The 70,652-nt window shown below is 45.8% G+C and overlaps 3 protein-coding genes across 3 annotated transcripts; 1 reads left to right on the top strand and 2 right to left on the bottom strand.

Moving 5' to 3' along the window:
* The first annotated feature begins 10,479 nt into the window (after nt 1-10,479).
* On the top strand, nt 10,480-40,826 carry etv4 (ETS variant transcription factor 4). The gene is made up of 12 exons (XM_068582604.1): nt 10,480-10,606; nt 11,181-11,271; nt 11,433-11,480; nt 17,204-17,257; nt 30,210-30,342; nt 30,814-30,996; nt 31,966-32,363; nt 35,296-35,364; nt 35,961-36,008; nt 37,658-37,830; nt 39,500-39,601; nt 40,325-40,826. The coding sequence occupies exons 1-12, from the start codon at nt 10,550-10,552 to the stop codon at nt 40,550-40,552; spliced, it is 1,584 nt and encodes a 527-aa protein (XP_068438705.1). The 5' UTR covers nt 10,480-10,549; the 3' UTR covers nt 40,553-40,826.
* A 912-nt stretch (nt 40,827-41,738) lies between these two features.
* LOC137789244 (ATP-dependent RNA helicase DHX8-like) lies at nt 41,739-50,475 on the bottom strand. The gene is made up of 23 exons (XM_068582603.1): nt 50,349-50,475; nt 50,173-50,258; nt 50,025-50,091; nt 49,678-49,757; nt 49,485-49,591; nt 49,002-49,388; nt 48,648-48,792; nt 48,232-48,423; nt 48,050-48,137; nt 47,865-47,962; nt 46,983-47,130; nt 46,413-46,594; nt 45,739-45,933; nt 45,462-45,647; nt 45,158-45,368; nt 44,895-45,076; nt 44,575-44,715; nt 44,320-44,475; nt 44,052-44,189; nt 43,828-43,956; nt 43,536-43,732; nt 43,272-43,451; nt 41,739-42,557 (listed from the first exon to the last, which is right to left on the bottom strand). Exons 1-23 carry the CDS (start codon nt 50,449-50,451, stop codon nt 42,338-42,340), a joined length of 3,618 nt encoding a protein of 1,205 aa, XP_068438704.1. The 5' UTR covers nt 50,452-50,475; the 3' UTR covers nt 41,739-42,337.
* Nucleotides 50,476-51,615: 1,140 nt separating this feature from the next.
* On the bottom strand, nt 51,616-61,055 carry LOC137789279 (ATP-dependent RNA helicase DHX8). Its single transcript, XM_068582696.1, has 23 exons — nt 60,878-61,055; nt 60,490-60,575; nt 60,302-60,374; nt 60,008-60,099; nt 59,647-59,753; nt 59,024-59,485; nt 58,661-58,805; nt 58,122-58,328; nt 57,957-58,044; nt 57,707-57,804; nt 57,286-57,433; nt 56,642-56,823; nt 55,867-56,061; nt 55,590-55,775; nt 55,294-55,504; nt 55,022-55,203; nt 54,479-54,619; nt 54,236-54,391; nt 53,290-53,427; nt 53,001-53,129; nt 52,463-52,659; nt 52,054-52,233; nt 51,616-51,958 (listed from the first exon to the last, which is right to left on the bottom strand). Exons 1-23 carry the CDS (start codon nt 60,984-60,986, stop codon nt 51,739-51,741), a joined length of 3,732 nt encoding a protein of 1,243 aa, XP_068438797.1. The 5' UTR covers nt 60,987-61,055; the 3' UTR covers nt 51,616-51,738.
* Between the last annotated feature and the right edge of the window lie 9,597 nt (nt 61,056-70,652).

Here is a 70,652-nt window from a genome sequence, read left to right as displayed (position 1 = left end):
AGGATAAAGTGTCTTTATGTGTTGAGAAAATACTTTTACTTCTTATTTATTAAATAAACTCTTCAAACGGCCTTTTGCATCAGCTGAAATTAGATTTTTAGAGATATGATGCATTCACGTAGATTAAACTAGCCAAGTAAAAGTAGTTATATCAACCCGGAAACATCCTATATTATAGTAAAACACTTTTAGGGAACATTTTACTGCCCAGTTAGTACTTTTTACATCATTTTAGCCCACATTTTGGTGATACAGTTCGACTTAAAGCTACTATGAGGAACTTTTATGTTGTGTTGTTTTTGGCGGTCCCTGTGGACAAAGGCGGTAGTGTTTCTGAGCTCCAGAATCGCTTTAAAATATATATATTTTACTGTAGCAGTGGTCTGTTGGGTGAGATGGGTGCTGGTTCTCCCTCCCCTTCAGCGGGCCCAGCAATACTTCCTTTATTACTACATTTATTAAATCAAAGGATCCGAATACTTCCTCAATCACGGGGTATAGATGTTTTTTGTGGGAGCTTGTTGCTTGACGTTCGTCCAAGCTGCCTGTGATGAGACTTTTCAAACATCGCACGGTGCTCATATCGAGGTGCCAGCCTCCGCTGAAAAAAGGAACCCGCAATTACCATAAATGTAGTGCTAATATCCCCTGAGAGGCATCCAGTGTCCGTCAAAGGATGCCATTCATTCGGGCCGCTCGCTGGCATTTGCGCCCCAACCAGAGGACGCGGCTCACGCTAAATAACCCCTTCAAACCCGCGTCCTCGTCGCCATCATCCGTCGCTGAATGCGCCTCCATCCAGGGCGGTCGTGCACATTCTTGGCCCGGTGAAGGCCCAGATGTCACAGGATGGCATGCAGGAGGTGGAGGGGGGGTGTCGGTCTCGCATACCTCGCTCTCTTCAAAAGGCAGCCGGGCATTTTCCGGGCATTAGCCGGCTGCTCACAGGTGGTGGGAAGGTCGCCTTTTATCCGTTGATTCGCTTGTTTGGATTGCGTGTGTTGGGGCGGTTGACGAGAAGCCCGACGACACCGGAGCTTTATTCAGATGACGTGTCGGTACGGGCAGTGTAATGACACCCGCCATCTTTTAATCCATTGATTATACGGCGTAATCTTCCGTTGGGTTCGCTGGAATAACCCAGCGTCTCCCTCTACAGCTTGACCCAGATATTCATGGTTCCCAGAGGATGAACAAGGTCATGAATGGTCCAAAACTCCTCAACCTACCGTCTACAAAACTGGCGTGACTCCCATTGGCCTCGGTTGCACGTTGTATTTCCTGCTCTGCAGCTATTTTTCTCTGTTGCTATTGGAGGAAAAAACAAGCTAAATCAAAAAAACATTTCGTCTGAAACCCCAAAAAAACAGCTCATGCTCCGAGAGATAATCGCACAAAGCTGTTAAGGTGAATTTATCTATAACCTTCACACCCAATTAAAGTCACCGTCGCCCATGGTGGGACATCTGCAGTCGGGCTGAGCTGACGCTCGGTGTTATCGGGGTCTCCTAGTACCGGATAAACCCAAACCAAACACAACCCGCCCACTGGTTTTTTTTCGCGGCCCTGCAAACAGTTTTGCTGTTTTGCTGGAAATATCTGCAGGCATTGTTTACACCGCAGAGTTTACAAGGATGGAGAGTCATTACAAGCAGGAATCCACCAAAATTAGACAAGCTGTGCCTTGTGAAAACACTAACAATATGGGATCGCTAAACCATGAAGCCCCCCCCAAAAGGAAGAAAATGTAAAACAGAGCTCAGAAAAGCTAAAATAACTTGCTATTAATCCGGCTTTTGTTTGATTTCTCCAACTCAACAGTGTGTTAAATTCATAAAAGACGTCTTTATCAGCCTTTGATTGGACAGAGGCAGTTTTGATGAACTGGTTCGAGCCTCCAGGCCCGATGGTTTGCATGGACAGATAAACCAGCTGCATCACTATAAATGACATAACATGGGACTCCTCATTCCCCAAATTAGCATGGAAATGAAGTGGAACATGGGATATAAATGGAAATGTGGGCGGAGAGGGGGGCCGCTGGCGACAATAGGCGGGTTTACACAGAACCAGCGTTATGTGGCCAGCGGACATCAACAAGGCTCCTCTGTGTCTCCTTCGAGTCGTCGCTTTTAGGACAAAACAAAGTCTCCCGCCGCGCTCTTTGGTCCTCGCCGTGCGCGTCCAGCTGGTGACGGAGTCGCTTGTTTTACAGCCCGAACGCGTGAATGCGAACACGTGAATGTTTGCGTGTGTCATTCATGACGTTAACTCACATTTTGGGGGGAAAAAAACAAACAAATGTGAATGTAGTAAACTTCAAAAGTGTATTTTAAAATAGATTTGGATGAATAGAGTTTATTTAGGGTGAGACACACCCCCAAGGCGAAAACAATATTTTGGGATAATTTGCCCCAAAACATTTTTTCTTCCTTGTGGATTGAAAACATCCAAAAAATACAAATTTAGCTGTTTTATTTTATCTAAATTGTTTATTTGCGTCTGTGGAGTTCTTCAAAATGCATCGTTAGCATTAAATAATGCCTCATTTTTATATTTAAACATAACATTTTGTAGTCATATAGTTGTTTTTTTAACCCTATTAATCTGTAGTGTCGTCAAAATGAATGTAATTTTACAAAACATATATTTAAAGGCTGAATATCAATAATATATATATATATATATATATATATATATATATATATATATATATATATATATATATATATATATATATATATATATACCTTTTTCACTTATGGGTGGGGGGGGGGTCTCTCCTTGTGTTTAATATTCATATTATTCTCATGAAAAGACCAAATTAAACCATAGAGCTCGATTAAAAACAAGAAATAGCAACACTGTCCAACTGGATAAAATGTTCCTTTATTGCATTAACACACACACACACACACACACACACACACACACACACACACACACAAGTATATTGTGAGTCCTGCTGCCACAAATACTCACAAACACATAAATTGTGTCTTCATTCACAGCTGAAATGTAGCGGGAAACAAACACATTGTTGCTTTTTTGGTCTTTTTTTAAACGTCATTTTCATATTCATCCTCTCACTCGTAGATGTTTGAGTTGCGATACATTGTCTCCTGTTTGTTTTTTTGCCGCGTCGGCGTTTTTTTCGGTGCCGGGGAGCAGCGTCTAGAGTCCGCTTTGTGCTTTGCGTGTCTGGCAGCATCGGCCGGACCGGTGCAGCTGCATGGCAGCCACTTCTCTTTCGGGGCTGCCAGCCCCCCCCCCCATCTAAAAAAAAAAAAAAACACCCCTATAAATGCTATTGTGCTCACCTGATTGATCTTTCACAGGCCCAGAGCGCAGCCAGACAGGGCCGACTTTTCGGAGGGGCGACGGGCGAAGGAATGGCCGGTCGAAAACAAACAAGCGAGCCAGTGTCCGCGGGCGGAGGGGGTTGGGCCGCAGGTGGCGAGGAGGCACGCTTGGGTTGGCGCGCCGGCCCTCGTCAGATGCCAACAGTGACATTTCCTGACTATGGCGCTACACAAGCAGGCATCCCAGCAACGGCGCGGTGCGCCGGGGGAATGGAGGACAGGGGTGGGTTTTACGGCACACACCAGCAAAAAAAAAAAAAAAAGGAGGGGCCAGGGGGGATGCATGGGAGCATATGCATTAAACATGACGCACTTTCTCATAAACACACTAATAAAGATCTCTTTCTGACTGTTTCTTCTCACACACACACACACACACACACACACACACACACACATATACACACACACATACACACACCTCCACTGTTGCGGTCTCAACTGTCTGCTGACTGAACACTCACACTGCCAGGAATTCACCAGGGGTGGGAAATCATTCGGCGTGGCTCTCTAGGGTCCATCGCCTCTGCACCAGCTTCATGAGCACAACAACAACAGGAGGGCGACTCCTCTGGTTGTATAGAAGTCTATGCTTCATGTGTTAAAGCTGCATTCTCTCTCCTGACCACCAGGGGGCGACTCCTCTGGTTGTATAGAAGTCTATGCTTCAAGTGTTAAAGCTGCATTCTCTCTCCTGACCACCAGGGGGCGACTCCTCTGGTTGTATAGAAGTCTATGCTTCATGTGTTAAAGCTGCATTCTCTCTCCTGACCACCAGGGGGCGACTCCTCTGGTTGTATAGAAGTCTATGCTTCATGTGTTAAAGCTGCATTCTCTCTCCTGGCCACCAGAGGGCGACTCCTCTGGTTGTATAGAAGTCTATGCTTCATGTGTTAAAGCTGCATTCTCTCTCCTGACCACCAGGGGGCGACTCCTCTGGTTGTATAGAAGTCTATGCTTCATGTGTTAAAGCTGCATTCTCTCTCCTGACCACCAGGGGGTGACTCCTCTGGTTGTATAGAAGTCTATGCTTCATGTGTTAAAGCTGCATTCTCTCTCCTGACCACCAGGGGGCGACTCCTCTGGTTGTATAGAAGTCTATGCTTCATGTGTTAAAGCTGCATTCTCTCTCCTGACTACCAGGGGGCGACTCCTCTGGTTGTATAGAAGTATATGCTTCATGTGTTAAAGCTGCATTCTCTCTCCTGACCACCAGGGGGCGACTCCTCTGGTTGAATAGAAGTCTATGCTTCATGTGTTAAAGCTGCATTCTCTCTCCTGACCACCAGGGGGCGACTCCTCTGGTTGAATAGAAGTCTATGCTTCATGTGTTAAAGCTGCATTCTCTCTCCTGACCACCAGGGGGCGACTCCTCTGGTTGTATAGAAGTCTATGCTTCATGTGTTAAAGCTGCATTCTCTCTCCTGACCACCAGAGGGGGACTCCTCTGGTTGTATAGAAGTCTATGCTTCATGTGTTAAAGCTGCATTCTCTCTCCTGACCACCAGGGGGCGACTCCTCTGGTTGTATAGAAGTCTATGCTTCATGTGTTAAAGTTGCATTCTCTCTCCTGGCCACCAGGGGGGCGACTCCTCTGGTTGTATAGAAGTCTATATAAGTGACTCTACTTCTCTCTTGATGTATTCCCTCAGTAAACATTGTAAACATGAGTTTATGTCTCAATCTCTAGTTTCAAGTCTTCTTCTATACAGCGTGACGTTCATTTAGTACATTATGCTCATTTAAAAACCACAAAACCAACAGGTGACGTCATGAACAGCCTGTAGCACGGCTGCTTTCAAAGAGCAACGTGATGTAAATTACTTTAATGCCACAAACAAGGAGATCTTTCCAGGAAGGTTGCAAGTTCAAAGACTCCAGTTTGACCTTTTTTTTTTAAAGGAAGTGCTCTTTAGAAAGAAAAAGCAACAAACATCGCTGGCTCTGTTTTGTCTGGAGTTATGTTCCGTCAGGTATTGTTTGCCGAGGAAATAATTCTCCTGGATGGAAATCAGGCGCTTTCGCACAAGGACACGAAGCGGCCCGAAGGCGTGTGTGTGTGTGTGTGTGTGTGTGTGTGTGTGTGTGTGTGTGTGAGGTCCAAATTTGGCAACGTAGCGTAGTAAGGATGTGAGATGAATCAGGAAACTTACGTAGAATTGAATTTATTTTTGGTCACCGTGGAAGAAGAAACCAGAGACATGCGAGCAAGTAACAAGGCCATGAGAAACACACACACACACACACACAAACACACACATACACACACTCACAAAGGCTGCCCTGTGTTTCACACGATGAGTGTTTGCATTAGCAATCATTTTTCAGTTGGCGTGGCACGTGAGAGAGGCTCGCTCGTCCTCGGAAGTGCGATCCACACTCCAAACAAACCGGGGCGTCCTGACGGCCTCCAGCCGGAGAGTAAGTCCTGTTTGTTTTAACGCCCGGCGTTCACAATGAGCGCCAACGCACACGCCCACGTACAGAGAGGATTCCTGTTTCTATCTCCCCTATTCCAACGCGCAGCGCGCACAGGACTCGGGAGCGTTTCCGTCGCCTCCCGACGGCTCTCAACATGGCGGCGGCTCGGCGGGCTAACAGGCGCTAATTGGGAGAACTACGCCACGTGGCGAGCACACATATGACGTAGACGAGAATAAAAGCTCGGGGGATGTACATTAAGTTGTCGGTCATCTGGTGTGTAACCACCCAACAGAAACATTACTTTAGGGGCTTACGGCTAACAGGCGCTCGCGGCTAACAAGCGCTCCAAGCTAACAGGCTCTCCAGGCTAACGGGTGTGACGTTCACAGTGAGAACTATGCTACCTAGCAAGCATATATGCATGACAGAAGCAAGTAAGCAGATAATGTACATCAAGTTGTCGGTCATCTGGTGTGTAACCACCCAACAGAAATATTACTTGAGGGGCTCGCGGCTAACAGGCGCTACCGCCACTAACGAACGCAAAAGTGAAGACGGAGCAAACAGTGATTACCTGTAGAGGGGAGTTGCTAAACTGTAGCCTGAAGGCGTATGAGAGCTAACCAGCGAGGCACGCTAACGTGCACTTAGCTAGCTAGCTATGTCAATAAAAGCACAGAGAAGCTCTTAAAACAACAAACAGAGAGAGAGCTCAGCTGGAAATGTCTTTACATAAAAAGACAATAGTTTGCTGCTATGTTTATGCTCTGAATGTTGCACCTTTACGTATGAATTAAAGCAGCTGCTGAACATTTTTATACTCATATCGTTGCTAACTATGTGAAAGCGGTCTCACATGCTGAATAACCCGCAAACAATCATGATATCATCACCCAGACGTCACAGTTGGAGACAAGCTGGAGGGCATAGTGGAGCATTTAGCAGCTAGAGAGACAGAGACAGAGACAGAACTGACATTCACCAGAAACCATCGTAATCTGTTACAAAAAATGCAATTTTTGCAAAAATCTCTTTTTTTTCAACGCTTAGAAACGCTTAAATTAAGCACCAAATAATAATAACCAAAATCAGTGAACATGGGAATGGTTGTGATCTACTCCCATCAGAATTTCATCTCGGTTATTATTCATTTTTATGTATTTATTTGCCAATTTGTACTTCAGATTTACAATCTCCCTCCTAAAACCATAAAAAAAAACGGAAATTTGAACTTGTCCAGGACAACCGGACACCCGATAAAGATCATGTGATGTGATCAAAAGCTCCACAGCAACTATTTAATGCATCGATAATTTGGTTTCGCGGGCGCGCTACGGCTACGTCGACATAAATAAACCCCGAATGGACGCTGGGAAAAGAATAACTTTAGTGTCAAATGGAGACGCCTGGACATTTCGATGCTTCCTGTAAGTCCCCTCTGTGTGCGATGTCCTTGTTTCACCTGAGGATCTGCTCTCGTTATCAGTCACCATCGGCCTTGTCGGGGCCGAGGGAGGAGCAGGAGGGCCGAGGGAGGAAGGAGGAAGGAGAAGGGAAGGAGAGGTGTTGTTGACGAGCCCCAGCAGACGCCTGCTCCTGCTGTCTTTCTCCACATCCCCTTTTTCCTTCACTTTTCCTTCCTCATTCTTTCCCTCCATTCTTTCTTTAATCTCCCTTTAATATCCCCCCTCCCTCCCCATCAGAAAACGTATTCGGCTCGTCTCCCTCCACCCTCGACACGTCTCACTCTGCCTCTCGATGGCAGCTGAGGCTGTAATAACATTTCAGCCATCCATCAAGCGCAGCCAGCTTTGATCAATAAGCACTTTGAGTCCACTCCACATGCACTGAACTTAAAATGTCTCCCTCTCTGTCTCTGTCAGTACTTATCTCCCTGCTGACAAAGCGGTATTAGACTCAGGGGTGGATGACTATTACAGTAGATTTCACAATGCATTTCAGCACAGCGTTGTGTGTGTGTGTGTGTGTGATACATGGCAGCTGCTAATGTCCTTTACAGTTTCAATTCATCCTTAAGGATCTAAAGCAGTTGTAAATCCTGTGATGTGACGTGAACCACTGCGTCGGTGTTTAGCGTTTCGGATCCCTTTTCCTTTTTTTTCTGAATTAAAAACACTTTTTAACTTTTTGTTTTTGTCGTCAGTCTGAAATCACACGACAGGTTGTCGTCGTTTTTACTTGCAAATGTGAATTAAATGTGTGTGGAAACTGACGCCACAACTTTTATTGCATTCACTTTGTAAAATAATCACATTGTTCATCACAAGCGACAAAAAACAAGAGAAGGGATTTTCAGAAAAAAGGGGAATTTTGTGTCCCAAAAGCTCACACGCTTTGATGTCACATGTGGCGACATTATTTTTGTTTTTTGCAACGGCAGGAATTTGCCAATGATGTCGTGGTAACGACCAACACAACAATACTGAGTCATGCGCTAATATCTGGGAAAAGAAAAAGAAACCGATGCGAGAAAACAAGTGTCTGTTTTTTACGCAGCGTGGCACTTTGACCTGAATGCTAACATCAGCGTGCTAACAGGCTGATGCTAACAGGCCTGCTATCACCCTGAAACTAAAACAATTATTATTTGTACTGCAAGTTTCCTTAAATGTTACTTTTAAATAAGCATATGAGGCTTCGTTGGTGAATTTAGCAGAAATCTAAAGACTTTAATAGAAAAATAAGTTAAATAAACATGTTTTTTTCCTCTATTTTGATGCAAAATAGCTCCAAATCTCCAAAACGGACCTGTGTCTTTGTCTCAGGTGTCTGGTCTTGATTCTTTAGATGCACTGTGAGGCTGTGGTTTAGGAGCCGCCGCTCCGGCCCCCATGGGCGCTCGAGGAGTTTATAGAGTGGCTTGAATTGAATAAAACAACTCCTAAACAACCATAATGTTTACTTGTGCGATATCCTCGAGGCCGTCCTGTAACTTTTATAGCCCGTTGTGCTCGTCTGAACGTGCATCTAAATATCATCAAAGCAGGAAATGACACGTATCACCTGCTCTGGAGGTCGAGTTAGATATCAACAAAGGGAAAGAAGGGGAGGAGGAGGAATGCTCTCAAACGGCTCGTCGTGTGCTCCAAACTCAAACTCTAAATACCATCAGAACTTTGTTTCCTGTCTCCAAGTCTGCCAAGTATACACTTTTTAGTTATTTTGTTCAAAAAACAGCTTTTTGTGGCTTCAAAACTTTCAATAAGCAGGAAGCGTTTCTTCGTTCTGTGTACAAAGCTTTTCCAGGGGAGAGCTTTAAATCCTTGCGGTCTTCTTGTGGTGTAGACTTTGAGAAAAAAACCCACAAGAATGCAAGAATGCATCACCCTGAGCAGGTTTTTTTTGTTTTTTTAAATGCTCGATTTAATGCACGGGCTCCTGCAGAGGTGCTGCCACGTCTTCTTCCTGCCTGGGCCGGGTTCACTTATTGTCATATATATATATATATATATATATATATATATATATATATATATATATATATATATATATATATATATATATATATAGGTGAAGGGTTGAGAAATGTTAAAATGAAGTAAACAAAGTCAGCTTCTTTGAGTTTGTGCGTGCAGAAAAAGAAGGAAAGAAATGGCAGGGCTTTCGTGCCGGGGCAGGTTTTTATGAATGGAAGTTTTTTTTCTTCTTCTTCTTCTTCTTCTTCCTAACTTTCCCTCTCTCTCTTTTTTGTGAATGAAAAAAACAACAACTGGAAAATCCAGTATATAAAAAAAAAAAAAAAAAAAAAAAAAGCTCGCAGGCCGCAGAGACGACGTGATTGGCTGCCGGGGTGGCGCAAGCTCCGCCCACGGTTGCTAGGACCCCCGCCAGCCGGGGCTTCTGATTGGCTGACGCGGGGGAACCGAGACTTCATTCATAAGTCGGTGTATTCAACCGGACAAAGGCGAGAAATCCGAGCCCTTGAAAGAGGAAATGCTCCAATCACGAGCCTCTTCTGGCCGCGAGCGAGAAAAGCAAGTCTCCCTCTTCTAAAAAATCATGTCTGCGACAGAAATGACAGCACAGCTGGCGCTCAAAAGTCTCTTTTTCCACGTAGAGTGCGTTTAAACTCCCGCTTTCTGCGCGTAACACGTCGAAGTAGTTGTGTTGTGTTTGACGCCACTTTAAAAACACACACATCTGTTTCCCGTCACAGCTTCAGACTCGTTTCCTAAAGAAAGTGGAGAGACGTGGCAAGAAGCCCTCAAGGAGCAGTCTCCTAAATATAAAACAACAACCCGTAATTCATGCACGACGTGTCGCATTTAAATCCCTCCGTGCACACACAAACAACAACCAAAAAAACTTTATTGTGCAAAAAAAAAAAAAAAACATTTTTTTTTTAAACGTGGAGAAAGAGCTGCTCAGGTCGCGGAATTACCTTTACCTTAACTTAAAGGTAACGTCACGTGCTGCCTCTCTCTCTCTCACACACACACACACACACACACACACACAAAAAGGAGATTTGTAAAGAGGGCTGCAGCCCGCTGGGTAATCACTCGCCATCACTTCCCCTCGGCATTTTTTTTTTTTTTTTGTGAATGGAGCTCATTATGCATGCAGCCTCCACGCAGCTCCATTCACAAGCAGCTCTCTCCCTCCTCTCTCTCCCTCCTCTCTCTCTCTCTCTCTCTCTCTCTCTCTCTCTCTCTCTCTCTCTCTCTCTCTCTCTCTCTCTCTCTGCAGGCTGTGCGTGGATCCCACTCCACTCAGCCCAAATGACCTCAAACGGTTAACGGATGGATTATAAGATGGATGGATATTTGGACCAGCAAGTGCCTTACACTTTAGCAAATGTACGTATGGATGAAATCTTTACGTTACTGCGAATGCTCGCGTGTTTGTGTGACTCTGCAACCGGACTCTATGTCTCTCTCTCTCTCTCTCTCTCTCTCTCTCCGTCTCGAGTCTGCACGAGTTTTGTCTGTGTGCGCGCGATACAAAAAACTACTTCTCACCCCTTAAAACTGACACAACAAAACAAAAATCTCACCCACAAAACTTTAATCATATTGTGTGTTTTTTTCGTGATGTTTGCCCCGCGGATCTTCCGGCTGGAGCGCGCGTCAACGTGCCAAATGGTCACTTTTCTTCAGACGCAAACAGCGCGTTTGTTGCCTCCACTGACTAAGAAATGTGTCGTTTTATGAGCAGCTCATGCTCACATCTGTACTACACACATATATACAGCTGCAGCAAAGGCTCTCAATCCTACAGCTTCTTAGAAATGACTTCTTTCTTCTTCTTCTCTTTGTCAAACGTCTTCCCTTTTGCGTGCCACTTTCATCAAACATGGCATTTTGACACCGTGTCCCTGTGCAGAGTCTTCACTTCTATGTTCACATGTTTTTTTGTTGTTGTTTGTTGCAGAAGTCGCATGGAAATGGGCCCTTAAATAGACTGTTGATGGCAGCGAAAAGGAAGTACATGGACACAGAATTACCCCCTCAGGAATCCGAAGGTAAAGTAGTTGGAAGTCTCTCTTTACGTGACGCATGTTGACATCACATCAAACCCACAGACAGGCGACGTCAGTGTGAGGCTTTGTTACTGCATTTAAAACATCAGAAGGAGAGGAATATGGCTGATTATTCTCTCTTTTCCTCTTGTCTCTCTGTCCAGACCTCTTCCAGGATTTAAGCCAGCTCCAAGAGACATGGCTCACAGAAGGTGAGATGTGCCTGCAGGCCGCTTTTCTTTCTCTAAATTGTACTTTTTCTCTGGCGAATCCGTCATGAGTGTCGATGACGTGTCTGTCGGCAAACACAGAGACCCTAAAATGCCCCAAAACCCACACTTTTCCACTCTTTGGTGATTTATCTGTCAGCATTTCGTCGCAGGTTGCTTCCCGGCTACAACAAACACTTATTCATGCACTTTGGTTAAAAAAAAAAAAAAAAAAGGACAACCTCCCTTTATAGCTGCTGTCCCAAAGTGTCTGATGCAACACACATGCTCATAAAGCATCCGCCGCTGCCAGAGAGAACACAGATGGGACATTATTAGCTTTGAGCATGTCCTATTTCGGCCATGTGGCGTGCGTGCCAGCCAGCGGGCCAAAGCAAACAAACAGGCTGTTTTGGCTTGTGTCACTCTCGGGCGCATAGCGATGAAATGAGGCCGGCGGCCCGCGGCGAGCGTCAGCGAGCAGACTTAATAAGTGCAATGATGATGTGAGTGCTAATACAGTAATTATAATGTGTGTCGAGAGAGAGAGAGAGAGAGAGAGAGGGGGAAAGGAACAACAACACCAGTGTGAGTCACCGGGCCTGTTCCTCAGGATGCAGGACTGTGTGTGTGTGTCTGTGTGTGTGAGAGACGCGCACCACGAGGTGTGTGTTTAGTTTGTGTCCGTCGCTTCATTCTGGAGGATTTTAAGTGGCGTCCACCTGAGGAAAAACCTGCTGTTAGCTGCTCGTTGTCACTTTGTTTGAGCGTCACTGAGCAGGAGGACGGAGGTGTTGAACTCTCATGTTGGTACGCACCCCGGCCACAGAAAGTAACACGCATAACTCATTTCACCTGTAGCGCCGCGGATATTTGCACAATCGACGTAATTCCGGCGGATTCTGAACTCGAAGAAGCGTCGCTTTACCAATGCCATGACAATTCAAGAATGGTTCTTTACTTTTTTTTAGTTTTTACACACTGTTTTAAGCCTTTATTTTGGAAAATAAATTTGCCAAAAGAGTATTTTTTGACATTTTTATTGATAAATCAGATAAAAAGGACCAGGTGGACTGTCATCATCACAGTAAAAGCAACTTTTTTTACTAGTGGACGGACATATCGGACTCATAAAGTACTTTTTTCTATGTCTTGAAGTTATGGCTGATTGCATATTCTGTGTAATGCATCTAGGAATTACACAAGCACACCAAAAGTGAGGCAACACAACAACAGGAAGTCCATAAGTTGAGTCCAACTGAGGTGGAATTTAACCTCTTAAAACAGTAAAATCAGTGAAACAATCAAAGCCGACAGATCCAATAAGAACTACTCGTGAAATCCAATAAAAAGTGGCGGTATGTTGCTTTGTTTCTATGGATGAAAAGAAGCGATTTCTCCTCCATAATTCGGATCGAAATATGACGTCATGTCCAAACAGCGGCGTTGACTTTGAGCCGCTCGCTGCGCAGTCTGCAGCGAGCGGCTCAGCGGGGGGGCAGCAGACATTTAAATAGAGCCCCTGCTCCTGTTAATGGGGACACGAAGCGGTATCCTATGTTAGCTTTCCTCACCTTTTCTCATGCAGCAGACAAAAGGGCCCCGAGGCCCCGAGAGCCCCGTAAAACCGCGACAATGGGTGTCGCTTCAAAGTTGGAGCCTTGTTTGTATTCACAGGTTTTCACTGTAAAAAGCCCCCCCCCTCCTTCCTTCTCTTAAAGGTTCAGGTTTTCTCACTTTCCTCACACTGGCGTTCAGCCTCTTGTGACTTTTGGGTTTTTTATTTGCGTCGCTGAGATATCGGCCTCTGAGATTCGTGCAACTTGTGAGCAACGCGTCCTGTGAGGGGTCAGAAAGAGTGAAGAAGATGTTTGCGTCGGTATCAGCAGCACTTTGTACTCGCCAGCAGTATCCACACGAGCAGCAGCTGTAAAGTTTGTTCCCTTTTTAATATTTTTGGGCGGTATCTTGTCTTGGAGTCACCGGGTGAATGAAAAAGATGGAAGTGTAACTCCATCAAAGTCTTATTTAAGCCTAAGCACCGGCTTGTTTTCAGCTTCCTAAGACCTCTCCTTTCCTGTTGCATTAATTAAAGACCTTATCATGACTGATTGCAGTTGTGAGGGATTCACCAAGACTGTAAAAAAACACAGAAAAGCTGCTCGTATCGCTGGAGGGAGTTTTTTTTTTTTTCTCTCCACCAAAAGCAGAGCGGAAGCGAGACGAGAGGGCGAAGCGCCGAATGGCAAGAGTTCAGGAGCTTGTCACATCTTGTCTCATTTTGGCCTTTAAGGTTTATGTGACTGAGGGCTGCTCAGCTCCTCCTCCAGGATCTCCCACCGAGAGAGAGGAAGAGGGGAAGAGAGGAAGAGGAGAAGAAAAAAGTCACTCAAGGTGCCTGGAAGCGTCGGGGAGAACGCGCGTCTGCGCTCGTATAAACATGCGTTCCTTCTTGTGCCGACTTGCAGCTCAAAGCCCCCGACGAGGTGTTCCTGGAAACCAATCGGACACTCACACACACACACTCTCTCTCTCTCTCACACACACACACACACGCCGGGGTTACCACGATGGCCTGGCGCTCGTCCCTCCCCGTCTCTCTTTACGAGGTCCAGCATGTTCCTCTGCGGACGCGTTGAAGCCGGCGCTTGTGATTGATCGTCGGCTCTGCAGAGCTGGAGACCGGCCTCTGCTCTGTCTCACTTTATACACACACACACACACACACACACACACACACACACACACACACACACACACACACACACACACCCCGAGGGCGACAGACTGAAGAACACAAGAAGTTAAAAGGAGGCTAATATTATTACGGTACAGCGAGATACACAGGATGCCTGTGTGTGTGTGTGAGTGTGAGTGTGTGTGTGTGTGTGTGTGTGTGTGTGTGTGAGGAATCGATTTGATTTCATCTGAACATGCTCCAAGACGCCGTCGTCCGGTTTCCTCCGAGCAGGAAGGAAGCAGCGTGACGAGGACGAGAAAAGTGGATTTGAATTTCTTACTTCCTCTTTTTTTTTCGTCTCTCTTTCGCTTTTCTGGTTCCTCTGCCGAGTGTGTGTGTGTGTGTGTGTGTGTGTGTGTGTGTGTGTGTTTGTGTGTGTGTGTGTGTGTGTGTCATTGTATGGGAGGCCGTGATTGTGAAAGTGAAGCAAGAGATAAACGAGGCTGTTGAGGTCTGATTCGGGTCCTTGATTGTGTTCCTGCAAAATTCTGCTTAATTTTGACTCCAGACCTCTTTTCTCCTGTGTTTGAGTCATCGTAGGAACCACAAATTGATTCCAATACTTGTGTTTATTATGTATTTGTTCAGCAAAGTATTGGGAAAAAAATGTATATCTGCAAAAAAAAAAACTTTTAAAAAGATATTTTGATCCTAACTATGAACATCCAGCATGAGATGAGCCAGATTCCTTAGTAAAAGCCTCCTGGAGCGTCAATAAGACACCTTTTTGGAAAGATTAGGACCTAAAGAATCAGAATCTGCAACAAAAATCACAATAAAACAAAGACTTGGTCTGTTAGGAAGGAGCTTCAGTCAAAAAACTGTGTCGTTCGGTTAAAAAATGAGTCAAATAACGTATTTTCGGTTCAAAAATGGAAAAAGAAATGCGTATTTTATGCCAAAAGCTTGTCTGAATGGGGCATGCTGGGACTTAAAAATGGGAGCTTAAACGTGGTACCACTTTGTGTCGTTGGCCCGTTACGTCTCCGATGTTGAGTTCATGATATTTAACGATGGCCGTCAACTTTTCCCCCGTTTGGCTCGCACCGTGACGTCAGTGAGAGCAACGATGGAAACACTTCTTTATTGTTTATGCCCAGAAACTCGTGGATGTCTGGAGCGTTGCCAGATTAATGTCGGTCCTTCTCTACGTTTTAATTAATTCACAGGAAGAAAAAAAAGCCGTCGTGGGTTGAGTTTGACCTCCTGACCTCTCGCAGGGTGTCGGCAGTCAAATGATTTGAGCTGTTTGTGTGACGTAAAGCTCCAAGAGGGACAATTGTGAATGGAGGAAAAAACACACACAATAGTGTGTGTCTGGCTGCTGCACCTGGGCTCGACACCCCGACTGCTGCTTCTTTTTAAATATATAATTAAATCCCGGATGAGATTCTTTGAGCGAGAGTCTCTCTCAAAGTGAAACTGGACGCCGCTGCCGGTGAAATCACACGTTACACATCCACTGCTCTTTCTTTACAACTTTACAACAGTGTGAGGGAAAAGCTTGAGTTAGCGTAGCCGCAGGAGCTTCAACCTCGACTTCTTTCTAGATTTTGGAGTCTGGTTTTCTTGGTTTTTCCGCGCCGGGGTTTTTTTTCTTGACAGCGAGAGCCAGACCTCCTCCTTCCTCCACCTTCCTCCTCCTCCACCTCCATCGTTGGAGCCCATGACCCTTCGGGACGAGGTGACTCTGGATCGCCGCGTCGTCGTCGCAGCGTCTGACAGATTTAGCTCGTTCAGCCGGTTCAGTCCGTCTGCGTTTCTACAACGAGGAGAAAAGAAAGAAGCTGGTTTGTAGAAAGGTGATTTAGTTTGAGGGGTCGGCGGTTCTCAAACTGCGGGGCGCGACCCTCTAGTGGGGCGCAGAGGTATTGCAGGTGGGGCGCAAGAAGGGAGGGGCAGATTGTTAAAAAATTTTAGAATTTTTTTTAATTCTTTTTTTTTTTTTTATTTTTTTTTTTTTTTAAAATTTTTTAAATTTCTTGAAATTTTTTTTTTAATTTTCTTTTTTTTAAATTTTGAGAATTTTTTTGGGGAAAAATTAATCCCTCAGCAGGGAAACTTTTCTCTGCATGTTACGTGTTTTGCTCATAAACATTTTTTCATGCAAACTATGGGGGAGAACTAGGGAATCGAACCGGCGACCTGATGACTCAAACATGGTACAAAAGTACACACATAAAACTTTATACATAAAATACACAGCGTACTTTCATGGAAACATATCTGCACTGAACTAGTTGTGCACAGGTTGAACGTTATTGTTATGCTGAAGAGATATTTAGTGTAAAACTGGTTATTTGCAGGTACAATATGTACTTTCTTTTGCACAGATTGAACTTTTTTTGCATCGTTCTATCAAAGTGATGGTTTTTGTGTGACGTGGCGCTCTGATTTACTTAAAGGATTTAAATTTGGGTTGTTTTCTTGAGTCGGATGCACTCGTGGAGTTTACTTTACTTTAATGATCGGATACCAACCTTTGTTCTCTTTGTCTTGATGGACAGACAAAAGCTTGTGTTATTGTGTAATCAAGTGACTATCGGGGGGAAATGAGATAAGACGATGAAATACCATTTTCCTCTTTTCAAATTCGATTCAAGAATATTGGATTATTTCACATTTTTCCTGGTTTTATTTGTGTTTTCTCCCCTCTCACTCGAGCACTTTACATTGAAGAGCCGTCGGTCGTAAATCAAAAATAAAAAAAGCAGAAAGCGTGCCGGCCGGCGGGTTCAACATGGCGGCGTTCAGCGGCGTCCAGCGGCTCCGTGTTCTCGTGTTATCGATCGACTCGACGAGCAAAGCGCTGACACGCTGCGAAGAAAAAACCTGCTCTGAACGAAGCTGGACTCCGATTTCAACGGGATAAAAAATAAGACTGACTGAGAGAGGAAAGAAGAGACGGAGAAAGAACGGGCACATTTTGTCCAAAGTATAATAATAATAATATTAATGTATGTTTTTGTTTCCTGTGTAATTTCAGCTCAGGTTCCTGACAGCGACGAGCAGTTTGTCCCCGATTTCCACTCCGAGAACTGTGAGTACTTTTCACTTCATGTGTCCTCTGATCACAAAGATCATCATATGGCAGGAACATACCTCATTTTAAAAGTGTATTCAAATCAGGCAACGTTTTGCTGTTTTATTTTGTAGTTTGTCCTTTGTGTCGCTGTCACTTCCTGCTTCCCCGTGTGCCTCGTTTCTGATTGTTTCCACCTGTGTCTCCAGACCGGCTTTTCCCAGTGTTTCAGTGTTTTTCTCCCGTGTTTCAGTTGTCGTATGAACCCCAAATTAAGTCCAATACTTGTGTTTTGTTGTATGTATTTGTTCAGCAAAGTCTTGGGAGTAAAATGTATATCTCCAAAAAATAAAATGACTTTCAAAATTTTGATTGTAAGGATGAACATCCAGCATGATTTGAGTCAGATTCCTCAAAAAAGCCTCCTGGAGCGTCAATAAGACACCTTTTTGGAAAGATAGGGACCTAAAGAATCATAATATGCAACAAAAACCACAATAAAACAAATAATTGGCCTCTTAGGAAGGAGTTTCAGTCAAAAAAACATTTTGTTCGGTTCAAAAATGGAAAACTTGCGTGTTTTAAGCCAAAAGATTGTCTGAATGGGGCATGCTGGGTATTAAAATAGGAGCGGGGGGGATTTTCCAGAAGGTTGAATACAAGGGGAAGGTAACGAGACACAGGTGAAGTCCATCAGGAGACAGACACACAATCAGAAACGAGGCGTACAGAAGCAGGAAGTGACGGAGACACAGAGGTCAAACTTCAAAATAAAACAGGAAGCCACGCGACGCCGTGACCGTACGCGTAGCCGTGCACATGGAAACTGTCGCGCTGAGGTTACAGTAATCTCTGGAGGCCTAATGAGCCTCAGGGTGCCGGGAAAGGGGAATTTGGTTGTCGGCCTCCTTCTTATACGCGCCGCCGCCGCTCATTTGCATAGCTTTGAAAGAGCTGAATGGGGACTTCCCAGGAAACCAGTAAAAAAAACAACCCGACCAGAATGAATCGGGGGCCTCAGGTACAACGACGGGCCTTTGTGCGTATCGGAAGGTGTAAAATGGGAACGCAAATTCTTTGGCCGCACAACTGAGCGCCGATTTGAATGCGTTTCCCTTTTTCTTGTTGTGTGTTTTCAACAATGAGGATTCAGGATCAGGGCGGGAGTACGTGTCGCTCTGCAAACTGTGTGTGGGTGTGTGTGTGTGTGTGTGTGTGTGTGTTTTCCGTCCCCATTCATCGTCTCCATCTCCAGCAAGGACGCTGAAGTGCTTGATCCTCCCGCTCCCATTTTTAAGTCCCAGCATGCCCCATTCAGACAATCTTTTTGGCATAAAATACGTTGTTTTTTTTTCATTTTTGAACCGAACGACACAGTTTTTTTGACTGAAACTCCTTCCTAACAGGACAAGACTTTGTTTTATTGTGATTTTTGTTCCAGATTCTGATTCTTTAGGTCCTAATATTTCCAAAAAGGTGTCTTATTGACGCTCCAGGAGGCTCTTTTGGTGGAATCTGGTTCATATCATGCCGGATGTTCATACGTACGATCAAAATTTGAAGTGTTTTTTTTTTTTTTTGAAGATATACATTTTATTCTCAAGACTTTGCTGAACAAATCCATACAATAAACACAAGTATTGTAATTAATTTCGGGTTCCTGCGACGACTCAAACACAGGGGAAAAAGGAGATCTGGAGTCGAATTTGGTGAAAGAATAGGAATCTTAAAAGAAAAACCTCATCTGACAGCTTTCGCTGCCACTCAAAAAAGGCGCCGCCTCCCCCTCCCGGTGTGCCTTTTGTGTGTGTGTGTGTGTGTGTAAACATCGGTGACACATCGCGACATTGTCGCCGTCCGTCGGACGCCGACAATGCGGAGGCAGGAAGTGCAGATGAACCCCAGAGGGCAGGCGAGGGGCGGGGTCGTGTCTACTTAACCCCGCGACCTGCCGGCCAATCAGCTGTCAGGCCCTCCGCTAACGGTTGACCTCCGGGGTGTGATTTGCGAGGGTCACGGGGGAGAAAAAGGAGGGGGGAGGGGGCTTCGGTTTGACGGGCAGCTCACTTACACCCCCCCCCCCCCCCCCTCCCGCTGGTCGCGGTCAGAAAGCAGCAGAGTCCACTTGGAAGCTGACAGGCGGCCATGAATTTATCCGTCTTTGTTTGTTCCGAGCGTCTATAAAATGGCCGTGTGTGTTTTCCTTCACCTGCGTCCTCGCAGTCTGCTGTACGAGACAGGTGACTCACCTGTTTTGGAAACTCAAGCACATTAAAAAAAAAAAAAAAGGGGCCATAAAGCGGAGCTCGACTCCCAGCTGACGGGAAAACATAATTGAGGCTTTGCAATGAAAACGGCACCCTGGTAAAAAAAATAAATTATAAACGTTGTTTACTGAGTCAGGTTGTTACCTGCATGGGTGTGGTAGAGAGAGAGAGAGAGAGAGAGAGAGAGAGAGAGAGAGAGGGGAAACAACAGCAGAGGAAGAAGAGAGTCAAAAACACATGTAGGAATGCTAGATTGGGGAAGAGGGGGAGGGGGAGGGGGGATTGTGCAATACCTGCACATCTGGTAAATCTATCTCATCTGGTTCGTTCTCTCTCGGCTAACAAGCGGCGCTCTGTGCAGGCCGCCATCGAGGGAAGGTTACGCAAACATGCAGCTTTTGTGTACTTGCTGACCTGTGTGTGTGTGTGTGTGTGTGTTTAAATGTATTTGAGTCATCGGTGATAACAACACACCGTCGCTTTTCCTCCCGTTGAACTTATTTGATCGGCCTAAATAAAAACAAAAAGGACTCAGGATGTGTGATTTTTTTAAAATTTTAACCCTCATCAGGAGGAGATGAGGATTAATGTTTCATTTTTTGGCGTTGACAGCACCTTCGGGGGTTCTCCTCCACCCGACGCCGGGCTGTCGGAGCGATCCCTTTGTCTGTTGGGGGGCGGAGGAGGAGGGATGGGGCTGAGGGGGCACATGGAGGTGTCAGTCAGTTTCACGGTGCAGAGACTTCATTGAGAAGAGTTTGAACATGTCGCTGCTGTTAGTTTGTGTGTGTGTGTTGAAACCACCAAAATGCCGGCATCTGCAACGTTTGCTGCGTCTGCAGCGGCGGCGCCAGCAGCAGCAGCAGCAGCAGCAGCGGCGTCTGCAGCAGCAGCGGCATCTGCAGCAGCGTTTGTAGCAGCGTCTGCGGCGTCTGCAGCAGCAGCGGCGTCTGCAGCCGCAGCGGCATCTGCAGCAGCGTTTGTAGCAGCGTCTGCGGCGTCTGCAGCGTCTGCGGCGTCTGCAGCAGCAGCGGCATCTGCAGCAGCAGCAGCAGCGGCGTCTGAAGCAGCAGCGTCTGCGGCGTCTGCAGCGTCGGCGTCTGCTGCAGCGGCGGCGTCTGCAGCAGCGGCGGCGTCTGCAGCAGCGGCGGCGTCTGCAGCAGCAGCGGCGGCGTCTGCAGCAGCAGCAGCGTCTGCAGCAGCAGCAGCGTCTGCAGCAGCAGCAGCGTCTGCAGCAGCAGCGTCTGCAGCAGCAGCAGCGTCTGCAGCTTTCGCCTCGGCTCGTTCCTCTTTGTCCAAGTATGTTGTTTACACTCGAAGCCGCTCGGGAGATGTGACCCATTCATAAATTTTCTTCCCTGTGTGCGCAAGAGGAAGTGTGCCTCTCCCTCCCCCTTGCTCCCTCGCTCCCTCCCTCCTTCTCTCCTTCCCTCCTCCCTCCCTCCACTGCTCTCCTTCGCTCTTCATTCATAAAAAAGCCCTTCAGTACTACACTTCTCCCCCTCCTCCTCTCCAAGTGGATACTCCAAACCCCTCCTTCCCTTCCTGTGTCTGTACAAACTAAGTCGAATTTAAAAAATCTCGACCCCCCCCCTCCCCCCACACCTCCTCTCCTCTCTCCCTCTCTCTCTCCCTCTCTCTCTCTCCGTCTCTCTCTCTCTACACACACACTGAGTGTTCCAAGATGTGCACTAATCCAGCGACGTCGGCGCTGTGTGGGACGATTGTTTGCTTGTGTGCCTTGCAGTAATTATATAGGAAGTTGTGGCTGTAGGATGCAGCGAGGAAAAGAGAGAGAAGCTCGTCCCTCTTGTGTGTTTAGTGCGTCTCAGTGTTGTCGTCATATCCAGTTGTTTGCGTCTCATCTCCTACACGTACTGGTGTGTTTTTAAAGTTTCCTAAAGAACAAGGAGGCGTCTTCAAACAGCTGGTTTTGTCTCCGTCACAAAGAAACAGCAGATCCTCGCCGTCGAGGCGGAGGAACCCGGTGTGTTCTGCTTTTCTGTGTTTGAAAAAGGAGTTGGAACGATTGTTTGATAATCTAAAAATAAAGAGGAAAGGAAAGAAGGAAACGAGGACGTCTCTCTGGCTCTGTGTGTTCTGCTTGGCCACGAATTCACAGCCTTCTTCTTCTTCTTCTCCTTCTTCTTCTTCTTCTTCTTTTTCTTCTTCTTGTTTTAGGATGTTTTTCCCGGATCAGTTGGGCCGAAGGGCGAGAACCAAGTCTCTCTCTCTCTCTCTCTCTCTCTCTCTCTCTCTCTCTCTCTCTCTCTCTCTCTCTCTCTCTCTCTCTCTCTCTCTCCCTGAAAGACAAACATGCAGCTCTGTGTTCTCCGCTTTCCAAAATACAGCTGCTATGCAACAAAAAGTGTGCAAAAAAAAAACAGCCAGGTGCCTGCATGGATACCACTCTGTGTGTGTGTGTGTGTGTGTCTCTCTCTCTCTCTCTCTCTCTCTCCCCATGTGTGTGTTTGTTGCAGCGTTTTTGTTTTGCTTACGAGTAAAACGGTTGATTTCTCTTCTCCGCGAACAGATGATTTCTTTTGACAGCCTCTCAACCGCTCACTCATGCACACACACAAACACAGTTGGCCTGACGCGCACACACACACACACCAACAGTCACACACACACACACACACAAACTTCAGCCCTGCAGTTTTATGAATGGGTTGGTTGTGAAAGACTGGCTGAGGCAGCACATTGAGTTAAGGGGAGTGAACCTTCATTCATGGTGTTGGGGGAGGGGAGGTGTGTGTGTGTGTGTGTGTGTGTGGGGGGGGGGGGTTATACCACCACTAACAACACCTATGAGAGGTGGAGGCCTATTTAGTTTTTGTTTTTCAAGATCTAACCTCTTTTGTGGGGTGAACCTTTAAGCTCTCAGGTTTTGCCGCCATCTTTTTGGTTTTTAGTGTTTTTTCCCCGTTAAGGATCCTAAAGAAAAGACCCAAATAGTTTCTGCGAGTTCACAGCATCGTTCTGTCATCTCTAGTCGATCCAACCCCAATGGAAAGAACGGGGTTTGTGAAGGCCGGGCATGCGGAGTAATCTGCGTTTAACGGCCTCCAGCGGGGAGGTGGAAGCTGTTCTCCTGCGTGTTGATTCAGAACAGCCATGTTGAAGCCATGGGGGGGGGGGGGGGGGGTAAAGGGTGAGGGGGGGTGGAGCCAAGCAGCACCGCCCGAGTGTCAGCGGCGGAGCTTTTGTGAAAGGACGGCAGTGTGTGTTTTATTACAGGAGAGTGAGGAGCTGTGTGTGTGTGTGTGTGTGTGTGTGTGTGTGTGTGTGTGTGTCAGTACATCCCTGAGAGTGTTTTCTGAAGAAAAAGTCCTGGACCTGAATCAGTCCTGGTTATTTGGATCGTGTACCAGTAGTTTACTACTCGTCATATTCATTGAATGTGCTGTAACTCGTTTTTTTTGGTTATTTCATTCTGGTCACATGACATCTATCGCTTGAGGGATCCTCCTCTGTTGCTCTCCTGAAGGTTCACACACACACACACACTCTTACGCTGCAGAGGGTGGGCCTTGTAACCCGCTGACACAGACCGGTAGGTGTGTGTGGAGCTGAGAGCTAAGAAGCCGGCGTGCGACCTCGCTGGTCGATACGCGAGGCGAGATGGAAGATGGAAGATGGAAGATGGAGGAGGCTGATGGATGGATTGATAAAGATAAAGCGCAGATAAATCAGCAGGAGGGGGCAGATATGGAGGGGAGGAGCGGGTCAAACGTGCCGTCAAGAGCTACGCTTCAGATCCTGATCAAGACACAAAGAGAGTGTGTGTGTGTGTGTGTGTGTATATATGTGTGTGTGTGTGTGTGTGTGGAGGGCAGAAAAATTGGTGCATTCGGCCTGCGTGCCGATAATTTCAACCAAGGTGTCCCGGCCTTTCTGCATGTGTGTGTGTGTTATCGCCTTCTGATAAGGCCTGCTGGACACACACACACACACACACACACACACACACACGTCCACGATACCCTGGTGGGCGGCGGCGGCTCATTATATCATCTCGGTAAGCGTGGGGGGGGGATCGATCGGCACATTAAACGTTAAGAGGGGGCGGCTCTGTCGGGGCTGAGGGAGGCAGAGCGAGGGGAGTCAATATGGTGCCAGATTAATTACATCCAGCCCCCCGTGTTGTGTTGTATCGGCTCCACTAAACAGCAGCGGGGCGGCGAGATTTATGTCTGCTCGACGGCCATTTACGTATGAAAGAAAAGCCGACGCGGCACAATCGACAAGGGGAAGCGGACGACGGGGAAAACGTGAGGACATTTACCGATTTAACACCCTTGATGCGACCGAGAGGAAAATGTGACGTTTTATTAAACTCGTGATCGGTACCTTTTTTTTAAGAAAGTCGCATTTCACTAACAAACACATCCATGTGACCGTGAGGCTTGTGGGAATCCAACAAAGTCATCCACGTCCGTATAAACGTCATATTTCTACCTGTAAAGTCACAAAACGACCAGAGCTTCCAGGGCGTAGAGCACCAGCAGAAGCTGCTGAAGATTTAAAGCCGCAGTACGCAAAAAATCCAACGGTAACTTTTAGATTTTTTAGCCTTTTTTTAAAAATTTTTTTTACTGAAACACCTTCCCAATATGTCAAAGCTTTGTTTTGCACAGTGTGTAAATATGACGTTTCACTAAACTCGTGATAAGTTAACAAAGTCAGATTTCAATAACAAGCACATCCACGTGACCGTGAGGATTGTGGGAATCTAACAAAGTAATTCACGTTGTTGTAAACGTCATATTTCTACCTGTAAAGTCACAAAACAGCCAAAGCTTCCGGGTCGTAGAGCACCAGCAGAAGCTGCTGAAGATTTAAAGCCACAGTACGCAAAAAATCCAACATTTTCCCATAGAACAAAGTGTTTTTATTTTAATAAAACATCTTCCCGATATGTCAAAGCTTTGTATTGCAGAGCGTGGAAATATGACGTTTCACTAAACTCGTGATGAGTTCCTTTTAACAAAGTAAACCCAGAAGCTGGGCTTCCCTGAAGGGTCGTAGAGCACCAGCAGAAGCTCCTGAAGATTTAAAGCCGTAGCGCGCAAAAAACTCCAACAATGTTTTCCCATAGAACAAAGTAACTTCTATTTTTGAACCGAACGACACGTTTGTTTTACTAAAACACCTTCCCAGTATGTCAAAACTTTATTTTGTAGGGATTTGTGTAGCAGATTTGGATTCCTTAAGTCCTAACCTTTCCAGAAAGGTGTGTTATTAGTAGGTGGGATCTTGTTTCGGCGCTGAAGCATGGAGGCATTTTGGCTCATAATCATGCTAGAAGTTATAAAATAGAGGTGTAAATGCACTTCTCTCTCTCTTTCTCTTTCTCTTTCTTTCTCTTTCTCTTTCTCTCTCTTTCCCTCCCCCTCAGTCACATCCTCTTCTCCTCTTGAAAAAAGCACAACTTAATCATCCCAGCGGGGGTTAAATTAGTATTCTCCACACTGGCGTCCAGTTAATTGGGACGACACGGAGCCACAAGAGGATCTTTTCTGAGAAGAAGAGCGACACTTGTTCCCACAAAGAAAACATCCCCGAACACTTCAGATGAGCCTCGCAATCGACTTCCAGTTGAAGAAAGAAAACGGGGAAGTGAAACTTTGACGTGTGCAGAAACGGACGTTTCCCACGACGGGTCTGCATCCTGTGAGTCAACGAGACGAGAAAGCATTTTATTAACCGACGACGACGCGAGGAGAAATCTCCACGTTTGTGTCGTGCGACGGCCTCGTCTCTCTCCGTCGGGCTCGTCGGGCTCGTCGGGCTCGCTGTGGCAGGAATCTGACAAGCGACTGTTTTTAAATATTCAAGCGGCCAGAAGTTTATCAGACGGAGAAGACGAGCTGTCAATCAAATGAAGACGCTAATGGAGCCACACTCAGGCTGATGGAGAAGCCTCGCTCTCTTTATCTGTGTCTTCCTGATTGTGCAGTGACCACACACACACACACACACACACACACACACACACACACACACACGTCCAGCACATGTTTCCACGCATCAGTGGAAACACTGGATACACTCTGCAGTCCAAACGTCTGGATCATATTGTGTCTCTCTCTCTCTCTCTCTCTCTCTCTCTCTCTCTCTCTCTCTCTCTCTCTCTCTCTCTCTCTCTCTCTCTCATGAATACATATTTCATCAAAACAGAGTGAATCTGATATTTGTTGTACATTATTAAACACTGTTGTGCCAAAATAACGGTATAAATGTACTTGTATTGTGTTATTCCTCACATAGAGAGTAAAGTAAAGTACAAGTACACATCACAATTGTACATAAGTACAGTACATTGTCCTTTAACAATAATGTAAATTATTTGTGACGTATGTCTCTGATTTAGTGGTAAAATTATCCAGCATGAAATTATTAATTTCTAGGTTTTCAGGCCAAAAACGTTTCTTCTTCTATTTCTTCTTGTTCTTCTTCTTCTTCGTCTTCTTCTTCGTCTTCTCATTCATCGTCTTCTTCTCCTCCTCCTCTTTCTTCTTCTTCTTAAAAGCTTGCTCATCTAACGTGGGATGATTTATAATCTTAATCCGTCGTCGTCATTCGAGCTCAAACCAAAGAGTTGTCATCGCTCCGTCAGCACTTTGTGCTTCTTTGAGGAATCCAGTTGTGTTTCCTGACATGCACCACCAGTGTGTGTGTGTGTGTGTGTGTGTGTGTGTGTGTGTGTGTGTGTGTGTGTGTGTGTCATCCCTGCTCCTGCCATTTGTTTGTGGTGTGTATGTTGAATGGACCCCCCCCCCCCCCCCTGTAATGATCCCTCTACTTCCTGAAGCACTCAACCATGACCATCACCTTTCACCCTGCATCCTCCCTCCTCCCCTCCTCCCTCCTTCCCTCCTCCCTCCTAAGAACCAACATTTACGTCTGAAGTCCACCTGCTCAGCTGGAAGGAGGAGGAGAAAGAAGGGAGGATACTCTAGTAAAAGGAGATAAGAGGACGGGAGTTCGGGGCCGAGGAAGAGGAAGAGGCCTCTGACCTCATCAGTTGAGAAACTGCTGAGAATCTGACACTTAGGCTCCGCCCCTCTCAGAGAGAGAGAGAGCAGGATTAGGATTATAACGGGATTGTGAGCCTGAACGGGTGATTTCAGTGAGAGCATGAAAGAGAGAACTTCCTCTGACTTTGTCTCCTTCTTCTTTTCCTTCTTCTCCTTCTTCTTCTCCTTCTTCTTCTCCTTCTTCTTTTCCATTTCCTTCTTCTCCTCCCCCCCCCCCCCCTCTCCCAGTAGATAGAGGCGTACATACCTGTCCATCCTTCTGCATAATCTCACACTAGAAGTGTTTTAAAGTCTGTCTTCTCTCTTCCTGGAGCTTCTCTGGAGTTCATGAACTTTGAGACTGTGACATGAGAGAAGTGTGATGTTATGTAACCACGAGCAGGTAGAGATTAAAAACAGAACCTGAAGACATAACTCTTCCTGAGTGAACCGCAGCAGCACGTTGAGACTTATTCTGGGAAGTCAGATTATGATGTGTGACAGTGTGTAGAGACCAGAGGCTTGTGTTGTTTATTTAAGGGCTATTCCTGGACCTGGACGTCAGATTAATCCCCAAATGTGTTTAGAGCCTCGTCTGTCCTCTGATTTATGACGCCAGCGCAGATTTAAAAAGAGAAGAATTAGGATTATTGCAGAATTAGGAGCCTGACCGGATGATTTCAGTGAGAGCATGAATGAGAGAACTTCCTCTGACTTTGTGTTTACGACCCGATTCTTCTTCTTCTTCTTCTTCTTCTTCTTCTTCTTCTTCTTCTTCTTCTCCTCTTTCTCCTTCTCCTCTTTCTCCTTCTTCTTCTTCTTCTTCTTCTTCCTCTTCTTCTTCTTCTTCTTCTTCTCCTCTTTCTCCTTCTTCTTCCTCTTCTTCTTCCTCTTCTCCTTCTTCTTCTTCCTCTTCTCCTTCTTCTTCTTCTTCTTCTTCCTCTTCTTCTTCTTCTTCCTCTTCTCCTTCTTCTTCTTCACCTCTTCTTCTTCTTCCTCTTCTCCTTCTTCTTCACCTCTTCTTCTTCTTCTCCTCATCCTTCTTCTTCTTCTTCACCTCTTCTTCTTCACCTCTTCTTCTTCTTCTTCTCCTCATCCTTCTTCTTCTAATCCAGAATTAGGATTATTGCAGGATAGTGGACCTGACCGGATGATTTCAGTGAGAGCATGAATGGAGAAACCTTCCTCTGACTTTGTGTTTATGACCTGATACTTTAGGAGTTATAACAAGTATTGTTCAAATTTGTTTTTAATCAAAACCACGAGGCCAATCCTAATCTCACTAACGGAGTGTGTGCGTTAAATCTGAAACATTTCCCGCTAATTGAATCGGAACGACGTCTCACACGACAAACGCACAAACACCACACACTGTGCCCCGAAGCTCGTTCACAAGATTAATTAATATCCCAGAAAGGACACACACACACACACACACACACACACACACACACACACACACACACACACACACACACACACACACACACAGCTGACGCCGTTCCCAGGCACAAATGGAAACGTCCTCATAAACCGAGCGCCACATCAAGGGAGGAATATTCCTGCCGATCGCATCAGCGGCTCCACTCTGAGGAGTTCACGACCATGGAGGAGAAAGGAGTGTGTGTGTGTGTGTGTGTGTGTGTGTGGATAGACAGACAAACACACTCGTATTATTAGTCTCTGCGTACGAGCAGACGAGCTGTCGGAGACTTAAAGGAGGCTCTGGAATCCCGTCGCGTCTGTCTGGGAAATCTGGATAAATGCTCTGTAATCCCCCGTTGAGCCGCCGCTAAAGCCGCCGCTTCCTCACCTGCCGGGAGGGAGGGAGGGAGAGGGAGGGAGAGAGAGAGGACATGGGGCAGGGAGGGGAAGGATATATATATATATATATTTACATATATATATAATTAGTAAAGAAATATACGCTGGAGTTAAACAGGAAGTAGAAATACCTGACATTTCAGCACATGGGATTATGTGTGTGTGTGAATGATAATCTGAGCTGTTTGATCTCACAGTCCTCAGACGTACTTGTTCGATCAATTGTAAATGTAAAAAAAGTTGAAAAATTAAACTACGGCTGCAGTAAAAAAAAAAAGTAAATAAAAAATTTGTAAATTTTTGGGAACTTTTAAAAAATTTTAATAAAATTTGTAAGTTTAGATTTTTCAATTTTTTTGAACTTCAAATTTTTTTTTTTAATTTGTAAAAAGAATTTAACTTTTTTTATTCCTGAAATTAGTTTGTTTTGTCCAACGAAGCGCTCAAATGATTCTATTCACGTTTAACTAACGACACATCCTGATATTTGAGAAGCAAAAATTACTATTTTATTTAACCTTTTTTTTTTTTTTTTTTAACAAATGGCTTAAACGGTTTTTAAATTGTCATCATTTTAACTTTTTGTTAAACTTTTTTTTTTAACAACAAATTCCATCACATTTTTTTAAGAGTTGAGGGAAACTCCTGAGACAAAAAATCCACCGAACTTTTGAAAGTGACTTCAGACTCTCATCTCACTTTTAGATCGCTCTACTCGTCCTCCTTTTATCTTCCACTTTCTATCAGTCCTCTCTCTCTCTCTCTCTCTCTCTCTCTCTCTCTCTCTCTCTCTCTCTCTCTCTCTCTCTCTCTCTCTCTCTCTCTCTCCTCAGACGCTTTTCTTTTTGTGAATGGACGGCGGTGTGTAATTACCTGGGCCGAGCTCTCGGTCCACACCCACAGATGCACACTTAAAGCTCGCACACACACACACACACACACACACATTCCCCGCCGCGCGCCTACAGATTCACTCTGCGAGATCACACACACACACACACACACACACACACATAAATACAGGCCTCCCCAGCTGGAAGTGCACAGCTGCTGCTGTTTACCCTGCCGGGACCAGAAAAACATCCTGTTCGGTTCCCCGGGTGAAAACCTCCCCTCGCATAATAAACACCAGCGCTCTGCGCAGTTTGAAGCTCCACTTTGGGAGGTTCCTGTGGCCGCCGAGGCAAAAGGTTCCCCTGCGGCGGTTCGGCTTGACGGACAGGTCGGCGTGCAGGAGATTGAACGTGTGTGTGTGTGTGTGTGTGTGTGTGTGTGTTGGTGCTCGTGGCATTATCAGGGTTTTCCTTCTCAAAGGCAAAAAGTTAAAAAAAAAAGCTCACAACATCTTGATGATTTGGTGCACATGCGGCGCTCCGACAGAGGGGTGACACTTGACTTCATCAGTCCGCCGGCGTCTCTTGTTTAGCTTCAAGATTCAAGCTTCAAGATTCAAGATTCGACCTTCGAGCTTCGAGCTTCAGGCGTCCGCTGTGAAGTTCTTCTGGCGTTGCTGTTGTGTCTGGACGAGCGGAGAAAAAGTGGGCGAGGACACTTTGGGCTTCCCGACGACTGCTGGAATGCAGTTGTGTGTGTGTGTGTGCGTGCGTGTGCAAGTGTGTGTGTGTGTCTGCTGCCCTGTGTTGCTTTGCAGCTGACAGTCACTTCAGCGCTCTGGCTGGCACCTAAAGGAGATTCCTGTGCAGACACAAGTATTTGCTTTCGCGTTCGAGCTTAACGACCGTATAGTATCGGGGCAGGGCCGCCTGAGAGGAGAATATACAAAGCCCTGTGTGTGTGTGTGTGTGTGTGTGTGTGTGTGCCAACCAACCTTTTTACCGTCTGCTCTGTGTCTCTTAGCGGTGGCATTTCACAGCCCTCCAGTCACGATCAAGAAGGAGCCGCAGAGCCCGGGATCCGACCCCAGCCAGTCCTGTAGCCACAAGCAGAGCTTCAGCTACCCCAGCAGTGGAGAGCAGTGCCTTTATGCCAGGTGACATGAAGTACACACATCTGCTGCCCCTAAACCTTTTCAAACTACAAAGACAAAAAATACACATTTTCATAGTTTCCTTGAGTGATGTCTCCTCTTCACGAGGTTTGTCACTTCCTCCTCCTCTTCGTCTCCACCAGACGTCCTTCCTGTTTTTGTTATTGTTAAAGCTATTATTTAGAAAATAAAAATCTGAATTTGATTAGCGCACAGGCTGATTTATTATCTCTCTGCATATTCACTGACATCCTTCTTTTCACAGAACGAACAAAACCACATTTTAAAGTCATCCAGTGACTCAGCTGTCATGCATAAGTCAGCGCAGCTAAAACATTGACCACATGCTATTAAACGCCAACCCCTCCCCCAGCAGAGAGCGCCCATTAGCTCTGTCTGCTGTGTTGACCCTCCATGGTACGACCATTAGGTGTGTGTGTGTGCTCATGATGTGTGTTGGTGTGTGTTTTTCAGTGCCTATGAGCAGAAAAGGGCCGCAGGAGGAGCCAAGAGCTCCTGCCCAGGGACCCCCATGTCTCCTATGCAGCAGCATTACTCCCCGAAACCCGCCACGGCCGGACGGCCCGACGCCGGCTACATGAACCCGGCTGCCGCCTCGCAGCCGCTGCCCAGCAACAGTTACCCCGTCAACCACAGGTGACACGCCGCGAAAGGTCTCGGCGGGGCAGCAGTGATGGGCGTTTTGAACACATGCACATTGCATTTCACTAAATCTGTGCTTGTAAATATGCTTGTGTATCATATACAATTATTTTTACATCATTAAAATCTACATTATTAAGTTCATATACCGTAAAAGTTGGGTTACAAGCCGCTAATAGCTTCAGTGAGTGTCTCCGTTAGCTCCCCTCTGTAGCCAGCTAGCACTGCTGCTAGTTCCCTGCTAGATCTCCACTAGTTTCCCGCTAAAGCTCTCCTCTAGTTTCCCGCTAAAGCGCTCCACTAGTTTCCCGCTAAAGCTCTCCACTAGTTTCCCGCTAAAGCTCACCGCTAGTTTCCCGCTAAAGCTCTCGTCTAGTTTCCCGCTAAAGCTCTCGTCTAGTTTCCCGCTAAAGCTCTCGTCTAGTTTCCCGCTAAAGCTCTCCTCTAGTTTCCCGCTAAAGCTCTCGTCTAGTTTCCCGCTAAAGCTCTCGTCTAGTTTCCCGCTAAAGCTCTCCTCTAGTTTCCCGCTAAAGCTCTCCACTAGTTTCCCGCTAAAGCTCTCGTCTAGTTTCCCGCTAAAGCTCTCGTCTAGTTTCCCGCTAAAGCTCTCGTCTAGTTTCCCGCTAAAGCTCTCGTCTAGTTTCCCGCTCAAGCTCTCCTCTAGTTTCCCGCTCAAGCTCTCTGCTAGATCCCCGCTAAAGCTCTCCGCTAGTTCTCCGCTAGTTCCACGACAACCACAGTAGCGGGCATTAGTAGTAGTAGTAGCAGTAGCAGCAGCGTTAGCTTGCTACAGCGGCGACACCCGCCGAAGGTAGTAGCAGCTTGTAACCTGACTTTTACGGTAATGACAACGTAAAAAAGAAAGAAAAAGTGTTTTTGCAAATGTCAAAACTTTAGCTCTATGAAAACTATTTTTTAAGTTTCATGAGATCCTGAAATGAGCGTCTGTCTCTCGTTGCTCAGCTCCAGGTACCAGGGCCCCTCAGGTGACCCCATGTGTCCCCAGTTCCCGCCACCAGGCCAGGCCTTCCAGCGCATGCCCTCCGCCCCGGCGGGTCATGGCAGCAGCGGAGCTGGTGGTGGTCCGGGCGGGGGAGGAGGAGGCGGCGGCGGCGGAGGAGGCGGTTATCATCGGCAGCACTCCGACCCCTGCATGCCGTACCTGCAGCAGAGCTTTAAGCAAGAATACCTCGACCCGCTGTACGAGCGGGCGGCTCACATGGCGGGGCCGGCACACGGGCACGGACCCCAACACCAACACCAACACCACCCACATCCGCACTCACACCCTCACCCACACAGGTTCCCACCAGCCCACATGATGGTGAAGCAGGAGCCCACAGACTACACCTACGAACCCGGTGAGTGACTCAATGAGGGCGTGAAATATGCCAACGGGGACAATTATTTCTCTAATTGTTTAATCAGCGATTGAGTCATCCGTCCAGCAGACACAAGTCACCCGTTAAAGGTTAAGTTGCTTGTTACGCCGGAGCAACATTCTCCAAAACCCAGAGACATTTAAAAACATGACTAAAACGTGAGCATGTGTCCGTCTTCAGAGGCTGGAACCAGCGAATGTTTGGCAGTTTTTGTTTATTAAATCGGCAACACATCCTATTCTTTAGCGAGAGGAACGGGTATTTAAGTAACTTGCAAGGTTAGTGTGGGGTTGGTGCTGCCAAAAAAAGGCAATATCACGGCTATCTGTGTGTTTTTGGACCGTCGTGCATAGAGACAGAGCAAGATGGACGGATCGGTTTCCTCTCGTGTGTGTGCACAACATGAATCGCATCATGTGCCGGCGCACTGAAGCGTGAATCTCGACAAAGGTTGAACTGATTCGCGAGGAGCGTTTGGCATTACAAGCCGTCTCCCAAGTGAAGGCAAGCTCCTCCCCAGTGTGCAAAGCTAACTCAAGAACAAAATGTCCAAAAGGCAAACAAACTTCTCCACTGTATCTACACCCTCCACCCGCCTCCAAAACTCCTCCTTCCAACTCTCTGACACTTTGCAAAGAAAAAGGAAGAACATTTTTTTCCTCCTGCAGCTACGCACTCCTTCCTCCTTCCCCCACCTCTCTCTCTCAGCGAGAGAGAGAGGCAGAGGAATTTCATTGAGAAAATGGAGGGCACTGGAAAGACTAGAGTCCCCGGTGGAGAGCTCCAGGGTCTCAGGTTGCACCAGCGGCTTCCTTTTTCTGCAGGCAGATGAACTCATAATGGAAAAATGAGCGTGGCCGCAGTAACCCGAACCTCTCACTGGCTGGGCTTTGGGAGAGGGTGAGGGGAGGTTGTTGGGGTGGATGTGGGGGTGTAGGGTGGGGGTGTACAGGGTGGGGTAGCCAGCGCAGGCGCTCTGGCAACGAGCTGAGCGCAGAAACCAGCTCCTCCGCCCCCGAATCTAAAGAACCAGAGAGAGGAATACAACATGCTCACAGAGTCCTCGATCACCTGCGTCAAAGCTGCTGAATCCTGAAAGTCCCACGTGCACGTTAGTGACCTGAAAACAAGCACGCTTTAATGCATCATGACAAAAAACAACCCAAAAAGCGACATCATTCTCTTCACTGTGTTTTTACACCTGCACCTTTTCAACAGGGGGACCGGATGAACACCGACAAGGATCCAAACAACCTTGAGAGGAAAAGACAGAGAGGGTCGGGGTGGTTGGGGCGGGAGGACAAAAGGATGTTTTTATTGTGGATAACGGCCGGGCGGAGGAAAGTTTAATTTGGTGGAGTTTCCTCGGACCGGTCTCAGATATGAGTTTGAGCGACGGCGGAGGCCGATCAGGCGCGAAAGAGCAGAGTTTATCTCGTGTTGGTAGACGGCTCTGCACACACTTTGCATGAGGTAATACAGGAGGAATGCTGCAAGACGAAGGCATATATATCTATATATATACATTTATTTGTTCCAGACAGTCTTTAAAAAGTTGAACTAAACCGATCAACTGAAGTCATGTAAATCTAATTACCAGTCCGAGTATACAATATAACGTATTGTGTCTTTTAAGAGCTTTTGAATGAAAGCAAAACCTTGAATTGCTTCACAAAGACATATTACCAAAGTCAGCTCGTTTATTTCTGTCGTTTTGGTCATTTAATTTAACAAAAAGAACCCGTCTTGAAGCCGTAATCATGGGCACGAAATGCTACTCGAGCACACAAGAGACGCATCGACGTAAACACAACGACGCCAGCGTCGTCTTGCAACGTGAACAAGGGCGGCCGAACGCCTTAAAGTCTTCCGTCCGGGCCTGAGACGAGTTCCACACACACGCTGTCCTTCTTTTCTCTCATGATTACCGCTATTGTGTTGAAATTGCATGAAAAGACAGATCGGTCGTGCCACTCGGTGCACAACTCACCCCCCCGCCGTCATCTCTCACACCCAATCTCCCCGATCGCTCCCCTCGTGGGAGTCCGCCGCCGCTGGCAGAAGGTATTATTTACCCCACCAGAACGGGGGGGGGAGGGCTTTTTGATTCTCCCCAGTGGCGTCTTATCACGGTCGCGGCGCTGCAGCTGCATTCCCCGGGAGTGAGTCACGGCCGGCGCCCCGGAGGCCCGACGGGAGAAGCTGCACCTTTTTTTTTTTTTTTTTTTTCTGTTTTGTACGCTTCCCGCTTCGGCCGGTTCAGACGGTTGACAGACGGCACGTAAAAAAAGGAACAACAGAATCTGTGTTACACCTTGTTTTGTTTGCATTCACAGACAGCCAAAGGAACACAAAGAAATCTCAGGATGTGAACCACAAAGAAAGTCTTTACTCGTAACAGCAATACGTGTCCCAGCTCGCGGAGAGAGATGTTTTGCCTGAAGGTTCAATGAGGAGGAATATGAAAATCTATTTCTGGTGAATGCACCTATACGAGTCAGTCAATAGAGCCCAGATACAGTGCGCAGACATTGTATACCGGCACACTTTTTTGTGCTCGCTCGTAGGACCTAAAAATACCGGCCGAGACAAGAGAGGCGATATGATAAATGCAGCGTTTGTCCTTGCCGATGCTCAGAGGTGATCACACACAATATCCCCTTCAATAGAGACGCTGTCTCCAGCTGATATTGGCCGACCGAGCAGAACGTTTGAGGGTTTTTGTTTGATTTAATTTGTAATCTCGCAAAGGGACGATCAACCTTTCCGTTGATAAAACACGAGGGCTCAAAACGTCCAATTTTTCTTTCACTAGATGGGAATTTGTGGATGAATAGATGGACGTTCATCCTGTCATTGTTTACCACTTTTAAATGAACACATATTTGACCCCTAGCTTGTTGTGTTCCAGATGTGCCTGGCTGTCCCTCTATGTACCAACACAACGAGGGCTACCCAAACCCGCAGCACAGCAATGAAGGTAACGGGGCTTTTATTGTGAAAAGCGTTCATATTTCACCCACCTCGCCTGGTTGCTTTCCAGTTTAAGGAACCGTGGAGATGCCTTATCTTCATTTAGCTCTGCGGTCATTGGCTAACCGGCGCAGAGAGTCCCGTGTTTCCATTGGCTAACCGGCGGCGCGTCCATGTTTCCATTGGCAGAGGCTGTCGCCTCAACCCCCGCCTCAAGAATCCCTGAATAAACATTACTCCTGGGAAAAAAAACACAGTATTTCCCTTCTCTTCACTCTCATTGTTGCACTATTTTTTTGTGTAAATCCACTTCTTATTCAAACAAACTTAGCGACCCTGAAAAACTGTTGTAATAAGTTCACTGGCCCTGAAAAAGGGAGCAAAAGACGTTTTAAACGTCTCCGATATGAAATCTCTCTCCCTGTGACTGAAGGGCTCTATTGTACTTTAGTACAGCAGAGTACACACTTCTTGGCTTAATGTTATTCATGTGTGTGTTTGTTCATTCGAAGCTTGGCTCGGATCCCAAGTGAGCAACCTCGTCGTGCTGAGAGTCGAAGGCCCCCTTGAAACTCTAACACAACTCTCCCTTTGTCTTCGCAGGCTATCTGTTTGAAAATGACTCCCGTGTGGTTCCAGAGAAGTTTGAAGGTGAGTCAGCAGCACCCATAACTCCCACCCCCACCCCACCCACATGCCTTCACACAGAATATAATTTGCCCACCGCAATCCACTTGGTGAGGTGTCAGTCAGGTGTAGAGTTTCTCTCTGACAGTCGTCATCCCACTATAAATCGCACCTAGTGGTTTACGGGGTCTTCGTGCACTCTGCATCCTATAGCTAGCCCTTTAAGCCCTAACCCTAAACCCTAATCCTATTTATTGTTTGACTTGTGTTTAGAGGTTGTACATGGGGATTATGTATTATTGTAGCCCTGATTTTTATGTTTAATTTCTCTCCGATTGTCGTCACCCCACCTAGTGGTTTACGGGGTCTTCGTGCACTCCGCATCCCATAGCTAGCCCTTTAAGCCCTAACCCTAATCCTATTTATTGTTTAAGTTGTGTTTAGAGGTTAAACATGGGGAATATATATTATTTTAGCCCTGATTTTTATGTTTAATTTCTCTCCGATAGTCGTCATCCCACTATCACCCCACCTAGTGGTTTACGGGGCCTTCGTGCACTCTGCATCCTAGCTAGCCCTTAAAGCCCTAAACCGTTAACATATTTATTGTTTGAGTTGTGTTTAGAGGTTGTACATGGGGATGATATGTTATTGTAGCTCAGATTTTTATGTTTAATTTGATACTTAACATGTTTTTTTTCTTGTATTGCACCTTGTGACCTCATATAAAAAAGGTCCCCCATAATAGGGGTCCCTTTAAGAGGGCTTGGGCTCCCGTGTCACGGCGAGAAGCGAGTCGAGTGGATTGTTTGCTAACGGAGATTGAGAGATTGAGCAGAGAGCGCGAGGGCGTCGGCACCGGTTGAGCCGGCGCAGCGCTGCGAGTTCATTGAGAAACAACAGCGGTAACTTAGCTGAGCTTCTCCTGTTCTGTCACTTGTGTACTCGACGTATCCGGTGACGGGTAAACAACCCAGAACCAATCAGTGTCCACTTACCCGCGCACTGTTCGACCCGGCAGAGGCAATCACTTTTTATCACCAAGTAGTATGCATCACATTTATATAGATTTTCTAGACATGCATATAAAGAAAACATGTGTACAATACATGTACATACGCACACAATCATACAAATAAAATAAAAATACATAGGAGTATACTGCATATACACACACATACATAAACAAATGCATATACTGTGTATATCTTGCTTTTAAAAAAACAAAGTTTGTTCCCCCTCAGTTTCTTTTTCTCCTCTCGGTCTCATAAAATTGCTCCTATTTCCGTCGTGACTAAACACACAGCTGCCCTTTCTTTTAGGGGTCAATTTGATAAGCTGTAGTTAATAAGCATTTGATTCAGTTTACGTCAGTACGCAAACATGAAACATCGAGATTAGAGGAGCTAACGATGCTCTGGCCCCCGTCAGAGACTCCTTCCAGCTGCTCAAAATGTCCTTGTTTGTGCATGTAAAATAAGAACCATTTCAGAGCCTAATTTCAGTGATTTGACAGATTAAAGTGCAGAAAATATATCAAAAGAACTTGAGAGAAAGAAAACTCCAAAGATGTTTGAGTTGCGTCATTATTTTTTGGTTAAAAGCATTTGCGCGTTTATGATCGCACGTCCAGTAAAATGACCTCCGGCCTCGTCTCTGCTCTCCTTTCCCAGGTGAGGTGAAGCAGGAGGGCGGTGGTGTTTTTCGCGAGGGCGCACCTTACCAGCGCCGCGGCTCTTTGCAGCTGTGGCAGTTCCTGGTGGCCCTGCTGGACGACCCGGGCAACGCCCACTTCATCGCCTGGACCGGCCGCGGCATGGAGTTCAAGCTCATCGAACCGGAAGAGGTTGGTCTGAAACCGTCTGCTTTGCTTTTTCAATAAAAATAATGTGAAACTTGTGTCTAAACGCTAAAAGTAGAGGTGCAGTTTTGTACAATACCCTTTGATTTATCACAGTACCGTAAATAAAGTCGGGTTACAAGCCGTTGGGGAGCTAGTGGAGAGCTAGCGGGGTTCTAGCAGCAGCGCTAACAGCAGCAACACCAGCGGAGAGCTAGCAGCAGCGCTGGCTAGCTACAGGGGTAGCTAGCGGGGACACCCACCGAAGGTATTAGCGGCTTGTAACCCGACTTTTATGGTATTTAACTTTGAGAAAGACGCTGGAACTTTTTTGGATTTTACTTTAATATAGTCTGAGGTTTTTTTTATTTTCTAAAGTGAGCATCTACCAATGCATTTGTGTTGGGTCGACTCAAATAATTAAAATGGATCATTAGGTTATTCAAGCCTCTTTCCATCAAAGCTGTGTTCACATCATCTTAAAGGGATGGAGGAGTGTCGGTAGAGATCGCAACGTTAAGAAGAATCTGACGGAGGAGCTGTTCTTTGAACAAATTGATGTTAGCATGGGGGGGCTTTAGGCGCTACCGAGATTAGAAGCGATTTAGAAGTGAGATTTGGCCACTTTCCTCTCGGGTCTCCTCTCTTATCCATCTTCCATTAGTCCCCCATTCATTATTCAACACATGAAACGCCGGATTGATAAACGAAGGACGAGAGCTATCGCGGCATCATCCCGACACCCTCCGATGTCTCTCACCTCTTCACATCGCTTCAGTTTTTTAAGTCTGCAGTTTGATTGGACGAAGCAGACAGCGTCCATTTGGGTGGGTCCTAATACGGGAGATGGTCTACGCCGTGTTTTCCATTATCTTCTCACTGTACATTAAAAATGAATGGGGGGTAAGAGTTTTACAAGAGCAATTAGGGCTGAGAGCGCACTCAGAGATCAAACGGGGCTGCTGGCTGGATGGCCACTGTGGGATTCGACCTGTCTCCTCCTGAGTCATGAATCCCAACCCCCTCCTTGCTTTACGCTTTCCTCCACTGCCTCGGATGTTTGTCAACATTAAGCTCCTTCGCTGCTGTGAAATGGTTTGATTTACTTCCTGCCTCGCTTGGCCCCGTGTGGCAAAATGTGAGTTCGAGGTCTCCTGGTCAGCTGAGAGTTCAAATTTTGTACGAGTGTATTTCGCGGGCCGGCCTCTGACAAGCAGCCATGACTCTTATTTCACTGTGAACACTGTGGGACTCTGGTTGCATTCAAGTGGTAATGGGTTACATAAAAAGGAAGTGAATCCACATGTGGGGAGGGCGGGTGGGGGGGACTCGCCCTGGTCTTGGCGTGTGTTGGAGTTAAAGAGCACAAAAAGAGGCTTTGGGCTTGCCACAGAGGACCCCTAGTGGCCACACAGTGGAAGTACACACACTTGGCTAAATGTGATTTTTTGGGGGGGGGGGGGGGAATATTCAATTCTGGAGCAGAAAACGCTGACGCCGACAATTTCTCTTTTTTGTTGACGTGTCATTCGAGATGGGCTGCACCCTTAAGCCCCTTTCAAAGGCATGCAAATAACCACTGGCCCTTTTTAAATTAACCCCACCAAAGCTGAACTAAGCCAGAAGTGTAACCACAGCCATTTCCTTTCCCTCCGTCCTCTCTCCTCCGTCTCAGGTTGCCCGGCTGTGGGGCATGCAGAAGAACCGTCCGGCCATGAACTACGACAAGCTCAGCCGCTCTCTGCGCTACTATTACGAGAAGGGAATCATGCAGAAGGTACGCAGCACGGCACACTTTACTAAAACAAGGGGTTTGAGATGATACCATCTTAAAGTTATACAGGTTTTTAGGGACGATGCTGTTTCTTCCTTATACATTTATAAGCAGCAAGTTCACTTACAATGGCTCTTTTTTTATTATCAGGTTCCTAAAAACCTTAGGCTTGCTAACGTTTCCTCCCTTCTATTGTAGTCTAATGTAGTATGTGGGTGCTATAAAAATCTTATTGTATAGTATAATTAATTAAAGTATAATTATTATTATAAAATATGCCATAGTAAAGTACTTATGAGCAACTTAGAAGAAGCTTTATAGATGTATTTATTTATATATGTGTATATGTATGTATAGATATATATATATTTTATATATATTAAAGCATATTTATTTATATATATATATATTGTATTTTTATATATGAATATTTATTCATCTCATATTTTTTCTTTTAAATTTAAAAAAAAGATTTATTTTGTATATACATATATGTATGTGTTTATATATCTATGTAAACAATATATTTATTGATATAAATATTGTTTAATATATATTCGTTTTAAATATTTTTTATATATATAAATATATTTTGTGTATATATACTTTAAATATATTTATTTTATATATATATACATACATTTTTTAAAATATTTATTTGTATATATATTACATGCATGTGTCCCTTGCTGACTCGCGCCCCTCCCCCTCCCCCTACCTCTCCAGGTGGCAGGCGAGCGCTACGTTTACAAGTTCGTGTGCGAGCCCGAGGCGCTCATCTCCCTGGCGTTCCCCGACAATCAGCGGCCGAGCCTGAAGGCCGAGTTCGAGCGCTACGTCAACGAGGAGGACACGGTGCCGCTGTCCCACCTGGACGAGGGCGCGCCCTACGCCACCGAACAAGCCCCCCAAAACATGGGCGCCCAGCCCTACTCCAAAGGCTACATGTACTAAAGCCAGCCGCTCCCTTCCTTTCTTCCACCTTCAGAAAATCTTCCTGTCATACTGACCCATCATCATACACGCCCTGAAACCCCCCATGCACCTCTTGCACATGCCCACCCCATCCACTTGTATATAAGGCTATGGCGTTTTTAAATTAATCTCATTCGGGATTTGTTTTTTTTGTTATGTTTTTAAGAGCTACTCACATCTGAGGCCTATTTGATCCATAAACATGACTGTGGTTGGAGCGATTGCGTAATAAATACCCATAATAATACCCAAATTGAAGTCGAGACTATTCTTTCCTGTTTTTTTTGTGATAAGGCACATAAAGTGTATTCTATAACTTGTCCGATTTGATTTAATTAAAAAAAAAAGAAAATGTCATCGTATAGATGACATTTTCTCAAATTAGTACAGGATAAAAAAGTTAATTAAATTGTTGAAAGAAAGTAATAGTATTTTTAAAAAAAGTCAAGTGTACTATCTCCAGTATATTATCTTGAGGAATGCAGAAAATAATCTTAGTTTTGTATGTGAAAGGATTAGTGTAGGATGTTTAAAAAAAAAGTACAAAAAGTCATAGCACTTTTAAAAATACTAAAAGTCGAAGCACTTTTAAAGTACAAAAAGTCATAACAGTTTTAAAAAAGTACTGAAAGTCATAGCACTTTTAAAAATACTAAAAGTCATAGCACTTTTAAAAAAGTACTGAAAGTCATAGCACTTTTTTAAACCGTACTAATTCCTCTATACGATGACATTTTCTCAAATTAGTACGGGTTAAAAAAGTGCTATGACTTTTAGTACTTTTCTAAAAGTGCTATGACTTTTTGTACTTTTCTAAAAGTACGATGACTTTTAGTACTTTTCTAAAAGTGCTATGACTTTTTGTACTTTAAAAAAAAAGTCATAGCACTTAAACATCCTACACTAACATATACATGACATTTTCTCAAACTAGTATGGGATAAAAAGTTAATTAAATGGTAGAAAGAAAGTAATATCTCTAGTATATTATCTTAATAAATGCAGAAAATAATCATAGTATTGTATGTCATAAAAGGTTAAGTGTAGGATGTTAAAATACAAAAAGTGATAGCTTACTCCGTCCAAAAAGTATTCATGTGGGAAAAAATATGAACGGTCATTGTATAGTAATCAAAAATAATATAACAATAAGCTCCAAAAATGTTCCTTAAATTTGGTAGAAAAATTGTGAAAATATATAGAAAAACACAATTTCTCCAAAGTAAGTCTTTGTTCCCTTCGTGCAAACACTCCACACACATACAGCCATTTCACATTCAAAATACACAATTAACAGTAAATAAATAAAATAGTAAATAAATTATCATATTTTAATTATCAATTTGCTTTGATGGGCATTCCTACTTTTAATTATGTATAACACGCTGCTCATTATTCCACCTCTAGCTGAGAAATCATCTCCTTCAAATTGTATTTAATTATTTAAACATCTATTTCTGATGTTTCGACAGTGTTTCACCTCATTTTTACTGCAGACAAAAACCAGCATGTTTCTCGTAAAGTGAATATTTCTTTATCCAATGCATTGCACACACATTAAATAAATAATCCATTAAGAGGCGTTTGTTACGCGGCAATTACGGAAAAACTATTTTATTTAACAAAATATGTGGAATATTCCGTAAATATATGTACATAACAAGGCCAAATGAAGTATGACTGAAGGTCCGGGTTCGTGCAAACTAAATGAAAACGTCTCAAAGTGGTTACGCACTTCCCGGCGCGTCCTCTAGCACGAGGCCGTCAGCGGCGCCTGAACGCGCGCGAGATCCTCCAGGCGTTGGGCTCCTCGTATCGGTTGTAGAGCGGCTCCAGTTTCTGCATCCGCTTCTGCCGGCTGAGGCGCGTGGGGTCGCCGACGCGGTAGAAGGCCGGCGCGAACTCCACCAGCCAGCGCGGGTCGATGGTTGTCACCTCGCGCATGTACTCCTTGGTGGTGAGCACCAGCTCGTGGTACACCAGCCTGCGGGGAATTGCGGAAATGCAGTTGGTTAAGGATCAGCGACCGCCTGCAGCTCATTAAACGACTATGTGGGGGTTCCAGCTGCTTTCTCTTTGTCCTGCATGACTATCTTTTGGGTTTTGGGCAGTAAGCATGAGAGCTCTTGTTGGGCGCTGAGAGATAAAACAGTTTCCGAGAGAACAATTAATAGATTAAAGTTCACCATAATAAGCATTTATGGTTGAAAATACACAGCAACGTGCCATCAGTGTGTGATTTAATATAGAATATACACAATTATATTATTGTGTATTTATTAAATAGCCACTTTTAAAAGGATTTTTGAATTGATGCTAATTTTAAATGTGTATTTTTAAAATGTCAAGTACCCCCAGGAGTACGCCCAGAGGTACTAGTACCCATTTGAGAACCGCTGTAATAGAGAGTACAATTAGCAGAATAGTCAGTAGTTGAAGTACTGGTCACAAATTACTTTACAGACTTAAAAAGTCAAAGAAATAGTGAAAAGTGTCCAAAATAAATACAATTATACAAAAAAAGAAACTTTAAATTGTTGTCGCTGCAGTCAACTAACATTTTCTGTGTACCGAGTCAACTTTAAAACTATTCTGCCACTAATATGATTAATATAATATGATTGATCCGTAGAAATCTGTACAATGTATGCACTCATTCTGCAGGAAGACGCTGCGAAGTGTTTAAATCTGGTCTCACCACTCCGGCTGGCGGTTGAAGAGCGTGCTGGATGGGTGGAGGTACACCACCTGCTGGTCGATCAGGGTGCGGTACCCGTCGTGCGGGTGCTTCCTGGCCGAGTTCCTGAAGAAGCCGCTGCAGATGGCTTTCTGGACCCGCATGGTGGCGGGCCCGCAGGAGACCACGTCCAGCTTGTGTCTGTCGGGACATTTAGTGCCGTTAAATACGTTCAAAAAGCACAATCACGACATCAACGCAGTGGGACGTCGAGCTTCAGACTACCGGTCCATGATGCTCATCATCTGCTTGCGGATGTCCTGAGCCCTCTTCAGCGAGCGGGCCTGGACGAAGTTCTCGAAACACCAGGGGTTGGAGAACTTGTTGTTCTTCCAGGAGTTGTAGACCGCCAGCAGGGTCAGGTGGTCGCCCTCCGGCTGGAAGAACTTTGTCTTTTTCTGGTCCGCCTGGGTCTGTTTGTCCTTTAAAAAGAGAAACAGGGGATTGACTCTTTGTGTCTTTATTCGGGTTTTCCCAAATCAAAGATAAAAGTCGTCGTGGTGCGTTGGCCACGAACCTTGGGCCTGTAGAAGATGTTCTGCACCGACAGCATGGACACGATGGTGAGCATCTCCTCGCTGCAGCCCAGGTGGACGGACATGATCAGCATCTTGCACAACATCGGCTCCAGAGGGAACTCGGCCATCTGGACCACGCAGACGAGGGTGCGAATGAGACACGGATCGTATGCACGACGAAGATCTCGCACAGGTCATACGGGTACGGTACATGAAAGCTCACCCTCCTCCCCAGCCGCGTCAGCAGGCCTTCGTCATCCAGGGAGCCGAGCGTGTAGAGCTGCTCCATGGCTATGATCAGCGTCTCCATGGGGGGAGCGTCCATGAAGTCAAAGGACAGCAGGTCGTTGATGCCCATCGCCTGCGTTGAGAAGAAAACAAATCTCACCGGGCGACAAAGAGGAAAGACCCCTCGCGTTGAGTCTTCAAAATCCCCCCAAAAAACACACACTAAGAAAGATGGAGAGTGTTTTCTGGAGTCAGTTCGTTACCTTTAGCGACAGCACCGTGCTGGCCAAGCTGGTCCTCTGGATCTCGGGCACGTTGGTGGTCAGCATCTCGTCCCTGTAGGCTCGCTCCGTGTAGAGCCGGTAACACTTCCCGGGGCCTGTTCGTCCGGCTCGACCCGCCCGCTGCTTAGCCTGGGCCTGGAAATGACCTTATATTAGGATGGCAGGGTGCAATCTGTGCAAAGCGATGTCCATTCAAACGTCAAACGTTTCCCTTGCGTGACAAAGTGGACGTACCTGTGAGATGGGAGTCACCACCAGCTGGTCGATGCCCGTCTTGGAATTGTACACGATCTGCTTCACGAAGCCGGGGTCCACCACGTAGTAGATGCCGTCGATGGTGAGCGACGTCTCGGCGATGTTGGTGGCGATGATGACCTGGCGGGCAAACGAGAGGATCGGGAAATATACCGTGAATCTTTTGTTTCGTAGTTTTTAGATCAAATTAAACTAATTGAAAGCCACAAAAAAGGGTATATATATATATATATATATATATATATATATATATATATATATATATATCTCTCTCTCTCTCTTCCGGTGCAGTTCGTCACCTTTCTGCTGCCCGGCGGCGCCGGGTCAAAGATCCTGGTCTGCATCTCGCTGGGCAGGGCGGAGTAAACCGGCAGGATGATCAGCTCGGGGACGTCCGGCCCCAGTGACTTCATCCTCTCGTACAGGATCTCACAGGCGGTGTCGATCTCCTCCTGCCCCGTGAGAAACACCAGGATGTCACCTGCACACACAAGGGAAAGTTTGGTCACATGCAAGATCATTTAAACACGCGATCCGGAAGCTGTTCCCGATGCAACCGTACCCGGCGGCTCCATCAGGTGGATCTGCATGACCGTGATGAGGCTGGCGTCCAGGTAGTCCGTCTCGGGCTCTTTGCAGTAGAGAACCTCCACCGGGTACGTCCTCCCCGGGATGGTGAAGATGGGCGCCTCGTAGAAATACTGGGAGAACTTCACGGCGTCCAGCGTGGCGGAGGACACGATCAGCTTCATGTCTTTGCGCTTCTGTATCGTCTAAAAAAAAGAGAGACAAGAGGGAGCGACGGTGTGTGAATAGAGCTGTTGATGATGATCGTTCGAGTTTGCAGAATGTAAAAAAAAAAAAACCTTCTTGAGAAGTCCGAAGAGCACGTCGGTGTGGATCGTCCTCTCGTGGGCCTCGTCGAGCATGATGAGCGAGTACTGGCTCATGTCGGCGTCCAGCAGACACTCCCTCTGCAGCATCCCGTGCGTCATGTACTTGATCACCGTCTCCGTGCTGGTGCAGTCCTCGAACCGGATGGTGTAACCCACCTAAAGTTAAAAAAAAAAGGTCACATGGATGCTACAGGGGGGGATGGCAGGAAAAGGCTCTCGCCGCGATTCCCTCGTTCCCGTCGCTCACCTCTTGTCCCAGACGGCAGCCGTACTCCTCGGAGACTCTCTTGGCCACGGACATGGCGGCCACGCGACGAGGCTGCGTGCAGCCGATCTTCCCCCTGGAGGTGTAGCCGGCCTCCGCCAGGTACTGGGTGATCTGCGTGGTCTTGCCGGAGCCCGTCTCTCCCACGACAATCAGGATCTGGTTGTCGTGGACGGCCTGCGGAGGGAAAGGGTCATTATCGCGATACTTGAGTCACGATATGATATTATCACGATACGATATTATCACGATACGATATTAACGCAATACTCGAGTCATTATACAATATTATCATGGTATGATATTATCACAATACCCTAGTCACGGTATGATATTATCGCGATATGATATTAACACAATATTCTATTATCATGAACTGATATTATCGCGATACTTGCGTAATGATAGAATATTATCTTAATGATCAAGTTACAATACAATCTTATCACAATACTAGAGTCATTATACAATATTATCATGATACAATATTATCGCGATACTCGTCACAATACGATCTTATCGCGATATTCGAGTCATGATACTTACTTGTTTCTTTCCCCCACAAGTCTCACAAAAAAAGACAGCAAAATATCCCGAAATCTCAGAACGGACCCGTGCATGTCTTAGATCTTCGTGCCCCTCCCACCTCTGACTACCTGAACAAGCTGATCCTTGAGCTTGAAAATGGGCAGAGTCTCTCTCTGCTGCAGGATGGAGAGTTCGGTCCTCTGGCCGTACGACACCTGGTTCCCTCCGAAGGCGTACCGCTTCCACGCCGGGAGATCTATGGGCATGGCGCCGATGCCCCTCAGGTTGGCGGCGATCTGCCTCCCTTCATCTGCGGGAGGAGAGAGGAGAGGAGCCGGCGAGTTAAGATCCGGCGAGATCCCGCTGTTTGGTTTAATGGAGATGAACTGCGGCGATAACTCGATATGCGAACAAGCTCTTCTTGGATTAAACTGTCAGGAGGTAGCGACCAGGAAACCTCCCGCTATCCCCTCGGGCTACGGAAGCCAGAGCCCCAGTGCATTATGGGTCAGTGTGCCGGGGTAAACTCGCAGAGGGAAGCGAGATAATCATCTCCAGCTACGCCGCGGTAACAATGTAACAGTGTAATAGGCCTGGCTCGAGACCGGCGGTTCAAAAACGCTGACATATTGATGGATTTTTTTGCCCTTGAATTGAGTTTCCGGGTGAACGTTTGTTTTTCCAGACGGGTCCCTTACAGTCCGGCATCGGGTCGATCCAGTTCTTGTGGATCCCGGTAGGGATGGAGTCCATCTCGGCCGCGCGGGCCGTCTGCTTCAGCTCCCTCCTCTCCTTGGAGAGAGCGCTCTGCATCATGGCGGCCTGGGAGAGCGAGCCGTCTGGGTTCTGGAGGGCAAAGTGAAAACAGCTGTTGGTGCCGTGACAGGAGAAAAACTCATGTACAGCACAAATACACACAATTTATACAATATATACAATCTAAACAAGTACAGACGGTCCTCCAGGTGTCTATGGCACTACATTTGAAAATATTTTGAGTATGTTGATGCTTATGACATTATTATTATTATTATATATATATATATATATATATATATATATATATATATATATATATATATTTTTATGTATATATAAATATATCTAAATAAGTTAATATATATATATATATATATATATATATATATATATATATTAAATAAATGTTTTTTTCAAACAGAAAAAATATATTTATCTAAATAACAGCCTATAATAAACCGTGTAGCCAAACACAGATTCTCAAACCGTTATGCACAAACATTTATCCATTAAAACCTAAATTTTCATCACACTACAATGATGAATTTGAATATATTAGGCTTTTGATTAAGAGCCGTGGCTTCAATATAGTATTTATTACTACCTTCCACCATATTAAGACATCTTCTCATTTGCACTACGAGGTAAAACACATCCCATTTGAGTGCAAAGCATCAAAATCAAGGTTTTTTTATAGTGAGTGAAACATCCCAGACTGGGAGACTTGAGGAGTTATGTTGGTAAATAAAAGGTTTAACTCACTGGGCAGTGTAACATATCATTCATATATTATTTTACATTTATCTAATCCGGGTAAATACCTTCACGATCTTGACTGGACTCATGTTGGTGCTGAACTTGGTCTGCCCCCTCAGGAAAGGCGGCTCCTCTTCCACCAGATCGATCTCCAGCTCTTCATCTGCGGAGCGAACGGTGAACAGAAGAGATGTTGGTCTGCAGCGACTTTCACGGAGCGCAAACTCAAGAAGTTTTTAGAGAGTTTCACCTTCATCGTCATCGATTTTGGGAAGGATCCCCGTCTCCTCGTCAAACTCTGGGAACTCTTCTTTAGGAAGCACGTTGGCGGCGATCATCTGAACGGGACGACATGTTTTTTTGTTTTTTTAACTGCCGATGAAGACGTCACCGCTCACAGTCAATAGAACGTGTCTGATAAAAAATAAATACCTGTTTGATTTCCCATTTTTCAAGGTCGGTGATCTTGGCGAGCCGCTTGCGTTCCAGCGGGTTCTCCTCCGCGTCCGCCATGCTGGCCTCGACCGGGCGGTCCGGGTTCCTCATGGCTTCGTCTCCGACCGCGGGGTCCAGGTTCCTCCTCCGGTTGGGGTTCAGGTCCTCCCCCGTCTGCTGGTCCACATCCTGGCAACGTGTGAAAACCAGTGACCACTTATTTCTAACGCCAACATTTGAGGAAACCAAATATCATATTAGATGAGAGTCAAAAGAGTATGCATTCATTTGAACGGCGACATGCGTTGTGCTTTTTGCAGAAAGTCAAATAGCTGAATTTTTATTTAACTGTGTGATAAACTGACATTTGAATCTAAACCACCTTTTCCTCTGACCGTTTCCAGGCGGCTCACCTTCATGCTGAGGCTGGCTTTGGTCCCGGTGAAGGACAGCACTTTGACCTTCACCTTCTGGCCTTTGGTGACCACGTCAGCCACGTTGGCTATCCGTCCTTCTTTCCGTAGTTCGGAGATGTGCACCAGGCCCTCGAAGCGTTTCCTGCGGGACAGTTTGACGCACCGCAGGTTCAGGATCAAAGTTGCAATCGCATGAACAAATATGAATGCAACATAACGTGCGATATAGTGGATGACAATAGATGTTGAACGGCGGGGAGGCCCTGCAGGCTTTCGCTGCATACACGCCGTCCCCACGCTCTCTGTCCATTACAAGTATCCAGTTGTGAAGACTCCCATCAGCTGACTAACCTGAGGCCCTCCAGCTGCACGAAGCAGCCGAACTGCATGAGGCTGCTGATTTTGCCGTTGTAGACGTCGCCCACGACGGGCTCTTCCGCCGGCGGCCGATCCACAAGTCGATCACGCCAGCGGTCAGAGTCTCTCTCGTCCTTCTTGTTGTTGCCGGCGGCGTTGTTGTTGTTGTTGGTGGTGGTAGCGGCGTTGTTGTTGCTGCTGCTGCCGCCGCCGCCGTCGTCTCTGCGAGGGCTCGGTGGATGGTCGCTCCAGCGTGACACCCGTTTCCTTTTGCGCGCGGGGTTCGCGTCTCCGTCCCGATCTCTCGATCTGGAGCGAGAGCGACTTCGCCGGCGTCCGGTCGGTCTGTCTGCGTCTCGGCCTCTGGCAGCGCCCTGGTTCCTGACCGCCCGAGGAGCAAAACAAGATGGAGGATATACATCATAAACTGTACATTTTCCAAAACAACAGTCACACTTTAACTGCAACACTTTTTACCCGTCACTAGCGCTCGCTCCACAGAAGTCCGGCATCAGCATCTCCAGCTCCTTCATGGCCGCCGCCGCCACCTTCTCGTCATCTTTCTCTGGGTGGCACGGTGGGATCTGAAGGGACGGGGTCATAATTAGTGACATGTATTATTCATACTATTGATGACCTTTATGGACAACACCAATAAAAAGTGTCTTACTCTCCACACGGGATCATCTGGTTTACATAAAGCTGGATATTTGTCCTTCAGGTTGTCTTTTCCCTCCTCTGACTGATGAGCTGCCACACGTAACGGAGAAGATATAGTTTAATAGCATGAGGTATTAGTACATAATCATAATAATAACAATGCTTTTAATTAATATAGCACGTTTCATGGCATTTAAAGACACTATACCTCACATTTCTTGCACAAAACTCTTAACAAAACATGATTAAAGCTATCCAATACAAATAAATAAGTAAAGATACGACACAATAAGAGCATATAGCACACAATCACACATTAAAAGCTCATCTGAAGAGGTCATGAAAGGTCATGTGTACCTGTACTTGTGGACGGTGAGATTCGCATAGTTTGAATAAGTCTGAGTAGATTACCAATGAAGGTATCCTGAAACAAGAACATTGCATTTAAATGCAAAGCAGCGATAATAATAATACTAATAAACATGTAAATTGTTGTTTTACTCACTGTGAAGTCTGCTCCATTCTGAAAAAGAGCCGCTTTGAATCCCTCAAACGTTGGTTGTTTCTCGGCCAGATCGATGATAAATTCAGCTGCAAAACATCACCCGGTGTTCAGTTACTCGCGCGCTATGTCAGCGGGAAACACAAGTCTCACGTGGAGAAACAGTGACGTCACATTACCTAAATCCTTCTCGCTTATTCCCAGGTGGTTCTCCAGCTCCGTGCACACCTTCGACACCAACGATAAATACTCGAGACGTTGTATTTCGTCCGAAGCAGCCATTTTTTTTTCTTCTTCTCCTGCGCCCGTTTGTTGTTGTTTCTAACCAGGAAGTGATTTCTTCTTCTCTTTCTTCCGTTTGAGCTGCGCACGCACGTGGCGCTGCTGCCTCCTAGCGGACAGCAGGCAGATGACAGCAACGCAGGTTAGAACCGGAGTGGTTGAAGTACGACACAATACGAGTTACTTGTATTTTATTTGAGTTTTTCCCAACAAAAAAAAGTGTATATATATATATATATATTACTAAAAATCTTTTTTTTTTTTAAAAAGGCATATTAAAAAAATTGATTAAAAAAAAATGTTTGGTCCTAATTTTTTTTGTGGGTCCTAATTTTTTTGTATTTTTTTTTCATCCTAATTTTTTTGTGGCGGAAATGGGCTTCCATAATATGGTAGAATTTTAGGTAAATTTTGTTTGTCATGATTTTTTTTTTGTGTTGCCATTAAGACTTTTTTGTTGCCATTATTATTCTGAAAAAGGCCATCATGCATTGTAAAGTATTTTTCATAGAAATACAAAATAATCCGACTTTTACTTTTGGTATATTTTTATTGTGAATACTTTAATTTAAGTAAGAATTATGAATTGTTGTCATAGTCCAACTTCTACTTTTTACTGAGAGATATTTAATGCAGGACTAAGTATCTCTTCACTGTGGTACTAACAGCCTGACATTTACTCAAGTGATATATTATTTTCTTTTGTGAAACACCACCACAATCTCCAATTAATAATCTCGTATCTGCTGCATATTTCCGTATACGTAAGAGCTCAACAAAAACAAATCCAAGGTTTAAAAAAGAAAATCTTGTATTTATTGAGGACACATCGTCATCATTCAACAGAGCAACAGCCTCCGATACGCAGACGAGCGACAGCTGTCAGAAACCTACAGTACAAAACCTATCAAACATACACAGTGTTCAATATTCATGGTCTGAAAACTTCTGACTGGTGAAGCGTAAAGACTCCGTTACAAACCTGTCTCATTCGGGTGAAATGTTACGCTGTTTGAGATTTACAGTCAAAATAAATAGCCCGCCGTCTCGCATAACTTCACCTGTGGAAAGTTATTGTTGTTCCTGTATTAGTGCTATTAAAAAATCTTTTAGTTTCCTAAAATAATGACACTAAAATTCAGACGTAGACAGATTAACGTCGGAACTTCTGGGGGGAAAATATACAAAGTTTTAGGTTTTTTAAGACGTGAACTTTGAAGTAGCGCCAATGCCTCATCATCATCATCAAAAACATTTTTGTCTTCCTCATTCGCGACGTCACGCTCGTCAGCGGCGCCGGAAGGCCCGAGAGATCCTCCAGGCGTTGGGCTCCTCGTAGCGGTTGTACAGCGGCTCGAGGCGCTGCTGCTTCTTCTGCTTGCTGAGCCGCGTGGGGTCGGACACCTTGAAGAAGGCCGGCGAGAACTCCACCAGCCAGCGCGGGTCGATGGTGGTCACCTCGCGCATGTACTCCTTGGTGGTGAGCACCAGCTCGTGGTACACCACCCTGCAGGAGCAGAGAGGAAAAGAGGCGTCACACGGACGTGCATACATTGGGAATAATGGCGGAAAAAACACATTTATGTGTTGGCGTTGCCGTACCACTCGGGCTGCCGGTTGAACAGAGCGCTGGAGGGGTGGATGTACACCACCTGCTGGTCGATCAGGGTGCGGTAGCCCTCCTGCGGGTCCTTCTTGGCCGCGTTCCTGAAGAAGCCGCTGCAGATGGCTTTCTGGACGCGCACGGTGGCTTTACCGCAAGACACCACGTCCAGCTTGTGTCTGCAGGGACGAGAGCGCGTTGGAGGGTCACGAGAAGCAAAGAAAATTGCACACCCAAACTAAAAAAGGGTGCATCTGTCCGAATACAGGAGTTTGGGGCTTTTTATCCCCATAAAACAAGCTATGATTTACAGTTTTATCTAACAAATCGCTCAGTCTTCCTTGGTTTTTAAAAAGGTTTATTAATCCCAGATTACGTCACCCAGGTGTCACCTTAACGAGGTCATACCTGTCCATGATGCCCAGCATCTGCTTGCGGATGTCCTGGGCTCGGCGCAGCGAGCGGGCCTGGATGAAGTTCTCGTAGCACCAGGGGTTGGAGAACTTGTTGTTCTTCCAGGAGTTGTAGACCGCCAGCAGGGTCAGGTGGTCGCCCTCCGGCTGGTGGAACTTCGCCTTCTTCTGGTCCGCCAAGGCCTGCTTGTCCTGTTTTAACGCAAGAAAAAGAGGAAAATCGGCCTTTTAGAGAACAGCAATTAAACTAAAATGAGGAGAAAACTGTCAGAGAGGATTTAAAGACAGCAACTAATGAACAAAACTTGAGGAAACATTATATATTTATGTTTTTAATTAGTCTAGAAACAAAACAAGTATAAGCAAAATTGTCAATATGTTAATTTATGATAGACTTCAAGCAGTTTTATTGATATATTTATAAACTTTAAGCTACGCCACATGATCATAACACATTTTGACCTTGGTTTTTTAACATGAATGCCGTGTACGTCATATTAAATAAAAGCAGTAAGTCATATTAAACACAACACCTTGGGCCTGTAGAAGACGTTCTGCACCGACAGCATGGACACGATGGTGAGCATCTCCTCGCTGCAGCCCAGGTGGACGGACATGATCAGCATCTTGCACAACATCGGCTCCAGAGGGAACTCGGCCATCTGGATAGAAAAGGAGGAAAAGATTAAACACAATTATGAAAGTGGAGCGACGCTAAAAATGAGTGAAGGGCGTGAACGTTGCGTTCTACATAATGTGTTTATTCAAAACTACAAAGTGCATTAAAGTGATTTGATGCAGAGTCATCCTCTTCATCCTCACCCTCCTCCCCAGACGCGTCAGCAGGCCTTCGTCGTCCAGAGCGCCGAGCGTGTAGAGCTGCTCCATGGCGGTGATCAGCGTCTCCATGGGGGGAGCGTCCATGAAGTCAAAGGACAGCAGGTCGTTGATGCCCATCGCCTGGAGGAGGAGAGGAAAGACATAATAAATAAATAAATAAATAAATAACGAAGAGACCGAGAGCCAAGCAGACACTTTATTGATCTGCTGTTCTTATGCAGCGATGTTTAGGTTTCAAACTCTGAGGAACATTGAGAAAACATTAAACCGTTTACACTCCTCTCTGGACCTGAATAATAATTTTAGAAAATAAATATACATTTGAAAAAATATATATATATAAAATTAAAAAATATATTTATTTTTTATATATATGGAAAAATAAATATATACATAAAAATATTTTTAAAATGATATATATATATATAAAATAAAAACATAATAATAAAAAAAAAAAATAAAAAAAATCACACACATTTTACGCTACTATTTGGACCTGAATAATAATTAAAATATAAATATATACACATTATAGAAATATAAATATATAAAATTTAAAAAAAATAAATAAATAATATATAAAAATAGATTTAAAAAAAAATAAAATAAATAATATATAAAAATAGATTTTAAAAAAAATTAAAAATATATATATATATATTTTTAACATGAATATATATATATATATATATATATATATATATATATATATATATATATATATATATATATATAAAACATCTATACATTAAAAAAAAGAAAAACAGGAAATATGATATATTTAATATATTTATATTTTTAAAAAAAAACATATAATAAATATATATACCCAATATATAACCACACACCCTTTGCTGAATTCCTACCCGGAGCTAACCCTAAACACGCGGCGGTGTGTGTAATAAGAAAGCGGCCGTCAGTTCGTTACCTTCAGCGACAGCACCGTGCTCGCCAGGTTGGTCCTCTGGATCTCGGGCACGTTGGTGGTCAGCATCTCGTCCCTGTAGGCGCGCTCCGTGTACAGCCGGTACGTCTTCCCGGGGCCCGTCCGCCCGGCTCGACCGGCCCGCTGCTTGGCCTGGGCCTGAAAGACAACAACAGATTATAGTTACATGTGAAAGAAATATCAGGAAACTTTGGCGTTATTTCAAAGCAGATGAATCTGCGTCACCTGTGAGATGGGAGTCACCACCAGCTGGTCGATGCCCGTCTTCGAGTTGTAGACTTTCTGCTTGACGAACCCGGGATCCACCACGTAGTAGATGCCGTCGATGGTCAGAGACGTCTCTGCGATGTTTGTGGCGATGACCACCTGGCGGGAGGGGAAATAAGTATCATGCAAAACGTCAACTAAAACATAAATTTAAAATCAGTCTGGAGGCAGGAAAGTTGCTTTTATAAGACTACAAGTAGTAGAAAACTTACACTGAATAAATAAAACTACTATAATAGATGATAGTCGAAGATCCAATGAGACACAAAGACCATTTACTGAATATTAAATTTTAAAAAAAGGGGAAAAAAAGCAGAAAGAACCTAAATTCAAATTATTTTCCAGGACAAAGGATAAATATTTGGACTATTAAGCATCAATCAACCAGAAATAGGTATATGTAAAGGTATATTTATGACATAAGTCTTGTGGTTTTGAGTATTTGTCATTTCATAGAAAGGCTTTTCCTCTATCCGTTTGAAACATCGTGGTCGGGGTCACCTTTCTGCTGCCCGGCGGCGCCGGGTCAAAGATCCTGGTCTGCATCTCGCTGGGCAGGGCGGAGTAAACCGGCAGGATGATCAGCTCGGGGACGTCCGGCCCCAGCGACTTCATCCTCTCGTACAGGATCTCACAGGCGGTGTCGATCTCCTCCTGCCCCGTGAGAAACACCAGGACGTCACCTGCACACACACATACAAGAGGAACGTTGGCTTCTGACACTAACGTGTTTGGGTCAACCGGGGGGAAGGAAAAGGACACTTCCGACGTACCCGGAGGCTCGGTCAGGTGGATCTGCATGACCGTGATGAGGCTGGCGTCCAGGTAGTCCGTCTCGGGCTCTTTGGTGTAGAGAACCTCCACCGGGTACGTCCTCCCCGGGATGGTGAAGATGGGCGCCTCGTAGAAATACTGGGAGAACTTCACGGCGTCCAGCGTGGCCGAGGTTACGATCAGCTTCATGTCCGTGCGCTTCTGAACAGTCTGAGACGACGAAAGAAACAACACGCTCAGCGTCTCTCTCTTCTACACGACTCGTTCCACTCGACGCGTCGCCCCCCCCGCTCACCTTCTTGAGCAGACCGAAGAGCACGTCGGTGTGGATCGTCCTCTCGTGAGCTTCGTCCAGCATGATGATGGCGTACTGGCCCAGCTCCGAGTCGATCAGACACTCCCTCAGCAGCATGCCGTCCGTCATGTACTTGATCACCGTCTCGGGGCTGGTGCAGTCCTCGAATCGGATGGTGTAACCCACCTACGCCGACAAGCACATATATATTAAGCCGTCTTAAGGTGTTTTTTTTTATTAACGAAGCCAATTAAACGTGTTTGGACAGATCTCTCACCTCTTGTCCCAGACAGCAGCCGTACTCCTCGGAGACTCTCTTGGCCACGGACATGGCGGCCACGCGGCGAGGCTGCGTGCAGCCGATCTTCCCCCGGGTGGTGTAGCCGGCCTCCGCCAGGTACTGGGTGATCTGCGTGGTCTTGCCGGAGCCCGTCTCTCCGATCACGATCAGGATCTGGTTGTCGTGGACGGCCTGCGGCGGATTCACACACAGCGAACGTTACAAACCGGGCAAATGTTTGTAGAAAAGTGACACCGGGAAAAATGTGTTGGAGAAAGACCGATTTCCTCTCAAATATATGCTGTTTCTCTCCCTTAATTATGACTTCTGGAGGAACTTTCTCTTACATTTAGCAAGCTACTTTGCCCAATTTAGGAGTCTAGAGATCTGTATGTTCACATACACATCATCGTTGTTCTTTTGGCTAAAGGAAAACACATCTATGGGATGTCTGGGGGCGCATGACGCCATGAGGGCTTCTGTGATTGTGTATTTTATGTATGTGAAGATGACTGAGTGTTCAGAAGTAATACGTTGCATCTATAACTCGTGCAAAGAATAAATGTCCTGATTAATGATTTTTACAACCTGTGTGGAGCGAAAAGTAAAGATACTCCAGACGCAGCAACCACCTGCAGAGCGGCATTTATATTACAGAAATCCTTTAGCCAACATACAACACGCAGAACATAAACATACTTAAGCGCCAACATCTGCTTCATCAGACTCATTCATTATAAACTCCCTGGTGAAGCGTCCCGCTGAGACGGACCTGAATGAGCTGCTCCTTCAGCTTGTAGATGGGCAGACTCTCCCTCTGCTCCAGGATGGACATCTGCGTCTTCTTTCCGTAGGAGGCCTTGTTGCCTCCGAACGCGTGCTTCTTCCACTCGGGGATGTCGTTGGGCATCATGCCGATGCCCCTCATGTTCGCCGCAATCTGCCGACCGTCCACTGTCGAAGAGGAGTGAGGAGAGCGCTCGTTTAAATGGAGGAAAAGCGGCGACTAAAAAAAAAAAAACGACGTATCGCATCCGATCTGCGCCGTTACGGCAGGAAACGAGACGAGAGGGACTCGGAGAGCACTGAACCACAGCGATGCTACTCCATCCGGCCAGATCTGGGGCTGCAGGAAGCTAGATAAGCATCTGCAGTGCCGGCGAGCCTGAGGGGAGGCTGCCTGCCAGGTATGACTTTGATGAAGCAAAGCGTTAAGACTGTATTCAGAACAGGATTAAAACTCATTACTCATATATATCTTAATAAACATCTAAAAAAAAGGGAGAAGATAAGATCATCAATATGCAAATGTCAAGCTGGCAGATGGTTTTACGGCTACGGCGGGGATTTGATGAATCATTCTTCAAAAATCAGCTTCGGAAATCACTTAATGTGCACGTCTAATGGATTTCTTACCGTCTGGCAGCGGGTCGACCCAGTGTTTATTCAGCCCCATGGGGATGGAGTCCATCTCCGCCTCGCGCGCCGCCTGCTTCAGCTCTCGTCTCTCTTTGGCCAGAGCGCTCTGCATCATGGCGGCTTGAGACAGAGAGCCATCTGGATTCTGTGGCCAGAGGGGGAGGAGGGAGGCGGAAAAGACGGCATCACTGAAGTGGACGAGCCACAGACGCCACGGATGTTTAGAGTCGCCCGAAAATGTACGCAGAGCAGCTCCGTTTGATAAACAAGTTATCTTTTCTCGAGATGAGAACTCTGTTCTCATAATTGTTGGACTAAATATTTTCCAGAGTCATGAGCTGACAGTTGCAACTAAAAGGACGTCTGATCTTTCGCTGCGTTCTCTCATCAAGATATGAGATACAAACATGTGCCGTACCTTGACGATCTTGACGGGGCTCATGTCCATGCTTTGCTTGGTGTGTCCCCTCAGGAACGGGGGTTCCTCTTCAACCAGCTCGATTTCCAAATCCTCATCTGAACGGCAGGGAACACGACCGATGAGCGAGCAGTCGAACCCCCCAAATGTTTATTATATCATACGGCAAGACCCCAAGCGAAGCGGCATTTTGAGCAGGTTTAACTTTGCCAAGTAGCGCTAAACACAAAGTACAGCTGAGGCTTCTTACCCTCTTCGTCGTCAACTTTAGGAAGGATCCCGGTCTCGTCGTCAAAATCGGGGAATTCTTCTTTGGACAAGACGTTGGCGGCAATCATCTGAGGGCAGACGAAGTGTTAAAAAAAGAAAAGAAATAGAACTTCAGTGGGGAAAGCGTTGCCGTGTAAAGTCCCACCTGTTTGATCTCCCACTTTTCCGGGTCAGAAATCTTGGTGAGCCTCTTGCGCTCCAGGGTGTCGTCCTGCTCCAGCTCGGGCGGGTGGCCCAGCTTCAGGTTGCTCGGCCGGTCGGGGTTCCTCATGGAGATCTCGTCCCCTCCGTCCGGGCCTACGTTCCTCCGCCTGTTGGGGTTCAGATCCTCTCCCGTCTCCTGGTCCACATCCTGGCAACGAGGAGGAGGAGGAAGAAATAAACCAGGTAATTTACATTAAGACAATAAGGAGAAGATCCCCGTAATCAAAGTATTTCACAATGTACTCAACATATCTCATGAGAAATTCACTCGGATGATAATGACTCAATTATCTACTCGGTTATGAAGGAAATACCAGATTTAATTAATTAAAAACAGGCGTGAACATAATCTAGAAATCAGTCAAGCACTTATGTGCAATCAAGCGCTGAATATTCACACAAAGCAATCTGCACACAATTAACTACTTCAGCCAAGCTTCACAGAAATCTGTTGCATAATTAATCGTCCGCTGTTCTTACCTTCATACTGAGGCTGGTCTTGGAGCCGGTGAACGAGAGCACCTTGATCTTGACCTTCTGGCCTTTGCTGACGACGTCGGCGACGTTGGCCACGCGGCCTTCTCTGCGCAGCTCGGAAATGTGGACCAAACCCTCCCATCGTTTCCTACGAGCAGAGAACGCCGTGGTTTACTTAACTGACGGAGTAACAGACTGAAAGACGCAGTACTTCCCTGGTAACTTATGCACCACAAATCATGTTAATTAGTAACCAGGAGGCTAATAATATTAGCGAATGTTCAACTGTGCAGCACTAGTGTGTTTACACAGAATGATTAGACATGTTAAACATGTATATTTGATACAGGCCTACTCAATGCTGACCTTAATCCCTCCAGCTGGACAAAGCATCCAAACTGCATGATACTGGTGATTTTGCCGTTGTATATGTCTCCAACAGAAGGTTCTTCTGGCGGCGGGCGGTCCACATGTTTGTCCTTCCAGCGATCAGAGTCTTTGTCTTGGTCTTTCTTGGGACTGGGCGAGCGCTCGGACCAGCGGGAAGATTTGTCCCTTCTTTTGCCGCGGTCTCGGTCGCCGTCCCTGTCTCTGTCGCCGTCTCTGTGCCGATCTCTGGAGCGAGACCTGGACCTGGAGCGGTGCCGTTTTCTCCTGTCCCCGTCTCTGCTTCGGTCTCGATCCCTGTCGCCGTTTCGGTCTCGATCTCTGCTTCGGTCTCGATGTCTGTCCCCATCTCTGCTTCGATCTCCGTATCGATCTCTGCGCCTGTCTCTTTCTCTGCTTTTGCTGCGACTTCGGCTTTGGCGTCTGCTCTTTTCTGACCGGCTAGAATGAGTATAAAAAGTACATAAACATCAGCCAGTTGACATGTGACCCTAAAAAGAGTTGAATTAATTACAAATGTACATTCTCTGGTTGTTTCATTTGTTGTCCTATATCAAACAAATCTGTTAAATATATTTTTAAAAATGAGACCAGCGTCTTACCTGCTCTTGCTGCTTTTAGGGGCCGCCCCACTGACACTGGGCAGAAACATCTCCAGCTCCATCATGGCATCAGCTGCTACCTTCACATCATCTTCATCTAGTAGCTTCTGAGAAAGTCAATCAAATACAACAATTAGCCCCAACAGAAGCACACTACTTTTACTGATCTTTGTTAAGGTTTCCTAACAAATTCTGCACTATTATAGGTAACTTTGACATGCAAACACACAGCAAGGCGCAGACTAGTGTCCAAATTTAACTCTAGATCACTCCACTTCTTTTGCTTCACACCTCAGCCACCATCAGAGCATCTAATGTGGTTCATTATTATGTATTAAATAGAGTTTCACGGCCAACGTACCTTTGGTGCCGGATCATCCGCTCTACACAGCGCAGGAAACAACTCCTTCATCTTGTCCTTCACCGTCTTCGGCTTGACCTCAACCTCAGAGACTGAAAATGAATCTTCATTAATTGTAGTTTTGATTATTCTCAGGGGAGATAGATATCCACAGCATTGTAGCAGTTGCACAGTACAAATATAGACAAAATACAAGTAAATAATACACAATATGTATGGGGGGGGTGATGTCTCTCAGGGTAAAGCTTTTCACCAAAGCTATTTGATTATCTTTTTCTCGTCACATTAACTTACCTTTATTCGTAGAGGACTTGGGTGGAGGTCGCATAGTCTGGATGAGCCTGAGCAAATTACCGACGAGAGAATCCTACAATAACAACAAAACAGTCGATACACTCAAGTTAGAGTTCATTAGTTTTTAGCTGTTTATTTTAGCTTTAGCCAGCTCTTGGCTTGTTAGCTCAGTGTGGCGTTGAACTTACTGTGAATTCGGCTCCATTTTTGAGCAAAAGATCTTTGAATCCATCAAAGGTCGGTTCTTTCTCAGCGAGGTCGATGACGAACTCAGCTGCGACACAAAAACAAAATCAACAAGACACTCAATGCTAATATAGCCAGCTCGTGCTAGCTTAGTTAGCTAACGTTGAAAAAACGTTAAAAACTCTCGTAAAACTGAGACGTAACTTTACTACAAGCCCACCGTTTACATAACACTCTCAATGGCACTACTACGGGATAATAAATAATAATAATAAAATCCTGGTCAGTTTAACATAAAACACTGTTGCCAGCTAACAACAGCTAACATGCTACTTAGCAACAGCTAGCTAGCTATCCGGGATTCTTCTTCTACGCCATAAAACTACTCACCTAAATCTTTGTCACTTATTCCCAGATGGTTGTCAAGCTCCGTGCAGACCTTCGACACCAAAGACAAATATTCAAGCTGCGAAAGCTCGTCGACTCCAACGTCAGCCATCCTCCTCGAGTCGTGTTTTGTTTCAGCGAAGGAAGAAGACACGAGCAGACATTATTGAACGAGGGCAACTTCCGGTTACGACTTCTGACGTAAAATTACGTAACAACTGACGTCGCCGGCCGTGCCGATACTTGCCGCACGATGGCGCTAAAACCCCTAGTATCTGAATCCGAAACGTTTATTTACCAACATAGAAGGAATTTACCTCGGTGAAAGGTAAAGTGTACAATAATTAAAATAATAAACAATAAAGAGAGATAATTTAAAGATAAGTATGGTAAATTAATACACAGATAACAGTACTTTAAAACAAGTATGTTTTATAAAATAAAAGCGGCAAGTGTATTTTAATAAAGAAAGGAAATTGTCCTGGTTGATGAACCTGACTGCAGCCTGGAAATAAACGGTTCTTGTGGTGTGCGTTCGCTGAAGGGACTCGAACACTTTGTGTCTAGGGTGCAAAGCGGTCTGCTACAAGATTTTCTTGCCCGCCAATATCTGTGTCTCCACACGGTGGTGTGTTCACTGTAAAAATGACAATTTGTCATAGGGGTTTTTTTTGGCAGCAGAGTGTAAACATCTGTATTTAATAAAAGAAATCCGTCAAATTTATCTCTGAGGTATAGCAGTTTAACAAAAAGCGAAATAAAAATATACGATAAGATGTACTTTATTGTCCTTTGGGGCAATTTGTCTTGAGCTCCCAGCTGCCGCACGACACAACACACTTGCCAGCAATGTCAATACGCCCATAAAGCAACATACATCATCTACACACAAACATACGTAAGTTCACGTACTGATATATCGTGTACCCTCTCTGTTATGGTCCATGTCTTATGAATAGTGTATGTTATGTGTACTTGTATAATGCACATTTCAGCCGATGTAGGCAAAGATATGATTGCGTGCGACGTCTTATAAGAACACGCGCGACTCATAAAATGGTTTATGTTTTATGATCTGTAGGCCGACAGCAGGATCCGGCGTCGACCCTCGGGATGCATAGCAAGAGCGACGTTATGTCTGGCGGAAGCCTTGTCGCCTAAATAATTTGTTTCGGTGCGATGAAGAATTTATTAACACTGATGGGTTCATTCCAGACATGCTGGGACATGAAGCGACCTCTCTATATATACTACAGGACCACGAGCATGTTGACGGGTGTATTTTCATTGTTTTGGATCATTTAACCCGTTGAAAACTTTGGAACCAATTTTGTCTCCAGGCCTCCTTTTCCCTGTGTTTGAGTTGTCAAAAAAAAAGCCCCCAAATTGATGACAATACTTGTGTTTATTGTATGTATTTGTTCAGCAAAGTCTTGGAGGAAAAATGTATATCTGCAAAAAAGACAAACACTTTTAACATCTAGCATGATATGCTTCCAGGAGCGGTCAACAAGACACCTTATTGGAAAGACTAGGACCTAAAGAAACAGAATCTGCAACAAAAATCACAATAAAACAAAGTCTTGGTCTGTTAGGAAGAAGTTTCAGTCAAAAAAACTGTGTCATTTGGTTCAAAAATGGAAAAATTACGTATTTTATGTCAAAAGATTGTCTGAGTGGGGCATGCTCGGACTTAAAATTGGCGCAGGAGGATTTTCGTGCAGTTTCCAAAAGGTTAAGAGACATGGAAGTGAAAGATCTTCATGCTACCGCTTACTTGGATGTTTTAGACTCCGACCTTTGTGCTTTTTTCTGTTTCGTAAGCACACAAAACGATGTCTATGCCTGCACAGAACCCCGACCTCAACCTCATCCAACCCCCTTGTTTTTTGGAAAGAATTACACCCCGATTAATCCTGACTTCACTAATCTCTGCAACCCAAGGCCCCTAAAATTGTCCCAGAAGCACCGCACTGTGTTTTGACACCTGCAACTGTTCAATCAATCCCATCTGGGTTCCATTTGAAGGAGTCCACGTACCGTGTGTTGAACTATTACTCTTGAGTCATCACAAAAAAAAAAACTGAATTATTAAGACATATGAACTCAGTTTATAGCGATTAATCGCACCGGCGCAATCTCGAGCACTTAGCTCGGGCTTCCACTGCGGCTTTATCTCCGTTTCCATCTTGGCCGGCGTGCAGAGTGTCACCGCACACGGCCGTGATTCATGCTCTCTCTGCACTCACGAACAGGATTTAGACTCGTGGAGACCTCTCGGCGTACGGTGTTTATGTTGGGAGTAGACGCTGGTATGCAGGACATTGGGAGACATCCTTCCTCCCCCTCCGTCCGTCCTGGAGTGACCCCTCCCGTATATACCTCGCGGCACATCCTCAACTCCACGACCTCGTCGTGGTCGTATGGACCGATCCGTGAGGCCGCTCTCCTCTAAACCCCCCCCCCCCTCCTTTTCATATTTAATCCCCCATTACGCCGCTTATCGCCCGTAACGGACCGCTGCTGGGTTCCCGATCTGGAAAACCATCTCTCGTGGGACTTCTTGCTCACACAACTTCTGATATTTGATCATTTTTTTAAAGAAGGAGTCAACGCATGAGGTTATGTCTGCGCGTGTCTCGCCAGATAAACTCTGAACCCCTGTAATCTTTCGGTGATTATTTTTCGCCCCGCTCGCCGTTTCTCACGTTGCCGCTCCTGCGTCTTTAAAAGCGAACGTTTTTATGCCTCTCCATGTTAACTCAGGCAGTAATGGAAGCTTCCCACATGATCTTTTTCCACTCGATGCATTTTTCATTTAGTATTTCTCTCCCCTGTGTTGGGGGAAAAAAAAAATACGACCTTGCATTACTTCAGCTCTTCCACGTTTCGGGTTGCGTCGGCTATAATTCATGAGCTCACCTCAAATTTAGTCAATCTGTCGGCGGTCGAGATTCATGTAAAAAATATTGCGAAACCTTCAGAGTGTGTGTACACAACAAGGACACAACGGCATGTGGACTCTTAAAGGCGCAGTGTGCATCGCCCTCTGCTCGCCGTCCTCGGCGCGTTGAGAACTACGGTGGCCTTCAGGTCGCGTACAACAAGCTAGAAAAGTCTCTTCTCGAGAGCCGGTGTTTGGTTTGTCCCTTCCGGGCTCCTGTAGAAACATGGCGGTGCAACATGGCCGCCTCCTTCCCGCTGAGGAAGTGAAGGTTTGATAAACGCTAACAGACGACGTGTCCTCGTGTAACGCTTCGTACCATGAAGGACTCCTCACTTTTCACGAGTTTTCCTATAAAAACCTGCAAAACCCGTACATTTACAAAATGCTAATTAGCTATTTTAAGGACAAATTGTCCTTTAAAATCTTCCAGGAAGTTCAACGAGAGGACCAATGTTGTTTTTCTGGTTTTGGATAATTGTGTGTCTGTTTCATGTGTTGTTTTGTACATCGAGGTCACCCTGTTACTTTTTTCTTTAGATAGACATTTTGTTTATATTTATTAATATTTTTTTCTCTATATTCTGTTGTATGCAGACGACGCAAGAGTTTGACCGGTGAGGTAATCGTCATATTTCCTGATGACCTCTGAGATTTTAAACGTTAATGGCCACATATAAACATAAAAAAACACTTGATTTTGTAATTTAATTCAGTTTTTTTAAACACATTCGGTTCAGACTTCCTGGATGTAACCGATGCCGAAATGGCTGAAGTTTGATTGTAATCGTTTCGATAAATATGGACATAAATTTCTCTCTGATATGTTTTTATCTCTTCCAAAAATAAAAAAAGGACCGCAGCTTCAAGTGTTGTGCCTTACATGGAATATTCTGCCATAAAGTAGTTAAAGATTAAAGTGTTTTACTGGACGAGACGACAAAAACACAAACCCTCGTTTTCGGAGACGATGAGATGCATTGGGAGAATATAATATTCATGCACGTTGCCATCGATGTAGAGAGAGAGAGAGAGCACCTTATGGAGAAGGCTCTGCTCCAGATGTTGAACCTGCTGCAGGGAGTCGCTCCCATTCAGTCAGCGAGGAGGACGGATTGTTTTTCGGAGGAGGGGATCAGGTCAAGTTCACGATCCAGTTCATCCAAACGCCGCCGCACGAGGTTGAAGCCGGCTCTCTCGTGCGGGTCAAACCAGTTCAGCCACATCGAACTGGAGGGAAAACGTGAAGTGTCTTTGTGTACAATATGATGGTGACATCATCGCCTATAACTCAAAACACACACCTCAGTGTAGTGTGTGTTTTTAAAGACTGGAGACGGCGAGGCTAACTCGTTTCCCCTCCCGCTTCTAGCCGTTATGCTAAGCTAACATCGCCTCCTATCTATCGCTCCCCGAAAACATTTTCTTTTCACGCCTCACTCGGGCGTGTCCAACGTACTTTTCTGTCCACGTGAAAGTGGACAGTGTGTCCAGCCGAGGTAATCAGCCGGAGTCGTGATGTTGAAACAGGTGTAGCCGCGCCGCTTCATTAGATTAGGGCCTCCGGGATTAACGCTTAATCTATTTATTTTCTCTCTCTCTCCCCTCGCGGGTTTATGTAGGTTGCTACGGACACAGCCATTGTTGACGCCGCTCGCTCCTCAAACAGCCCCTCCCTCCTCTGTTGCTTTGCCTCCCCCCCCCCTCCCCTGTGTGGTATATAGGCCTCCAGCATCGTGTATATACGTTCTCTCTCTCTCTCCCAACCGACGGGGGCGTCTGAGGGCAGTCCGCCCGCTGTGCCGCCGTCCTCACCTGACCCGATTGGAGGGGAGGAAGCGGGAGGGGAGGGAGGGGAGGAAGGGGGATGTATGTGCACACACACACACACGGGTAAAGGGGGAAAGGGAGGGGCGGAGCGGTGTTTTTTTCACACTTACATAAGAGGCCTCTAATGCACACGGAGCACATGCTACATGTGCAGAGCCACGCTCGATGCTCCGCGTTGAGCGGCGGTGAAAACAAAAGGAGGGGAGGAGGAGGAGGAGGAGGGAGGATTAGACGAGACTGAGAAATGAAGATGAGAGGAGGAGGAGGAGGAGAACAGAGCTACTGTTGGAGCTGATCCATGTAGGATTCTTTAGAAGGCGAGAGCGTTGTACAAGAGAGTGAAAGGGAGGAGGGAGGAGGGAGGGAAGGAGGAAGGAAGGGGGGAGGTATTAGTAGGCCGTCCCGTCTCCCTTGGGCCCCAGCGCTTGGATTTGCATTCTTCTGCTCCACTGTCCTGGTAAACACACGTGTGCTCGTGTTGTGAGTTCGTTTGGGAGGAATGAAATGTGAAAATGGAGGCTGCAGGCCGACATTGTGCATGTGTGTGTGTGTGTGTGCGTGTGCATGAGAGAGAGAGAGGGGCGCCAGGGTCGGGGGAGAAAAAGGGTGTCTGCGAGCGGTCCTTGAGATTCGAGCGCATACAGAAATTGACAGCTGGCTGCAATGTTCTCCTGCTGCTGAGTGGAAAATTCCTGCCATGACGGCGCATGAAGTGTGTGCAAGAGAGAGCGAGAGAGAGAGAGAGAGAGAGAGAGAGAGAGAGAGAGAGGGTGTGTGTGCGCATGACACACACATGAGCAGGAGGTGGTGGTGGTGGTGGGTGGGGGGGGATGCTGGGCTATCGTCCAAACAGCTAGCGAGGGGATTGGTTGGCGGAAAAGCTGCCTCCGTGAGATCACAGCCCCCACAACAGCTTCCACCCACATGGCCGGGATTCATGCGAGAGAGACCCACCCAGCAGCCCGCGAGCGAGCCGGCGAGGAACCGACCGGCGCTCCTGTTCCCCCCCGTCCCCCCCCCCCCCCCCCCACCCCTCGCCTCTGCTTCCCCCCACCCGAGGGGGCCGGCGGCCGTCAAGCCGCTCACGTCACCTGCCGCGCTCTAATAGACGCAATGACACAGACTTCTTCTTCTTCTTGTTCTGTTGAGTCAGACTGGAGCTCCGGCGGCTCGTTGCTCGTGTGCTGTACTGTACATCAGCGTCGCGGGAAATCGGTTGTGCACACGCAGGTGAAGACGGAGCGGAGAAAGCTGCGTTTCAGACCCGCGAAACCGGCGCACACAGTTTGGATGCTCTAAAGTTTTAACACTGGTTTAAATCCCTGTATGTGATGGGGAAAAAAGTGACTCTGCAGCTCGCTCTTCAACGTCTTTTAGCTCGTTGTTTTAGTTTCCACGACTCTGAAGACTCGACTCAGATAGCAGCAGGTAGCTTCCGTCGCGCGAAAAACAACGATTTGGCAAGTTAGGACCACGCGGCGGATGATTTAGCGGCTAAAAGAGGCCGATGTTTCCCGCTCAGGAGACGGTGGAGACCAAAGACGTCACTGAAAGGTGAATAAATCTGTGGTTATACTTTCGTTAGTTGGCCAGAAACACACACATGAAGGCTGTCGCTGCTCTGAGTCACTGCGTGGATGACGTAGACAGCTGCTAGCTAAAGCGGTTGGTGTTTTTATGTCAATAGTGTGTTTACCGCTAGAAACACTGCTTTAATCTTTTTGGGCTGTACGTTTTTTGCAAGGTAGGTTGTTAGGTAGATACAGGGGTGATGGATGGATGGATAGACGGATACATATTTAGATAGACAAGTAGATAGATCGAGATTATTCTGTAGCTATTAGTTCTATAGCTTAGATTACGAGGAATACTTCCTCTTAGTTTGCATTAGTACCTAAAAATACTACGTACCATACGTCCTCCGAGAAGTTTGGGGACAGGTATTTAATTTTTTTTTCTCCAAGTTTTCTTTGTGTTCTTATACTAATGTGTTTATCCTTTGACCAGCAGATGGGGACACTCTGTCCCACCGGACCCTCCACAACCTGCAGACCTTTATCCTCTTCATCATCATCATCATCATCATCACCCTCAATCCGGTGTCACAGGTCGGACTCCGACCGTCGAGGCCCCACCGAGTTCTTGTACAAGAGCTCAGTGGCCGAGAACTCTTGGTCCATAAATCCCTCTTTACGCGCTACATTTTATGCCTCATGAGCTTCTTTTTTTTTGTGGAAAGAAGTATGACTCCATCTTTGCACTTTTACGGAGTTTAAGGCATCTCAAGGGAGTTGATGACAGGTTTTTTTTTGCACAACTCTCCGCGCCGCTGGGTTGCTAATCCAAATTGCCCCCCAACTCGCAGCGAAAGCACGAACTCATGACACGAGGATTTACAAGGTAAAATGCAATATTGTGGATTTATTCTCCTTCAGCATGTCAGTGACACAGAACAGGCTGGAGCTCAGTGAGGCGTGACGACACGTCCTCAGCAGAGCATTTTTATATACGCATATATATATTTTATTTGGAGACGAAGCGTGCGGGCCTCATCCCATCTGTGACAGCGACTCATTGTGTTTTATTCTGAACTAGCAGCCGTGGAGCAGCTGTCCCTCACCGGGGGAAACCTCACGGCCCTTCCTCGAGACATCTGATTTCCTCCGTCAATAAGTCAGGCGGGAATGCGCTGCGACGTGCGCTGATGAACTGAGCAGCGCCTCCGGGGTGAGCGCCTCCCCGCCGCGACGCTGATCCGACCCGACAGGCCTCGTTTACTCCTCATTTAGCCCATATTTCGGGCCTCCGACTTCATATCCTCTTTTTTTTTTTTTCGCCGCACATTGTTCTTCTGCGAACACCAAAAACACCAAACGGAGGCGCTGGCGTTGCAGCCGGCGAACATAGCCGTGTCCTCAATCTCGGTGGGATTAAGTGCTCATCTTGGATTATGCTACGAGGGGGGCAGATGGGGGGGGACGGACGTTTACGGCTATTATTACTGAAACGGCTTCAGGGCTGCAGAGCGCGTCTGAGAGGAGCTAAACGTGGCGATGCTGCGATGGATCGACCGCATCATCATCAGTGCGGTCGCACTATTAAAAGCCACCTGCTCCTCAGAAATAAGGGTCAGCATTTCACCTCTAATGACTGGATTTATGTATTTAAAAAAAGAAAAAGAGATTTAGTAACAGAGCAAGAATACGCAAAGTTCAGCTGAACTGCTGAAAACTCTCTTTAGTTTACGTGACACGGTAAATTTCAGCATTATTGCAATTCAGCAATAATGCTGAAAAGTACCGTGTCACGTAAACTAAACAGAGTTTCAGAAGTTCGGCTGAACTTTGCGTAGTTTGATATTTGGGGGCTTAACAGTGGATTTTCCTCCGGGTGCTCCGGCTCCCGCCCGTTTGGCAAGAATATAATGAATAAATTCTGAAATACCGCATTTTTACAACCAGAAAAGACACATTTTACTGCAATAGTAGAAGTATTGCTTTACCATCGGCTTGAGACAGCGATTTAACACGCTTTTGTTTCAATAAAAAGCTTTGAAATTGTCTTTTTTTACACTAAAACGCCAGCCAGATCTTCCATGTTGTGCCTTGAACAACACATCCAGCCACACATCCTCCCTTCCACCAGTCTGGAGTGCAGATATGATACAGTCATGATGGAGAAATTACATGATTTATTCCCATGTACAGTGGCTTCACCAGTCAACAAGAGCGTCATATATATACAACGGCAAATAACAGAGACAATGAGGCGATAACAAGAAGAAAAACGTTGTTGTTGTTTTTTTTGTGGGTTTAATTTATTAGTCCATTAATGAAAACCCTCCAGCACATGACGTAGCCGGCCGGAGAACTGAAAGCCAATAACAGCCCAGAGAGCCAGTGAGATGTAAATTTAGTCACATATTTATTACATAAATATATAGTAAAATAGACCAGCGACAATTACCATAAAAATATCTTCCTTTCAAAACCCTGACCATAAACAAAAGATTTTTGAAAATCACACATTGACATTTACAAACACGCTGATTGTCTGGACCTGTCGTTGAGCAGCCCACCACGAAAAAACCTGACATCACACCACCCGGTCGCGAGGAGGGGCAAAAAAGAGAGGGCGTAGGGTTGGGGAGAAGGGTGGTGGTGGGTGCCTGGGGTCATAGGGTGGGGGAGGGGGAAAGGTTGGGGGCAGCAAGGGATCAGGTAAATCACAGGGGGGGAGGAGGACAGGTCCAGGTGAGATAGGGCTCGGTGTGATGGAGGTGCGGACGGCGTGAGAGAAGATCACAGTAGATATTCTGAGGTTTTTTTTTCCTGCGCGTGTGTTTGTTTTTTATTTGAAAGACGAAGCGAGCGTCTTGACTCGGGCCCCCTAAAAGCCGCAACTGGTATGCGTCCTTTGCACGTTTTTGAAATGACTCCAAAAAAAACATCTTAAAACCTTTGTGTTTTTGCACGACTGAGACGGTGATATACGTCCTTGCACGTTGCGCTAATGCACCAGATGTATGGTTGCCAACCGCCGTTAAACATCAAGAAGAAGAAGTTCTTACACGTTTTTGAAATGACTCCAAAAAAAACATCTTAAAACCTTTGTTTTTGCACGACTGAGACGGTGGTGTGTGTGTGTGTGTGTGTGTATATATATATATATATATATATATATATATATATATATATATATATATATATACACGTCCTTTGCACATTTTTTAAATGACCCCTAAAAACATCTTAAAACCTTTGTTTTTGCATGACTGAGACACTGGCGCCCATGTGAGAGTTCCAACATAGAGAAGAAAAAAAAACAACCTGGGACTAATATATATTATATATATATATATATATATATTACATTTTCAGATGCTTCCGTCTGTCTGGTTGAACCTGCACCAGACACCAGGAGGCTGGGGTCTGTAGTATCAGGGAACGTTTAAATAGTATCCTGTATTTTTTCTTTTTTTTGTCAGTCACGGAAACTGAATAA

Source organism: Clinocottus analis, unplaced genomic scaffold, assembly GCF_023055335.1.
Source record: "Clinocottus analis isolate CAN_PGR_092001 unplaced genomic scaffold, fCliAna1.0.p SCAF_19, whole genome shotgun sequence".
NCBI classification, from domain to species: domain Eukaryota; kingdom Metazoa; phylum Chordata; class Actinopteri; order Perciformes; family Cottidae; genus Clinocottus; species Clinocottus analis.
Note: the sequence above shows the minus strand (reverse complement) of the source record. Positions and strands in the feature narration are given on the sequence as shown.

Coding starts and splice junctions, on each gene's coding strand:
- etv4 (XM_068582604.1), top strand. CDS start 10,550: ATGGATTATAAGATGGATGGATATTTGGACCAGCAAGTGCCTTACACT. Junction 17,258..30,209: donor CGATTTCCACTCCGAGAACT/GTGAGTACTTTT, acceptor TGTGTCTCTTAG/CGGTGGCATTTCACAGCCCT. Junction 37,831..39,499: donor AGCTCATCGAACCGGAAGAG/GTTGGTCTGAAA, acceptor CCTCCGTCTCAG/GTTGCCCGGCTGTGGGGCAT.
- LOC137789244 (XM_068582603.1), bottom strand. CDS start 50,451: ATGGCTGCTTCGGACGAAATACAACGTCTCGAGTATTTATCGTTGGTG. Junction 47,963..48,049: donor CAAAATCGATGACGATGAAG/GTGAAACTCTCT, acceptor TTCGCTCCGCAG/ATGAAGAGCTGGAGATCGAT. Junction 42,558..43,271: donor TTCAACCGCCAGCCGGAGTG/GTGAGACCAGAT, acceptor AATTCCCCGCAG/GCTGGTGTACCACGAGCTGG.
- LOC137789279 (XM_068582696.1), bottom strand. CDS start 60,986: ATGGCTGACGTTGGAGTCGACGAGCTTTCGCAGCTTGAATATTTGTCT. Junction 58,045..58,121: donor AAAAGTGGGAGATCAAACAG/GTGGGACTTTAC, acceptor GTCTGCCCTCAG/ATGATTGCCGCCAACGTCTT. Junction 55,505..55,589: donor TCTTCGGTCTGCTCAAGAAG/GTGAGCGGGGGG, acceptor TCGTCGTCTCAG/ACTGTTCAGAAGCGCACGGA.